General features: G+C 41.3%; 1 protein-coding gene and 1 long non-coding RNA gene across 5 annotated transcripts; one reads left to right on the plus strand and one right to left on the minus strand.

Annotated features, from left to right (window-relative positions):
• Positions 1-1,769: 1,769 nt before the first annotated feature.
• Positions 1,770-13,651, plus strand: LOC128327867 (uncharacterized). 2 transcript variants are annotated; one of them, XR_008308845.1, is made up of 3 exons: positions 1,770-1,812; positions 2,355-2,422; positions 12,704-13,651. It is a non-coding gene; the product is annotated as an uncharacterized LOC128327867 (long non-coding RNA). The 2 variants fall into 2 exon arrangements; XR_008308844.1 differs by having other exon boundaries at positions 1,788-2,422.
• NDNF (neuron derived neurotrophic factor) lies at positions 9,249-54,770 on the minus strand. Of its 3 annotated transcripts, none has more exons than XM_053257149.1 (4): positions 54,504-54,770; positions 14,516-14,710; positions 12,736-12,860; positions 9,249-11,303 (listed from the first exon to the last, which is right to left on the minus strand). In XM_053257149.1, exons 2-4 carry the CDS (start codon positions 14,707-14,709, stop codon positions 9,910-9,912), a joined length of 1,713 nt encoding a protein of 570 aa, XP_053113124.1. In that variant the 5' UTR covers position 14,710; positions 54,504-54,770; the 3' UTR covers positions 9,249-9,909. The 3 variants fall into 3 exon arrangements, with proteins under 3 accessions (XP_053113124.1, XP_053113122.1, XP_053113123.1); XM_053257147.1 differs by lacking the exon at positions 54,504-54,770 and adding an exon at positions 54,239-54,457; XM_053257148.1 differs by lacking the exon at positions 54,504-54,770 and adding an exon at positions 43,985-44,053.
• Between the last annotated feature and the right edge of the window lie 12,151 nt (positions 54,771-66,921).

Below are 66,921 nucleotides of genomic sequence, written 5' to 3' on the forward strand. Positions count from 1 at the left end.
CCCTTAATATAGGTTTAATAATCTTCAAAATAAGAAGTTAGTTTCATGCTTTTCATGGTATTAATATTTTTTCACTCTTGTGGTTAAATCACATTAATGTTTAAAATAGTGTAAACTATATTCTTCATTGGTATTAGGAGATACAGCATAATGAAAACTTTCTGAAATTAGGATGCCCAGTTTTTAGCCTTCTTAAGGTTTTGAACGCCCATTAAACATTAACATCTTAGTTTTGGAACTTTTATGTTGGGGTCACTCAATAGACAATTTTTGCTTGGATGCTCAATGTCTAAAAGGGCCTTTAGAGACTAAAGAACATAGGAAGCTGCCACATACCATTGGTCCATCTTGCTCAGTATTGTCTGAGTGGCAGCGGCTTCTCCAAGGTTGCAGGCAGGAGTTTCTCTTAGCCCTATCTGGAGATGCCAGGGAGAGAACTTGGAACCTGCTCTTCCCAGAGTGGCCCCATCCCACAAGAGGACTATCTTACAGTGCTCATATGTAGTCTCCCATTCAAATGCAAACCAGGGCAGACCCTGCTTAGCAAAGGGAGCAATTCATGCTTGCTATCACAAGATGGGGGTGCACACAAGCTGGTTCATCACCTCCTCTGGGAACGGCCGAACCAGCTCAGGCACTGGCATTCAAACCAGCTTGACAGAGTGAGGAGCAGTTCCCTTAAAAAGCAGATAAGGAGCTCCATACCTGCTCGTCACCACCCCACTGCTCTTTTATCAGCAGCACCCACTCTCCAAATGGACACGTGGGGCTGTGGCACGGTTCCTTGCAGCCTCTGCCACATCAGCACACACATGGCCAGTGCACATGCGGGAAAGCGATGGAAAAGTGGCAAGGCAGGGACAAGCAGGTAAGGAGCTCCTTACCTGCTTTTTAAGTGAACCGTTCCAAACCACTCACCGCCCTGCTGGCTGGTACACGAATGACTCATGCACATCCATACCACAACACCAGCTCTCCGCCTAAGAAATTGTTCCCTTTGTCCGAATGACTGGTAACTCTAAAGATTTTCACCTTCTGTGAGACAATTTGTTTTTCCAAGCCATCTTGTTCTGCAGTAAGATCTATGCTCTTTCTTTCCTTCTCTCTGCTCAGGCACACTACAACGAGGATAATAAAATGTTGACCCATTGGAGGTACTGACTAAAGAGGTGTTCCTAGTACTGAATGAGATATAGTCCACATTTCTTCCAGCTCATAACTCAGAACAGTGGTACATCTACTGGTCACCTCCATACTTGACAACTGCAATGCGCTCTATGTGGGGCTGCCTTTGTATGTAGTCTGGTAACTGCAGTTACCAGAATGCAGCAGCCAGATAGGTCTCCGGGTCATTTTGGAGGGACCATATTACTCCTTTACTAAAAGGGCTACACTGGCTACCAATAAGTTTCCAGGCAAAAAAAGAAAGATGCCAGTTGTAACCTATAAAGCCCTACACAGCTTGATCCCTGAGTATTTAAGAGAATGTCTTCTTCACCATGAGCCCCACCGCCCGTTGAGGTCACCTGGAGAGGTTCATCTGCATTTGCCACCAGCTCGTCTGGTGGCTATGCAGGAATGGGTCTTCTCTTTTGCTGCCCTGAGACTCTGGAATGTGCTCCCTGCTGAAATAAGAGCCTCGGCATCTCTGACAACTTTTTGAAAGTCTTTGAAGACTTATTTTTTCACCTAAGCTTTTAAATTGGACTGTGGTTTTAAGTTGTTTTAAGGTTTTTGTTTTTATTCTGTTTTATGTTGTTGTAAACCGTCCAGAAACAGAAGTTTGGGATGGTCTACAAATTTGAAAAATAAGTAAGTAAATAAAGTAAGTAAGTAAGTAAATCCGATGATATCACCATCTTGAAGAATTTCCTAGAAATTGATTATCCCAAGCCATTATACAGTATTGAATCCCCAAACCATTATGCAATACTTCCAGAATGAATTGGGTTAAACTGTATAGCATTCATTATTAGAGTGAATGAAAATAACATTGCTATGAAGAGTCATCCTACAGTCTGTGATCTGCCTCCAGACACCACTTCACTAAAAAGTGGGGGGACCCCATATTCCTTGATTATCACTCCCATTTTTTGTTTTGCAGTATTATTCCAGTAGCGGGTGATTTGGATCCCCTTCGCAACTAAATAACAACTGTGCATTTACTGCCCAAGAAAAGAGGATTGTTTTGAAAGGCCTTTATTTATTGCCAACTGTGTACTTGATGTTCATCCAGCAAAATATTCAATTAAAACTTTTAAAAGAAGTTACTCACACAAAAAATGTCAGCCAAATGTTGTATGCATGTGGAGGTGGGTAGGGAATTTTCTTTCTCATGATCAGTCTCATCACAGGTTCTATCCAATGGGTGCGTGTGGTATGCATGCAACCACAATCCAGGTGGCCATTCACATTTGAAAAGGTAGGACTCTGGTGCACAAATAACATTTTCCTGGCAATTAAATATTAGGACTTGCTTGATTACTGGAAAATATGTGATCTGTGACCTTGGATGAAGAAATGTGGATTCTCCCTTAACACATGAGAGTCAATGTGGTCTAGAGACTAGAGTATTAAACAAGAGGATTGGGTGCAGATTCCTGTTTAGTCATGAAGCTCACTTTGAACCAGTCATTGTCTCTCAACCTAATGTGCCCAATAGAATTGTGTAGATAAAGTAAAATATTCTTATACCCTTCTCTAAGTTACTTAGAGGAAGGGTGTGATACAAACATGATAGATTATTAAATGCTGTACCAAAAAATGTCTTAAAAGACACTAATTTATTACTAATAATGTGTTAAGCATCAGCCCCATACAACTTGATAGAGCTGTATCAGAACCAAAGGTTAACATTCTATAGTTATTTATTCTACTCCCGCTAATGCATTCAGTTATCACAAAATAATGAGAGATGTAAAGAAGAAACCATAGATAACTGGTTCTGTTTTCCAACTATAAGAAATATATCATCATATGAAGAGCCAGCGTGGTATAGTGGTTAGAGTGCTAGACTAGGACCGGGGAGACCCGAGTTCAAATCCCCATTCAGCCATGAAACTAGCTGGGTGACTCTGGGACAGTCACTTCTCTCTCAGCCTAACCTACTTCACAGGGTTGTTGTGAAAGAGAAACTCAAGTATGTAGTACACCTCTCTGGGCTCCTTGGAGGAAGAGCGGGATATAAATGTAATAATAATAATAATAATAATAATAATGAAGATGTAAAAATATTATGGGACTTCCGACTACAAACAGACAAACATCTGCCACACAATACACCAGATATAACTGTAGTCGAGAAGAAAGAAAAACAAGTCAAAATAATCGACATAGCAATACCAGGGGATAGCAGAATAAAAGAAAAACAAATAGAAAAAATCACCAAATACAAAGATCTACAAATGGAAATTGAAAGGCTGTGGCAGAAAAAGACCAAAATAATCCCAGTGGTAATTGGCGCCCTGGGTGCAGTCCCAAAAGACCTTGAAGAGCACCTCAACACCATAGGGGCCACAGAAATCACCATCAGCCAATTACAAAAAGCAGCTTTACTGGGAACAGCCTATATTCTGCAACGATATCTATAACCATTGACAATAAAATTCTGGCATCCCAGGTCCTTGGGAAGGACTCGATGTCTGGATAAAACAAACCAGTCAATAACACCTGTCTGACTGTGTAAACAAGAAATTATTAATAAAATAAAATAAAATAAAATAAAATAATAATAATAATAATAGATTATGTATGATACAACCACTCCCATAAATGTCCTTACAATTTTGTAATTCATTAACTGTTTTGTCTTGTGCACATACAATGTAAATGCAACAAAGCTGTAGACAGAGAAACTTACCAGTGTATAAACCAAACAGCTGTTCATAGATGGATGGAGATCAGTATTCTCTTCCCATGATGCTCAGATGAGGGGTGGGGAAGCAAAGGACACAAAATATTCTCTGTATGTATATATATACATACATACATACATACATACATACATATAGATAGATAGATAGATGATACCTTTCAAGCTGACTAACATAATATGCTGCTTCTTATATTTCTGTCATTCCTCCTGCAGTATTTTGATTTTGTAAGACTTTAAGTCTTTCCCCTTAATAAAGATGGTCATTTTGGCCTGCCTCAGTGCATGTGAGCAATAGCACTTAAGCCCTACTCACTCATCCCCTTGCATGGATTGCACTTCCAGCACACAGTCACAAAGTTCAGCAAGACATTGGCCGCATTCGCACGTAACATGGAACTGTGGGTCCAGTGGACCTGTGGTTCAGTTCCCCACACCACCCCTGCAATCCTGTCCGAATTCGGACATCACAGAGAGTACTCTCTCTGGAGTCAGCGAGACTGCAGAGAGGAGGGGGAGCTGGCTGTGCAGGCTTCCTTCTGGCATGAGAGACAGCCTGCATAGCCAATCATGGAGGGAGGGAGGAGCTTCTTCCCCCAACTCCAGTCACAGTGAGCACAGCCTGTGGTTCTGAATTTGGACAACATGCAGAGTCCGTGGAACTATGGGTTGGGATGATGAAACTCACTATAACCTGAGGGGTCAGACAGCCATTTTAAAATCCAAGCCTCGGATGGGTCACCTCGCAGAACCAGAGTTACATGTATTCAGAAGTCACGGTGAGAGAACTTCTGCTCCCTTAAACTCTGATTCTTCATTACAAGCAAATGTGGTCAGAGTGGAAAGGAAAGGTTTGATGGGGCCAAACATTGCAAATGTTCAGGGCTGGCTTCAGGTTTCAGGGGGTCCCACCTTCCTGGGTGCCATTAAGGGGTCACTGCACCACCACCACATGAAGGCTATAGCCACAGAGCTAGTCTCAGGGATCTGCACTCCGCAGTGGGCTCTTTGGAGGGTCCTAGACCCTCAGCAGTTGCTCAATGATGCTGACTTTGATGCTGGTGCTACAGATGAGGTGCCTTTGCTGTGAAATCCAGCAACATTCATAGTCATGAACTGATGATCTCATAAGGTCAGATTGGTTGACGGTGATCAAACTCTGTCTGATCTGTCTCAGCTGTTGGTATCCTTCCATCTTGTAGGAGTGAATCCCATTAATGTAATTGTCAAATATAATACTGATTATATGGCTGCTTATATACGATAGGCTGTAACCTGTGGCAACTTAACCATACCAGTCTGAAACTCAGAATGGACTTTAAAAGCAACTCAGGTTTATGCCATCTGAATCCATGCTACCAGTAATATTGTAGCATTCTAAAATCTAATCACAAGATAAAATAATTGCATCTCACAGTCATTTCTCTTTTTATTTGAAAAAATATCCTATTGTCTATTATACGTTTTATAGAATCGATATATCACATCCAGGCTGTAATGTGCATGTTCAGACACTGAACTCATTCACAAAGTTGAACTGGAGCCTGTTCAGATACTGAACTCATCCCCAAAGTCCATGGGTAAAAGTCTGTCTCTATTAAAATCAACGGGAATTTTGCCACTGACTTCAAGGGACTGAAATTCCATCTACATGATTCTGTATTTACACCAGATGTCATGCATGATAACCATGGCAGCCAGAGATAACAGTATGTAGTGTTTGCTAGTTTAGCACTGGGAGGGGATTCTGAAAATCAAGGTATCTCTCCCAGTGATCTATAACTTCTGCAATTAGAATCCAGTGGGACTACATTATGTGAAAGGGTCCAGCGAGGTGTCTACCACACTTTAGCCCTGTTCACATGTTATGTTTAATACTTGTACGATCTGTGTACAGTGTACACAGGTACAGTTACTCACATGTTAGGTTGTATGAAGTTAGAGCAGTAAACTCCCAGTCTGTATCCTGCATTACAGTGGCCAATACCCAGGTTCACTTTTAAAATGAATGCAACTACCCTGCTTACTTGGCAAAGAGGCACCTTTTAATGTGGTGATTCTCTTATTTAGAAGTGGGAGATTAACTGGCTCTATTAACCCCCAGCACAGTACCTCCAGTGACTGTTGCTGGTGTCTAGCTTATGTTTCTTTTAGATTGTGAGCCCTTTGGGGACAGGGATCCATCTTATTTATTTATTATTTTTCTGTATAAACCACCCTGTGCTGTTTTTGGAAGGGCAGTATAGAAATCGAATTAATAATAACAACAGCTACTACTACTACTACTACTACTACTACTACAGCCATTCATACAAAAACATATTCAAGTGTACAGACATCTGAATGCAGGTACAACATAATGTCTGAATAAGGCTTTTGAGCGGCACCATTTTAGATGGCTGAAACTATGATAGCACCTGAGTGCTTTGCACATCTTCACACAGCCTAGCTTGACCAGTACTTGGTGACTATAAAAGAAATCCACTCCTAATTAAGCTCCAAAAGGGAAAACTCTGGCAGTTCATATTGTTTAAGATTTATTAAATCATCATCATCATCATCATCTTTATTTAAATTTAAAATGTAAAATTAAAATTTAATCCCAGTGGTAATTGGCGCCCTAGGTGCAATTCCAAAACAACTTGAAGAGCACCTCAACACCATAGGGGCCACAGAAATCACCATCAGCCAATTACAAAAAGCAGCTTTACTGGGAACAGCCTATATTCTGCGATGATATCTATAACAATTGACAATAAAATTATGGCATTCCAGGTCCTTGGGAAGGAATCGATGTCTGGATAAAACAAACCAGTCAATAACACCTGTCTGACTGTGGAAAGAAAGAAAGAAAGAAAGAAAGAAAGAAAGAAAGAAAGAAAGAAAAGGAAAGGAAAGGGAAGGGAAGATGCTTTTATTCTACTAAGGCATTCAAGACAGTGTATGCCAGATTCCCAGGAGGCACTGACCAGATCTAGAACTGCTTAGCTTCAGCAAAGTGACTACGTGTGCCTTCAGATCATGCCCTAGAACTCTGGATGGTGGTTTTGCAGTTTGATGCATGCAGACATACTTTTAATATGTATTTTAATCAAATATCTTTTGATAGTATACATTCTTTTGCTGGTCAATGACCGAATAAACTTATAACTAACTAACTAGTATACATTCTTACATACCTTTATTTCTACAACTGCTTTTTGCATCCTACCAATAACCCTGATCTAATGATATGGCCACAGAAGTTCTGAGCTCTCTCCCCGATCCCCAAGGGCTGCCCCATTTGTTTCAGTGAATCAAAGATATCTCTGTACGTGCACAAATTCATCTGCATGTATAGGATCTGATCCCTCCAGTGCTTACTTTTAATTTTAGTTTTATAATAGGTGTATGTATGTTGGCTTCAATCTGAAGAACCACAAATGGAGTTTTGCTCATGAAATGGAGCTTTCCCACACCTTCCTTAATTTCTCACTCACTATAGCTCAAACTGTGTTACATTTAAATGGAATAGCCTATCTGATTAGATGGTTTTGAACTGGGGGGGGGGCACTATAAACTTTCCAAATAGAAGCCACCTACTGAGAGGTAAGCCCCACTGAGTTCATAAAATTTGCTTTCATGTTCCTAATAGGACGTGCAGTCCAATCCTGTGCACATCTACTCAGAAAGTAAGTCCCACTGAGTTCAAAGAGACTTATTCTCAGGTTGGTGTGCATAGGATTGCAGCCCTAATTGGTTAAAATCCACCTGTTTTAAAATGTTTGTAAAATAATTGCTAGAACTGGTTTTCAGAAAAATAAATGAAATCCAGGTATCTGGTCAGGAAGATCTACATCTACAATCAAATTGGCTGAACTCCGTACTTGTGGAAGATTGTTGTGTTGTTGTTTCGTCATGCAAATGGGGAGGGGTGGTTTTAGGGAGCTGTGCCTCCCGAAAGTAAGAGGGTTGTGTTTTGTTGTTGTTGCTGTTTCATGCAAAGGGGGGGGGAGGTGGTTTTAGAGGGCTGAGCCTCCTTAAAGTAAATCACAAGGCATAATTAAAAATATAGTTACAAGAACTAAAATCAAATTGCAATCAATGGAAAGTGATTCATTGTGTAGATTATGTCTAATACAAGGGTTCTTAAACTGAGGTTTGGGATGCCCCAGGAGGTCCCAAACAATTTTAAAGGGGGTCAGGAATCAGGAGGGAGCTGTTGGGAGGTCAGGGGCCTTACCCGACATCTCCAGAGTGTCAGGAATGGTCAGGGGTGACAGGAAACGGATGGAGGCAAAAGCCAACCATCAGTTGGCTCCTCCATCACTCACAAAGACAAGGGAAGACACAGCAGTGGCACTTCTTTTGCTGACCTGACATGGGAGAGTTCCCTCTATCAGTGGTCATTGCAGTGCCATTGCTCTGACTGCCTTTGCCTTCAGCTCCTGTCTCCCTGTTCGCCTCCCTGAAGAAGTCGAAGCAGCTTTTCACTTAAGTTCTCGTCAACGTCTCTTCCTGAATTTTGGATTAGTGTGCAAGCTGAATGCAAAGAATTGGGCAAGAAAGCTATGAAAATAATGGCTTCCTTTGCTTCATTCCTACTTGTGTGAATCAGAGATTTCAACAGTTGCTACTACAAAGAGCAAGTGCCTGCCTATTGAAAATAACTTGGCCTGATTGTCAGTCTCAAGCACAAAGCCCAGGTTTAACAAACTAAGTAGGAGCAAGCAAACAACCTCGTCCCTCTAATTGAAAAGATAAATGTCTCAGTTTATCTCTTCCTAATCAAATCAATGGATGACATCCTGACAAAAAAGTGTGGGTGTTCGCTAAGTTCAACAAAGCACTAGCCCCCACACTGGTCTGCCATGTTTCCAAAGTACAGATACTTCTCTGCTTTGGGGCAAGAGTGCAAATGCTTTTCAGAGCTTGCCATGCCCACTGGAATCACATCACCCTCAGTAAAATGTTTCTGGTCTATACACTTCATTAGTCAGCCAGTAGCTTTAATAATGGAGGGGAGGGTCATGTGACTTTACATATTATTTTAGGGGGTCACTGTATCAAAAGGTTTGAGAACCTCTGACCTAATGTATAGGATCAACCCATTATTAAGCATTAAAGAAAACAGGAGAAAATAATCCATACCAACCCCAAATAATTTTAAGCATTACCAGATTATTTTACTTGTTAAAAATGTGAGTACAAGAGGATTGATCCAATTATTTGTTAAACAAAAAAAAACCCAAAACACTGCCCCTTGTTCAATGTCTCATGCTTTACGTTCAGCCCTAGTAGCTGTAATGATCTTCATTTATATAATGATGCTCAAAATGAATTCTGGATCATACATATACATATGTAGATTTGAAAATGTCAAAGACAAAAAAGAACATATAATCTAATATTTTAATTTTATGTACAGGAATATAACGTCTGACAATTTTGTACATGAAATACATACAGTATTTAAACATTTAAAATTAACCTGATAGAAATTTACATTAGGAATAAAATGGACTTCTGGGCAGTCCAGTTAATACTTAGTTTAGATCTGTGCTTTAATAGGGGAAGATATTTAATAGTTTACAATCATGGAAACATAGACACTTCAAACAAGACTTTATAAAATAATTTACATACAAGGAGAGATAGAGGTTGTGGGGAGTTTTGTTTGTGTTTCTCTGCATAAGAAATAACAAGGTACTTGAATGATGTATCTCAGCTGTCTGAGTAATAAAATAATTTAGAAGCACTTCATGCAATATGGGAGCAAAAAAGAAAGAAAAAAGGACAGTTCCTTCAATATTTCCTGCTACCTTGGATATCTACGGAGTTTCAAATGTGGACCACCAGACGCATGGTAATGCAACTGTCAAAAATCAATTAAGAGCACCAGGCTCAGTCCCTCCGGACAACTACTTTTGTAAACATAAATATAGATGTTAATAACTTCTCTACATAGTACCAATACAGTTCACAACTCCTCAGCTGCATATGTAGTCAATCTGAATACTTAAAGGGGGACAATGTTCCATTGATTTTTATATAGGACACTAACAGAATTTCCTTGTTTTCACCAATTTGCTCTGATATTTGACAGAATGTCCTCCATGTCCTATGACATAAACATCCAGAAGGTAAGATTTACCAGGCTGTAGACCTTGAATTGTCTCTGTGGTCACTGCTTTTTGTAGGTTCTGGCTGTGAAAATATTTACATAGGACTTTCTCTGATTTTTTCCTCAAGTCTGGCCCGAGGCACTGATTTTGTTCTCTTTTCTTTTGTTCTTCATTATAATTGTCATCTACTTCCTTTCTGTAGATGCAAAATTTGTTTCGTTCTTGAGTACCTAGCCATGCCACTGTGACCGAAGAGCAAGTGCGAAGTTTATCAAATGCTTTGATTCTTGTGTCTTCAGGAAGAGATGGAAATGATTGCTTATTAGGCCTTGTGGTAGCCAAAATCTTCAACATTGAGGCTCCTTTCTTATTTCCTTTCAGTCGAATGAGGTATTTAGCTTTTGGCTTTCCCCTAAGTTGGAACTGACGGACTCCTTCGACGTTCTGAGACAAGATAAGTTTTCTATCTCTTCTGACTTGGATCTGCACAGCATCAAGGCATGAATGAACAAAAAAAGTAACTTTTTGGTGGGATGAAGCAGGAGCAAAACGCAAAAATTTAGAGCCCTTCCTCTTTATGAACACATCTGTAACTTTCCCATCTTTGAGATCAACTGTCTTCTGTTTGGCCTCCTCTTTGGTTCTTGCAAAAGTACCAACGTAGGCAGTACTCATATTTGTGTTGGTATTTACAGCAAATATGTCAAAGTAGTACTGTGTATCAGGTTTCAGTTCAGACACCGTGAAGATGTTCTTGTTCCCAATGCATATCTTTTCCAGGTCAACCCTAGGCTTTGAATAGATATGCCGCCCAAACTTTGATGATGATTTTAAGAAGCTGCGCTCTTTGCCAGAGTTGCTGTTGGAAGAAAATCCAAAATGTGCAAAGTCAAAGGGACTGAAGTCCAGGCCAGGTTTGGGGGCCATCATGAAGGCATCATCAGCACTCTGTTTAGCTTCAACAGCACAGAGGCTTTTGAAATTGTGTTCTTTATTAATGACCACACAGTATTGCATTGGCTGTTTCAGTAATGAGGCTGTAGGGCTTGGTTTCCATGCCAATGTGACAGTTGTGCGACCAAGAGAAGTGACATCAACTCTTGGATCATAAGGTAATTCAGGATATGGTTGATCTGACTCTGGAGTTGTAGTAGCGTATACTTTAAAGTGGGTATCTTTCTCTGTTGACAGGAGTTCTAATTGGTATAAGCCAGAGGGTGAACTAGAGGATACAAAATATTCAACATCATTTCCTCTATATGAGAACAGCTCTGTGCCTTCTTCACTTATAATCTGTTGTCTCTGCTGTTCAAGTGGCTCTAGCTCACCTAAAAGACAAACAGAGATTTATTGAAAGTGTGTGTCAAAGGAGAAATAAATGCAAATATACAACTTGCTACTGGCTGATATCTAGACTAACACTGTACTTGCGTAACATGTCACCCTATAAGTTGCACAAAGTTGGGAGCCTGTGTTCCACACTAGTGTTTTGATGGCACAATAGACAGCACAACAGGTTGTGTGACCTTTGTAGCACAACTTTGTATATGTTATCAAGGTCTTTGTTAGTGCAACATCATGGCGCACTCCAACTTTGCATGACTCTGCAAACTTCTTAAGCATGTGTAACTTCTTTCATTGCACTAATGCAATGCTAGTCTGGACAAGGGTGTAGCTATAATTGAGCCAATGGGTTCAAAGAACCTGGGGCCCCCAGCTCCTGAGGCCCCACCACCACCAGCTCCACCCTTCCCTATTTTCTTCATTGTCTCCCTCACTCCAAGGGACTGCCGGAGAGAGGGGTGAACATGGGACCCCTCCCCACTAGCTACACCCCTGAGTCTGGAAGTCAGTCCCTGTTTCACTATTCTTGTTGTGCAAGTACAACACTTCCACAAGGGAACCAAGAGCAAAAGCAATTACACAACTTTGAGCATCTGCCCAGCTATACCTTCTTGTGGTGCACAGGTTTGTTGATTGCACTACCGCAGTAATGGTCAGATGTCAGCCACTGAAATAAAGTATTTTTTGTGTGGAAAGATAGTCATACATGATGGGCAGGCAAATGGGCAAGCCACTGAACCTTTTAATAATTTATTTATTATTATTATTATTTATTACATTTATATCCTGCTCTTCCTCCAAGGAGCTCAGAGCGGTGTACTACATACTTAAATTTCTCTTTCACAACCTTGTGAAGTAGGCTAGGCTGAGAGAGAAGTGACTGGCCCAGAGTGACCCAGCTAGTGATGATGCTATTGCTATATTACCTTAATATAAACCAAAATGTATTACTATAAATAATATTATTTAAGAGGCACCTAAAATTTTAAATTTATCAATGATTCTATACTAGATTCTCAGACATTAGTGGCACGTATAGCCATGCCAATGCAGCCCTTTTTCTCAGGGGTTTGCAATGGCAGAGCTAAAACAAATGGATGTCTTTGAAACAGTGGCTGACATACTGTGCATGTGTGACAGTACATCAGCCTAGCAATGTTGCATTTGCGCAATTTGTATAAATTGAGCAGATTGCATTGTACAAGATTAAGCTCACTCTTGTGTAATGCAAATTGTGCAAATTGTTGCATTTGTGCAAATTGTGCAACTTATGCAAATTGCGCAAATGCACCATTTCTAGGCTGGCTGATGTCAGCCAGTAATTGCAGATGGAATGCTCTGTATTCCAGCATTACTCCTACCAATTTATTTATTTTTATCATAGAACTGGAATTTTCTCTGGACTGTTGTGTCTACCTGAGCCTTCTCCACTGGACTCTTCTGGGAGCTCCTGCAAACTCAGCTTCCATTCCAAAGGTGCATCACAAGGAGTTACTGTAACTGCTAAGGGTGTGTTATCTTCTTCAACCACAAAGAAAAACCTAAGGAAAGATTAACACATTATACTCTTCTTCACTATATACTTTGAGTTCCACCAACCAAATACATATACATGCTCAAACCTGAGCATAGAAGAAATTTAATAGAAATAGTTCAAACCTGGGCATGAAAAAAAAATTAATAGAAATGTTGTCCATTTCTCTCTTGCTGCTTTTATTTAAGGTTAATTGAATTTCTCAGGTACATGGGTGGGCAATATTGGCCCTCCAGCTGTTGTTGAAGCCACAATATAGTGTGCACATTGGGGCTGTGGGGATGAAGGAAGTTATAGTTCAACAACAGATGGAAGGCCAAGATGGTCTACCCTTGCCCTAGTAGGAATCCTCTAGTTCTTTCTAATGCTGCATAATTCATCCATATGAGCAATTCCACATCTCACACATTTATCTTACAATAATAACTTTATTTTCTTTAGAGTGTGAGGATAAGGATATACATTGTTTTATGAGTGTCCATGCTTTTTGAATATACAAGACTAATACTGCCATATCTTAAATATGTAAAAGCAAATCATTTGTAAAAGCAAGCAAAACAGGAGCACAGCTTGTCTGAACACAAATATTGTTTCGATTAGCAAAATCTAGTGATCTTCTCATTACTAATGTATTTTGTATGCATATATATTTTTTAAAAAATCCGTCACATTTATATACCACCCTATACAAAATCTCAGGGTGGTTCACAAGTTAAACAAACAGCATGTAAACCCTAAAAATCATATGTAACAGATTAAAATTACCATAAATAAAACTTGAAAATATCATAAACTAAAGGCTTGATAAATCAGGTATGTTTTCAAATGATGTTTAAAAACAATCAGAGATGGGGGATTCTGATATCATTTGGGATATCGAGTGCTCAAACCAGATTCTTTGCGGTAGAACACATGAACTGTCCCTTTGCCAAGCAGGGTCTACCCTGGTTTGCATTTGAATGGGAGACTACATATGTGATCATTGTAAGATATTGCCCTTAGGAGATGGGGCCACTCTGGGAAGAGCAACAGCATGCTTGCATGCAGAAGGGCCCAAGTTCCCTCCCTGGAATCTCCAAGAGATCTCTGCCTGCAACCTTGGAGAAGCTGCTTCCAGTCTAGACATCTACTGTATCTGTGTCTAGATAAATGGACCAATGGTCTGACTTGGTATGTTTCCTATGTTCCTACATTCACTATTCAGAGCAGAGACCTGATCTGAAATGGCTTCTGGAAGTCTGAACCCTGATTCTTTTTGCGGTGCATTCTGGGATTCTTGGAGGCCAGGCAGCATTTCCCCAGCCTCTGAAATGCCATGTCACTCGCCGTAGCAACAATCATCTGTGCAGTGGTGCAACATGGAATGGGGGGGGAGATGATCATCTGGGGGAAGGTAAGTGTACTTCCCCCTAGACGCCCCTAGCCATCAGGGGCTTTGGACATGTGCCCAACCTTTGTGAGCCCTTTGGGGACAGGGAGCCATTTTATTTATGGCTTTATTTATTTATATCTATATAAACTGCTTTGGGAATTTTTTGTTGAAAAGCGGTATATAAATATTTGGCCTATATCCTATACCTGAACGCAATTGTTTAAAAAAAAACAAAAACGTTTTAGAATACAGTTTCACCTACAACTCTGTCATTGACAGTTTAAATTAACCTTTTAGGCGTTTCTCTAAAGAGATAGCTGCTAATTTCAGCTCCATCTGGTATTACTGATGAGTCGTGGAAAAAGGTTTTGTCCTGAATCTGCATCTGAAAAAGTTCTTCATCTCTAGTGGGCAGCTTCTGTGTCCAGGATGTCGAGGGCAGCAGCAGTAGGAGGTAGGGCATGAAGCAATGCAGCAAGAGCATCCTAGAATAGAAAAATAATGCATTGAAAATTACAGAACTGGTAATAAATGTAAATGTATTCTGCTGCAGAAATATGACTGGCATCCAGAATAATAAAGTGCATGCAAAAAGGAGGACTGCAGGGCCATGAGGGAAGCCCACACATAGTTCCCCAATGTGTTTCCTACTATCCAGAACAGGCATAGTGGGGACATTTCACCTGCTTGCGCAACTGCTTGTGTGTGTAGGACTGAGGGAATTGCACATGGGCCCCTGTCACGTCACTACATTAGTTCTAGTATATCATATGACAATCTCATTCAGGGATCTGTCAAAGCAATAGCATGTTTGGTTGGAATTCATTTCTTATCATCATTATCATCATCTCCATGGCACAATTCGGTATAGAAAGATCTTTAAAATCCCAATCCCATTTTATTCAGTTCCACACCGCCACTACAAAGGACTCAACACCATTGCAAAGATAGTGTAAGACTCTTTCAAAACTTGTGGATGGGACACTTGGAGAAGTGTGGCTTGCAACTTCTTACTTCTTGAAAAAGTGTCTTGAAGCCTGGACACAGCTGACTACCAAGTAGCCCTATTCCCTACCTCATGAGCTAAGATGAAATAGCTCTCTGACCATGCAGAAAAGGTTTTCTGGGTAACTCTGAGCTGTTGTGATGGTGATGGAAAAGTTAGACTCCTTGCTGCCATCACTGCCATGTGGTCATCTGGATGCATTCATGAGTCTTCCACCAACATTGTTCCAGACATCACCCTTGCTATTTCATTACCCCTAATTGCCAAGAGAACAAGGAAACCAGTTTGGCTGTACTAAGAGTGAGAGGGCATCTCCCTGAGTCACTTCCCCATTCCAAAGATTGACCAGAGCTTCAATAGCATTGCCTGCAGAAGTGGCATCTCCACCATAGTGATTTTAGCATGGCATCAGTGAGAAGGTAAGACCATTCTCCAGTAAAAGAACCGAGAAACAAAAGTAAGTTGATGAAACAGCAAGACTATTTCAAATACAAGTGGGATTTCATTTTGATGAAGTGATAAAGACAAACAAATACAAATATACAAATAAATATATAAATAAACAAATAGGCCACCTGCTTTGCCTAATAATTCTTCTTCTCACTTTTCAGGCATGTTATTACATTCTATGATGTTTTTCAATTATGTACTGAAGTCATTTTCCTAATGTCAGAGTCTTTGAGCAAGTCATTCCCTGATAACTACATAAATGACCTCAGAAAATATTGCAGCCTGTTGATTACTAATCAGTAACCGAATCCCTAACAATGTCCACCCCCACCTTGCCAGCTACAGCTTGAAATTTTAAAACATGCAAATAGGGGATCAGCTATTAATCTCAAAAAGGCATTCAACTCTGCATATTGATATAGCACTGCTAGTGGTTCCCTAACTGTAGTTCCCAAGGGGAAGGGTCCATTCGCCAAGGTAAATGATTACAGGCTCCCATTAACACAGCATGTTGCCTTGCCCTCTTTCAGAATTTTCGAATGGTGCCTCTTCTGCCCATGAAAGAGAAATGGTTCAGCAGCAGAAGGGGGACACTTATTGGCAGACACGTACAACAACTTTATAGAGGATTAAGGGGCAGCTAGGCTGTTGCCTGCTGAGGCTTGTAATTAGGGCTGGCACTACGTGACAACTTGGTATAGTATAATTTGTACTTCATTTGCTTTGATACTATAAAAGGTAGATGTAGTGGTCTACAGTATTCTGGGAAACTACAGTACGCCCTCATTACAAATTCTGCATCCTTTGATCATATTTTGTGATGTGTGTATTTTTCTTTCCTTGGCCACTACACGGTTCTGGGTAAAAATATGAACACTAGTGCAATGAAATCTAGATAACAGTAAACCTGGATTTGTTTAATCTCTATAAACACTGGCTGACATCCTAATTAATGAAGTGGTGACACCATGGAAGAAGCACTGGTGCTTCTCAAAAGTCCAACCAACCCAACTGTACTGCAGGCTCAGTAGTAGGGGCAAGATTCAGCAACCTCCACTTCCTCAGGAAGTGCTCTGTGCTATCCAAGCTCTGTGCTATCCAAGTTATATGTGGTGGACCTAAAGGACATTCTGTGCCATTGTTTCTATTACATTAAAGCTGCTTTATTCTGAGTCAGACCCTTGGTTCATCTAGCTCAGTACTGTCTACACTGACACAGTGGCGTAGCGAGGATGCCAGTGGCTCTTGTCCCTGCCACTCCAGCTATGCCCCCCCCATCAGGTGCATGGGGTGTGGCAATTAAAGCAAACAGGGCCATGCACAACCTTTGGGAGCTCAGCACGGGCTGAAACCATGTGGCTCCGTTTTTGAGAGGTTTCAGCCAGTGCTGAGCTCCCAGCCTTGCTGGGAATGCCTCTCCCTGGCCTTGCAAGTAGGGAGAAGACATCCTCGCCACACTGAGAGCCCTGCACTCAGCGAATTTTACTTCAAAATGAGGTGCGTGGCCCCATTTGCTATCGTTGCCATGCAGTACAATGGACATTGTACTGACTGGCAGTAGATCTCCAGTATTTCAGACAGGGTCTTTCCCATCTCAGAGATACCAGGGATTGGCCCCTGGACCTTTTGCATGCAAAGTATGTCCTCTACCATTGAGCTACAATCTCTCCCCAAGTTTATCTCTAATGGGGGAACCATAAGAAAAAAAATATAAATGTGGAATAATTCATTTTTCCTTTACTTACAGTGTATTTCATACTGCCAACTTCCAACAACACCCCTATTACTTATAAATTATTTTCCAAAGGAAGAGGTCACAAGTATGTATGGAGAGGGGTCAAATAGAGGTGGACATAATTGTGGCATCTTCCTTTGATCTTTCTGGGTAAACTGCATATGTATTTGGGCTTACTATGAAAGATATTTATTCAAGTGTATCCTAAACCTTGAATTAAAAATATATTTTGCTGTGTTGTGCTAATTAAAATAAAACTCAGGATACTCTTGAGAGACTGAATAGCAGTTTAAGCATTGTCTATTACAGTATTTCCTTTTTTAAAAAATCTATGCTACTGATACACTTCCAGCAACATGGTGGAAAATTACCACATACTGTAATAAGGCACAGACATCTCATCAAAATTCTTGTTAACTTGATCCACTAGTGTCAACAGATATACAGAATCTCTCATATATCACATAAGATAAATTCTGACAAACACTTTGATCCTTAATTTTCCAAGTATGTTCAGTGAGTCTGAAGAACTCTTTTGTCTCTAGGACAATCAGAACAATTACTGCTGATTCTCTGGTAATCTAATGTTGGTGTCCTTTAAATGAACCTTTATCTTAATATAATATATTCTGAGTTCTGTCTTCATATTCCATTTAATATATTTTTTAAATAAGCCACGCCTGATTAGAGGATTATCCAGATTAAATTTAACTTATTTTTAAAAATCAGATGATTCACTTTAAGGACTCTTGGTTCACATTAACAACTAGAAAGTGAGTAGATAGGATCTCATCTCAATTTACTATGGCTAATAATCAGGTTATTCCTTAACTTAATAATAACTCAAGTCTTATATGGGGTTCAGTCCTCACTGCTTACAGTATTACGACATGCCATTTTAGAAGTCATCTGGAATTTTCTTTATGAAAATGCTGAATATATTTTTTCAATCTGTAATTTATTTTACCTGAACTAGCAGCATGTAGGTTAATCTCCAACAAAGCATTTCTTCCAAATAAAGGTATGTAATTATAATGCTAGCCACCTAATGGCTCAGTGGGGAAGTAACTTGCTTAGGGAGCAAGAGGTTTCTGGTTTGAATCTTCAAACACCTATATTGGGCAGCAGTGATACAGGAAGTTGCTGAAAGGCATCATCTCACACTGCACAGGAGGAGGCAATGGTAAACCCCTCCTGTATTCTGCCAAAGAAAACCACAGGGCTCTGTGGTCGGCAGGAGTCAACACTGACTCGAGGGCACAACTTTACCTTTACCTTTAAGCAAGCACCATCATAATATAGTATACATGCAAATGAAACCATTTCCATTTCAATAGTGAGTCTCTTTTAGTAAAAGTTGTACACTCCAGAACAAAAAGATTGACTCCAAAGTCCAATACTTTGTTTCACAATCATTTCACACTAAAAGGTTGAACAGGAGTTTGCATAATCTTATTTTTAATTAATTATTAATTATTATTATTTCTTGTTTACACAGTCAGACAGGTGTTATTGACTGGTTTGTTTTATCCAGACATCGAGTCCTTCCCAAGGACCTGGGATGGCTGAATTTTATCATCAATACTGTTGGTTATTATAGATATCATCGCAAAATATAGGCTGTTCCCAGTAATAATAATTTTATACACACACACACACACACACACACACACACACACACACACACACACTATTATTGGCTGACCTGATGAGGAAATTTACTCAAAACTGTCCCACTGAATTTAAAAGGACAAGTTAGACATTGCCAATGATGATGTTAGCCAATAATAATAATAATAGAGAAATTTTCATCATATCAGCCATTATCATTATTATTACTAAAATTAAATGCTTACACCTCTCCATTTTCCTTTCACAAAACTTTCCAGTGCAGCTTATATGAATTTAAAACACAATAAACATGAACAAAAAATAAAATAGGAGCAGCCGATCAATCATTAAAACTACAAGTATTTATATACCGCTTTTCAACAAAAGTTCCCAAAGGGGTTACATAGATATAAATAAATAAATAAAATGGCTCCCTATCCCCAAAGGGCTCACAATCTAAAAAGAAACACGAGATAGACACCAGCAACAGTCACTGGAGGGATGCTGTGCTGGGCATTAGAACAAACCAAAAGCAAGAAAAGTTCAGCCATCCAGGAGGCCAAATGCTTTGCAGAACAAAAAGGTCTTCAGAAATCCACAGAAAGTCATTTGGGAAGGCAGGGAGTTCCACTGAGAAGGGCCTCTCATAAGGGCCTCCCCACCAGCCATATCTCCGATGGTGCTGGAACATGCAGGAGGAATTCCTTGGCTGATCTTAATGGTCAGGGAAACGAAGGTGGAAAGCCCAGATTGTTAGAGCCTCTGCACCTGCCCAACTCTTCCCCCTGAGTTTCTGCTATCTTCACTAGCCATTTCTGTGCAGATTGGATGCCTTTCTCACCTCCGCACTTTAAAAAAAATATCATTATTTGAATGTTTTATGTCTATTTTATTAATTTTGTGAGCTGCCCCAAGCTGTAGTGTACTGGTGGGATAGTGAACTGCAGTGTACTGGTGGGATATATTTTAAATAAATAATTAAATAAATAATGATGGGTACCACTGATTTTTATAATGCCTGTAAAATAAAGAACAGTTCTGATGGGGTAGTAGCAACATCCTGTTCCAGCTTCCAGGATGCCCGTCTGTGAGGACCTGAATAACAGCCACGAGGCACAACTCATAACAGTCCTATTTTCACTCTCACATGATGATTTCCTCAGAAATTTCATTTGCCCCAGCCTGGTTAAAGCAGTCTGTGTTTAGCATTCATACATAAGGACTTCCAGTGAGTCTTGGTAGAAGTGCCTCAAAATAAAATTTGTTTCTTCATCTCTTCTTCAGGTTTGTCTTGTTTTGTCATTAGATATTTTAATTTTGCAGGAGGAGGAAATATTTTATTAGAATGTCCCTACTGACTTCAAAGATTTGCCTGCTGCTTTTCCCTGACTTTAAGTGAGAGCCAAAACAAACAGTCCAAAGTAAAACAGCAAGCACAACTTTTATTTTCCAGGATTACAAAAGTGCCCTCTAATGGCCTTTCTTTTTCTTCTTTTCTTGGTCTGTTTCTCCTGTTCTTGCTTCCAGTCATTGTCTAATAGTATAAATCTGACCATGAATTTGAATGTCTGGTCACACTCCTTGGTTCTGGCTGATAGGTTTCGGATAATTAGAACTGTAAGGAAAGTTGATTTAGAGACAAAGTTTATTCTCTTGATCCTTGTTAGGTCAAAGACAGACTGGGCATTTCCTGTTAATGTCTGAAAGAAAGAAATCCTCTTGCGGGTGCCTTTAAGAATCTCTCACTATGGTCTGCCTAATATACAGGAAAGGATTAAAACCAAGCCCAAGAGAGTCACTAAAATTTTACTTGAAAACCTAGACAAGAGATACACACAAGCATGTGCACTAACAGGCCTGGGTCTTTAATAAGTACAGAGTAATGAATTCAATGTATACTTAAATCAGGCGGGGCCATGAGAATCAAATTCTGCAATTCGATTTGAGGCTGAATCGAAACGCAGAGCCCTCAAACTGATTCGTCTAAAACAGCCCGCATGGCTGGCTGCCTCAGTGAATCACCCTCAAATCACCCAAATCACCATGGACCAGTCTCTGAGGTGGGCAGATGTGCTAAGTCTGGAGCAGAGGGCTGGTCAACCTGCTGACTGCAATTGGTAGACCAGATCTCCTCAGAAAAAGTGCCATTTTGAGGTCTGTTTTTCCAGCATAATGGGCCCCCAAATGCTGCTCTAATCACCTGAATCAATTTGGATGGAATCAGATTATTGGATTATTTTAAACCCCAAATTGGACCCTCTATTTTGAGGGTGATTCAATTTGGGGTCAAATCTGTGAATTACCCTCGATTCAACCCAAATGAGGTCAAATTGAACTGTAGTAGCTTAGGAGCTCCCAGGCTCATCTGAAATAGCTTTGGGCTTCCTTCCCCTCTCCCTCCCCTTCCAACCAACAGCAAATCTAACTGGCTGGCTTATTGGTGGTGGGGTTGTGTCCTCAACATGTTTAATCTCTCTCTCTCTCTCTGTTCCTCATGTCTTAATTCCAAGTGCCTGCTGACTATGACAGAAAGAAGAGAGAGTTATGAAAAAAGTATTTTTATGAAGATCTCGAAACCAAAGATTTCTGAGAAGAAGGGTGGGGAGCCAGCTCCTTACTTTTAAATGTGTGGGGAAAGTACAGATTGCTGTTACAGGGAAAGGTGCTTTGCACATTATCAAAGGCACACTGCTCTTTAATTTTAAGAGTTTGGGGAGAGAACAGGTTTCCATCTTCCCAGAAAAATGTATTTTGCTGCAGATCCTCATCCCCCTGCTGCCTTATCTGTTTGGTTTTGTTGTTGTTGCAGTTGAGAAGTCTGAACAAGCTGCCATTTTGCAATGGGTTGTGCCTACCCGAGCTGCCATTTTGTGATGGACATCTCCTCTCCTAGACAACAGTTCATGTTAGGAGTTCTCAAGGCTCTGGCATAAAATAAAAGTAGCTCCCGGAAGTCTTAAGCCTGCCCGTCACTATTTGACATGTTACTGAGCATCATTACATACACAATACAAACTTGTAGCAACTATCCATTAATAATACCATCTAGAACTGCTACTTGTAGCAATTGTATTTTATACCAAACAAAATGAGTATAAATTTGCAAGAGTGCTAGTTATACCTTGGGGCTGCAACACTGACTCTAGTTCTTGTATCAGCTTTAGCAACTCAAAGTTAGGAGTGAACATATTCAGCTAAACCAAAAAGGATAACAACCCTGAATCAATAATCTGGGTCTTTCCCCCCCCCTAATTTGATTAATAAAACCAGAGATCAACACAGTAGGAAAGGACTGATCAGCAAGAATAATGAAGGTTCCCACTCCAATTTTGAAGAGTTTCTAATAGAAGGTCTGTGTAGACATGTAATAAAAAACTGCCATGTGACCACTAGAATATGAACAAATTACTAATGGACAGAATCCAGACAATGGATTCTTAGTCATGACTAAGTTCCACTGAAATAATGGAGACAAATTAGTTATGACTAAAGAGTTCCATTAATCTTAATGGGGCTTTGTCATTACAAACTTACCGTACTCTGGATCTGCCCAATGGAAACATCCCAGGCCTTTTAAAAATAAAGAATCTTACAGCACCTAAGTTTTGGTTTTTTTGCATTTTCTAAAAATGCAATTTCAGTACTTTACACATCAAACACTGACCAGAGGACACTTGTTTAGATATTTAAATGAGGCCAAATGGAAGCTGAGAGCAGCAATTTCTTGTACTGTATTTTCAGAAGATATTAACCCATTGCTTTTAAAAAGCTGAATTTATGGAAAATTCTGAAAAACAGAGTCCTTTGGGTTTGGTCTGACATTTTAACAAGCCGCAAGGCAGTGTGCAAAGCATATCTTCCCTTCAAATTGGGGATAAGTAAATGTGTTTGAAATTCTGGTTTGACTCAATTTCTCTTCCAGGATTTGTAAAATTGTTTTCAAAGAAACTAGTAGCTGCATCTGCCATTTTGTTCCTGTAACAATCATAATACATATACTCTTCCAAACAGCATAAGCAGCAGCCACAAGTGGACGTGTAGGAAAACAATTCACTTTCTGCCAACTTGTAGGTCACTGCGACCTTTTTTTTTTTTTTTTTAAGAACTACAACAAGAGATCTGGATTTACTTGAAGCAAATGCATCTGGAACAAATAAAACTAAATGTTTAATTACAGAGAGTCGAAAGTACATGATTGTAATTTAGTGAGGCTAATTTCAAAGAATAGCCTGCCACAGGCATTTGTGTGTTGTTTTTCTTTAACTGTATGGGGGAATGCATTTGTATCCCTCAAATACTATTTTTAAATCTGAGGGCATTCAGTTTTGCATAAGTTACCTAGTACCACATTTGATAATAAATCCACAAGATGCAATTTAACTGTAGCCTGGAAGAAATCAAAGGGGACTGTATGAATATGGCGACTTGTTGCTAAAACGGGACCCCTGGGATTATGCATCGTTCCATTAAGCAATCTCTGTCATGAGGGTCTTGAACTAAGCTGTAGAAATTGGCTTTACAGGCATATCTTAGAAAATTAATTGTTTCATTGACAGAGCACTTTTTGAAAAGGTTATTACATTTGATTTTAATTCATGTATGTTTAAAATGCAGTGAAGGAATTATTTATTTATTTGGCATATGTATATACCACCCAAAACTCACGCCCCTAAGTGATTTACAATAAAACACAAAATAAAACAAACACTAAAACATTAAAATAATGTCTAATTAAAAGCCAACTTGGAAATCACCAATCTATGTAACTGAGGGCCCATGTTCGACTTTTATATGCAATTTAGGAGCTGAAGAACTATGATTTTTGAAATATTGGGTCTGGAGCTTGGACATTGTGTAGCATCTCGGAAAGTATCCGATTTAAAATTATAGAAAAGGAAATATAGTGCCTGATCTTCCCATCTTCCACTTGCATCCTATGAGAGGTGTTTGGCATCCCAACTTGTGGTTTTCTCTAAACATGTTCAACATTAAAGGCTACATTGGAAATATCATGTTGTCATGGCTGCACCTAATTATACTGTGCATGTGCTTCGTGCATGTGCTCTGTCCCCTGAAGTTTGAGTAACTTTACTCTGCTAGGCCTGGTCAATCAGCCAAGTTTGAAAATCAAAGTAGGGGGAAAGAGAGAGACTGTTGCTGAGAGTAAAATGGGAAAATGAGAGTGAGGGTGGTAGGAATGGGACAAATATAGAAAAAAGAAACTGGGCATTATAATGTTTTGGAATTATTGATCTGATTGAGTGTTAGAAATCTGTTGAGAGCAATAACAAAATATGATTATTCAGAATTTCTGCTTTAAACCTGAGCCATTTTTGGAAGGGTGGTATAGAAATAGAATAAATTAATAATAGTAATAGTAATAAAAACCTCCCCCCAAATTATTCAAACATCACCCCAAACATATTCCAGTATACACTAAATGGAAATTTGTCTGAATCACGTGGTAGCTGAGAGATTTGAGTTCTAAAGATCTAACTAAAATGTTCCTGTGAGTAAAATGGAACATGGTGTGAGGTTGGTGGGAATGGAGAAATACAGCAAAAAGAAACAGGGTATTATGTTGTTGTTTTGGACAGGGATGTTGTTTTGGACAGGGACAGGGGCTCAAAACCCCCTCTGGATTTCCTGGGGGAGGCAATGCCCTCCCGGGTTGCCAGGTAGCATCAACAAGCTCGCATGCTCAAGTTCATCAGTCAGTTGAACACAGTCAGTCCTGTGTTGTCAGCAAGTTCTCAGGAGGCAGGGCTGCCTCTCAGGGCCCTTTCACTCTATGATTCTCTGATTAGAAGTAGTATAACAAGGAGAAAAGCTATTGATAACTGGCTTGACCAGTTTTAAATGACCAGGCTAATGTCTTTCAATGATCAGTGAACACCCACATCGGGATGCAAATTCCCCCCCATCCCTATGGAAAGTGAGAGGGATTGCAGACATGTGGATTAATCGAGATTTGTCTACATATTGTAGGGATGTGCTTGGAACCCTTCCGGAGGCAGCAGGGGTGTTCCTTAAGGGCAGGGGAGGCACTTACCCCTCCCACCACATTTCCCCCACCAGCGTTCTGTTGTATCAAAGCCCCTCGGGGCGGCAGCGTACCTCCCTGCCACCCTGTTGCCATCCTCGGCCAGAAGTTGCTGGAAGTACTCGGTGCGCGGGTGCCTGTCACGTGCACGCCCGTCTGCTGTGTACGTGCACCTGGTACTTTCGGCCACTTCCAGCCAAGGATGGCAACGGGGCGGCAGGGAGGTATGCTGCCACCCCGAGGGGCTTTGATACAACAGAGTGCTGGCAGGGGAAATGCAGTGGGAGGGGTAAGTGCCGCCCCTCCCCCACACTTAAGGGAATACTCCCACTGCCTCCAAAAGTCGAAACAGCGTGGGTGGCTGAAACATTTCAGAGGCCTCGGTAATGGCCTCTGAAATGTTTCGGGCTCAAGCGTAACACATTGTCCTTCCCTAGTCTACAGTTTAGAAGAGCATGAGGTAGATAATTATTTTATCTTTTAAAAACACACTCACACACTTTGGGCTCTGGGCTGGTCTGCTGGCCTTGGAAATCAAAATCTGATTCCCAGCCAGCAGCTACCCTGTTCATTATGTATTTGCGGGGTGGGGGCTGTTTCATCCTGGGTACTTTCTTTTTTGGTAGGGTTGTGGTGGGGGGAGAGAGGGAGATTTTCATTTGCTTCCTAATTGCAAAGAGGTGAGAGATACTGATAATCCTTGTGTGGATGGAAAAAGGTCCTATGTTTCCGATGTGTAGGCAGAGGTACACCTAGGTAATTTGGATGCCTGAACTGCCCCGCCACAAGGCCCCCCCCCGTAGGGCCCCCTGAAACCTGCTTTTGGGGGGCCTCCTGAAGCCACTCCACACCTGCCATGCTGAACCTCCATGGGTTTTTTGCATAATTTAAGCCACCATGTGCATGGCTGATGGGTGGTGGCCAAGGGGTGGGCTGGGGGGTGAGCCAAGCAGCCTCACTTCCCTCCCCCGGTGGGGTGGTGGCTGGAGCAACTGCTGGGCCTTTGAGTAATGAGGAACATTACTCAAAGTTATCCTACTGAAATTAAAAGAGCATGTTAAGGAATGCCTAATGTCCTTTCCATTTCAATGATACTATTTTCCGCAAGTCATTATCCTATAAGGCATTAACCATTGTGGAGGCCTAATGATTAAAGGGAAGGAATCTACTCCTCCATCTATGCTCAAAGGCTACGTCACTTGTGTACAACTTTTAAAATATACTACTTTCTAGAGCAGGGCTGCTCAACTTCGACCCTCCTGCAGATGTTGGCCTACAATTCCCATAATCCCTAGCTACTGGCTACTGGGTCTGGGGATTATGGGAATTGTAGTCCAAACACAGCCGGGGGGGGGGCTAAGTTTAGCGGGCCTATTCTAGAGAGGAGGAAAAGAGCCAGACTCTACTAAGTATCATTAAAAAATGCCACAACTTTATTAATTTAGGAAGAAGAGCCAAGGCCAGAAGAGCTCATATCAGCTCCTCATACTGTAGCCAGAAAACAGGTCCTGGGAAGGTGGGGGTGGGGGAGGGCTACTGCTCAAGGCCTGTGTGTCCTAAGTAGGGGTGTGCACGGAACCGCCAACTGCGGTCTGGCACTGGGGTGGGGTGTAGCTTTAAGAGCGGCGGGAGGGTTTACTTACCCCTCCCACCGCTTTCCCGCTCTGGCGTCGTAATTCGTAATTGGGGCAGCAGGATACCTCCCTGCCGCCCCTCCCCCGCTGTTGCTGGAAAAAACTCCCAGGAGTCCTTTGCGCGTGCAAAGGACTCCTGGGAGTTTTTTCCAGCAACAGCGGGGAAGGGGCGGCAGGGAGGTATCCTACCGCCCCAATTACTCCTAGAATTACGGCGCCAGCAACAGCGGGGAAGGGGCGGCAGGGAGGTATCCTGCCACCCCAATTACTCCTAGAATTACGGCGCCAGAGCGGGAAAGCGGTGGGAGGGGTAAGTAAACCCTCCTGCTGCTCTTAAAGCTACCCCCCCACCCGAACTGAACCACCCAGGTCCGGACCGGTCCGGAGGCTTTTTCAATGGTCTCCGGACCGGTCCGGGCCCATCCCTAGTCCTAAGTGAAGGGAGGAGAAAAGGAAAAAGACATAAGGGCTCCTATAGAGTTCCTTAAAAGAGCTGGGGTTTCAAGTATTGGTGGTGGGGCTTTTGTTCTCTAGGGGGCACAGTGTAAGTCACTATATGTGGTAAAAAAGCACAATTCAGAGAGAAAGGCCTACCAGTTCAGTCTCACCACTAGTATTTGCTGATAACACCATCCTGAAGGAAATTAAATCAAACGAGAACTGTGAGGTTTATGTGGAATTTCTGGGAAGAGAATCTATAGTTTTGGACACAGTTGTTAAAGCATTTGTAATTTTTAATTATCATTGTGTGTGTGTGGTTTTAAGGAAAAAATGAAGTACAGATTTAAAGTGAACACAAATCACTTGCTTCTTCTTGTGTCATTCACTGCTGAATAATCATGAGGTGGGATCACACTGCCACTATTATTGAAGCTACTAATTTCATTTAATTGTGTTTTTTCAGGTGGGATGGGGTAGGGACTTTATCTTAGCTGAAGGTTTTACACAGTTTTTGGTGTTCAACATCAGAAAGTTCTACCTTGTGATTTGAGCTAACATGCTTATATTATTTGGTAGGTAATTTATAGAACTTCAGTCAAAACAGAATTTTGACAATTTTACCACTTGGATCCTGATTGCTCTGTTGGACTGAGTGGAGTGTTGCCAAGAGTGCTGACTTCAAATATCCCTTAATAACTGTGTTGTCAAAAAAGAAAAAGAAAAATAGACAGGTGCTACTAAAGTGGGGGTGGTATTCTGTGAGTTTGAAGGTCATTTATGTGCCCAGCCCAGTTATTGAGACTTACAATTCTATCAGTCTGGAGAGGCATGGGTAGTGAATTATGTCAAACCAAGCTTAAGATACTACAGTTCCCTCAAAGGAATACTTATCAAAATCAGCAGTTTTTCAATAGAAAGGAAAATTTATCCTCCATTTACAAAGAGAGCTTCCATGGTGGAGAAAACTCCTACCAAAGAAGCTTTCCTTATGTCCCTGTTCTGGTAATATAATTAAGATGAGGGACTTGTTTCAGTATTTTAATGTTATAAGCCCTGAATATTCTCTTAGTGATAAAATCTATTTTTTCTGCCCTATCTGCCTGAAAGCTTACAGCAGGCCTGCTCAACTTAGGGCCCCCAGATGTTTTTGGACTACAACTCCCACAATCCCCAGCCACAGTGGCCAATAGCCAGGGATTATGGGAGTTGTAGGCCAACATCTGCAGGAGGGCCGAAGTTGAGCAGCCCTGGCTTACAGGTATCAACTAGGGGACACCACCCTTTCAGATCTGGTGCAGAAAGTGGCTAAGATGCAGCAGTTTTTTTAAAAACCCTGACCTTTAAAACTCTAGAAAACAAGGGTTGGCTGCTAGGGTTGGTCATTGGGCGCTGCAATCCCAATGAATCTGTAGCATCTCCCTGGTGCTGCTTCCACCATGGCCATGTCTGGTGCAGTTCATTACATTCCCAGAACTGGGAGGGCCTCTTCTGCATGAAGCAGAGCCCAAGGGGATGAGAATGCACACAGGGACATTAGGAAAGCACATGGGGACATCTGGAGAGTGTACTTCCTTCCAGCACTATTTTCATGGCTGTGCTTGAGTGGTGTATGAATTTGTGAAAGAATGCAAGGAGGTGGCAAAGGGTTGTGGAAGGGAACTCAAGCTAGGGTGAATGCTTATGAGGAAGCACAAGCTAGTAGCAAGGTAACAGGGGTCACAATGGACTTGTGAAGGCATGTAAAGCAGCAATGAGGTGGTAGTTGTACAGTACTTACCAGGGAATGCAAGGCAGAAGCGAGATGAATGGGGATGTGGGCAGCAAGAGCAGGGAACACCTTAGTTTGCATTCACAATCGAACAAACCAAGGTTTGATGGATTGTTTTAACTGAACCAACACGCACAATCCTTGAGATGGCTAGAACAGAAGTAGATTGATCAGAGGAAGCTATTATATATTGTGAAGAATTGGTTGGTTAGTTGGTGCAAAATAAAGTCATAATTCCCAAAGACCTATGATTCCAAATTTTTCATGAACAATCCTGCCATTTAAATTAGCTGAATGCACTACATTTTACACTGGAATATGCTTGGGGAAAGGTTTAAAGAATTTTGTTTGTGTGTGTTTTAGAAGAAATTCTGGATACAATAACTATTATAGTTCTCAACAGATTTTTAACACTCAGTAATCAGATCAATAATTCTAAAATGATATAATGCCCAAGAAAAGCAGAAGATCTTTCTCAGATTCTCATTCACGCTGATTAAAATATATGATAATTGGTCTATGAAATGAATCGTGTTTGAGGCTGAAATCCTACAAATTTCAAACTGTTATTTTACTTCCCTCTTACAAGCATATTAATAAAACATTCTAGGACATAGACAGGTGGCCCTCAAATAGCAATTTCGCCCATTTGCAGGCCAGCTCCCTGAATACCAATTTAGTTATCACGGGGTAGTTCGGGTTATTTGTGGCTTTCTACCCCCCACCCCCAACTAAATTGGCATACAGTTTAAATAGCCACTCTCCCTACTTCTCAGCTGACACAAGGGGAGATTTAAAGAAGTGGCACAAGAGGCGCAGGCTGCTCCATCCACTCTCATATCTCGCGCCACTTCTTTAAACTTCCCCATGTGTCAGCTGAGAAGTGGGGAGAATGACTATTTAAAATTCATACCTCCCCACACTTCTCAGCCAATGCATGAGGAGCTTTAAATTTTAAAGAGGCGCTCTCCCCGTTTCTCAGCTGATACTTGGGGAGGTTTAAAGTTTAAATAGCCATTCCTCCCACACAGGCAGGGACATAGCAAGGTTGGAGTGGGCCCAGAGACAAGATTTTAAAATGGGGCCCCCCTTACTGAAGCTCAGCTCATGAAGTAAAGAAATCTTAAATGAGGCTGAATAGTGGTAACAAAAAGCATAGTAAAATGTAGACATAAATATAGATAAGCTATATGCCACAATAGAATATCATCCTAAATTATTTTTTAAAAGATTTTGTAAATTATGGATGATGCAAGTCATTTAATGGTACTAGAGAAAGACATGCTGTTCTGGTAGCTCCAGGTCTAAACATTCACATCAATTTCAGAAGATGAATACAACTTAAGGAAGCCCGGGAGTGCGTGGCTTTGGGAGTCAGTCATGTGACCTGCCTCAGGGAGGGGGCAAGGCAGTGGCCCCCAGACAACTGTCTCCCCTTGCCCTATTATAGTTACGCCCCTGAGGTTGCCCTATCAACTAACCGCATATTTTGGGTTAGGTCAAGCACTCCAATGTCACAGTTTCCACAAACATCACCTCCGCGCTAATAGAGGGCCTCCAAGATTTCATTTCCTGAATGCTCCTAGCAGTGTAATCTATGCAAAATCACTTTGTCAGCTCAGTGATAGGCCTCATCTACTAGTAATTTATAAGTGGTCTGCATCACAAGGGAGACTCTGCACCCATCCTATATTGCACGTATTAAGACTGATGAATAAAGATGATGAGGCTGTTCACACAAGCAGCCAAGCCCAGCCTGGGCTTGGCTGCTCATGTGAAGCCCGGGATCGAGCCCAATCCTAGCGCTGCCTCGGCCCCAAGCCCTGGAATTTACCCCAGGCTTTAACCTTGGTTTAAGGGGATGAGTGCACCCTTAACCACAGGTCCAGGGTCGTGTGAGTGTGTGTGTGTGGGTGCACACAGAGCCAGGCGGCAAGTGCGCTCGGCTGACAGAGCATGCACCCTCCTGGCATGGTGTGTTGAGGGATGTCTGAAGACTTCCTCCTCTGGCTCCCTGCTCTGCCAGTCGAGCTGCAGAGCAAACTGGGGAGGGTGGTTGTGTATGGGGAGGGAGGCAGGAGCCTACCTCCCTGCCTGCTCTCCCCAGAGAAGTTGTGTAGACCAGGGATTCTCAACGTTGGGTCCCCAGGTGTTATTAGGCTTCAACTCCCATAATCCCCAACCAAAGGCCACTGGGGCTAGGGATTATGGGAGTTGAAGTCCAATAACATCCGGGGACCCAACGTTGAGAATCCCTGGTGTAGACAACCTCAGAGTGTTCATTTACATTTACATGAACACAGCAGGTGCCAAACCACAACTAAGAGACACAATATACTGATTCGGCAGGGTTTTTATTCTGGAATTGTTAATCAAAAAATCCTAGGTTTAGCCTCTAAACATTTAATTTTATCTTTATTTCCCTTACTTCTGAGCCTTTACTACATATTGCTATTATTTTCCAAGCTTATTTCCAGAACCCTCTGGAAATTTACATTTTTACATTTATTTGAAAGCTAACATACAATTCCTACAAGAGCATATGGTCTGCACAAACATTTACCCTGTTGGCAGTGTGTTGCCCGCATCTGCTGTAGGGGAAATTGGTTTAGCACCATTAAAGACTGGGGTTTTTTTAGTACCTATATCAGAAACTGTCACACAGCACACAATCTATTTATTTTCTTAGTTTTAAATGAGTTAGAGAAAAAAGGACAAGGCATTGGAGGTTTCACCTCTATAACTGAGGTTAGGAAAGGTTGTGCCATTGAGTCAGTGTTGACTCCTGGTGACCACAGAGCCCTGTGGTTGTCTTTGGTAGAATACAGGAGGGGTTTACCATTGCCATCTCCCACGCAGTATGAAATGATGCCTTTCAGCATCTTTCCTATATTGCTGCTGCCTGATATAGGTGTTTCTGAGGACCATGCTTATTTCCCTTCACTCTGGCCTCATTGAAAACAACATTCTTTAGAGTTTCAGATAATTTCTCTGAGAAGCAGTTCAGAGGGCAGTTGAACTACTTCTCAGCCATCTCTGGCTAAGATGGTTCCTTTTTGGGTCTACCTGATTTCTTCTTTTGGAAGATTAGGCCATGTTCAGGGCATGCTCAGTAGTATCTCAGAAATAAAAACCCATTGTTTTCTTTGGACTAGTTTCTGTGCATTGGTTTTCTAAAAAACAAAAACCTTTCCAAATCTTGAGGATTCGAACAAGCTCTGATTCAGCTGCCCACACAAATGATATGAGACAACAATAATATCATTTGGTCCTGTGTGCTTGTTTTTTTAATGTGAAGAGAGTGGTTCTGGACTGGGACTGTAGTAGTCAGCCAAATCAAATAAGGGGGAGGCTCTTATTTCAACAGGGAGCGCATTCCAGAGCCTCGGGGCAGCAACAGAGAAGGGCCATCCTGTGTAGCCACAAGACAAGTTGGTGGAAACTGCAGATGAACCTCTCCAGATTATCTCAATGGGCATTGGGGCTCATGGCAAAGTAGACATTATCTTAAATATCTGTATTTAAATACCAATCTATTTAAATATAGATTGGTCGTACTGACAATATAACCATCTTTGGCATGACAGATTGTACATGTGGGGGGAAATATACTTATGCACTACAAAGTACAATAAAGCTACTGAAGTCTGGATAGCAGCAACGGATTATTTGATGGTTTCAGAATCATAGGGGTTAAAATATTGCACAGATTAAAAAGGTCTAATCTTACAGTTAATTTCAGAATGTGTTTTTCTTTTGTTGAACATATTATTGCAGCAAAGGAAATCACATCAGCATATCAAAGAAATTTTGTAAAGAAACAAAATATCTTAACAATTGGGTTTATTTTTCCAGTTCATCCATAACATGTACCATAGAGACTTGTGCTATAGCTACTAAGAAGTTTGGCAAGACCATTTCTGGGAACAATCTCATTTTAATTGTATGGAACAGGCCAAAGTTCAAAGAAAACAGCTTCAGATCATCTTGAAACAGAATAATTAACTTTTGAAGTTAAAAAAATTCTTCTTTTGCAAATAATATACATTATTATTATAGTGCAGTGGGGAAATGACTTGACTAGCAAGCCAGAGGTTGCTGGTTCAAATCCCTGCTGGTACGTTTCCCAGACTATAGGAAACATCTATATTGGGCAACAGTGATATAGGAAGATGCTGAAAGACATCATCTCATACTAAGCTGGAGGAGGCAATGGTAAACCCCTCCTGTATTCTACCAAAGACAACCACATGGCTCCGTGGTCGCCAGGAGTCAACACTGACTTAATGAATGGCACACTTTACCTTTACTATACTAGGGCAGACAATCCCTCTTTGGCCAGGTGCTACAGGTGTATTGTATTTCATCCCAAACTAGATGCAACAGTGGCAGATTCTCCTTGGTCGTGTAGGAACCAGAGATCAATAGCAAAAGGGGCACACGGCTGACCTTCTTCCACCCGTCACTTTGAGCCTTCCTTGCATCCACTCACCCCAATTCATTTATTCCAACAGGATCACTTCCAATATTGGAGCTTGTGGGGAGGTAAACTACAAAGAAAGCAGGGAAGGAACAAAGCTCTGTACCCATGTGCCTCTTTTGCCATTAAAACTGACTGTCCCCATTTCTTGGTTGCTATATGATTGCATTGCATAGTTTAAACACCCAAATTGGCTGCCGTTGTGTCTAGTTTGGTCCTTTCCTAGATGCCCATGTTGCAGAATTTCTTTCATGTGGAGAAGTACTTTTAAAAAGTGTTTACCATTTAAATGTGAAGAAGAAATGCTTTGTGGCTAAAACTAAGCTTGTTAGTCTTAGTTATCATGATTGCCAGCCTCTTATCTTGTTTCAACTGATCTGTTTACAATTAGTTGTGTAGACAAAATTACTTGTTTACCTAATTAAGAGGGTTAATCAAAGGCTGAAACAAGTTGAAAAAGAAATGAGCCCTTGGATAACTCAGGCACTAAAAAAGTAACAGAGGCTGCTTCTTGTAGGAATTGGGAGCATTCTTTAAAAGAATTTTGTAGGAATTGGGAGCATTTTTTCTTGTAGGAATTGGGAGCATGTGTCTTGCCTGAAGTGGGTAGAGGGGTTGCTACTAGATACTTCCTAGATACTTTCTCTCTGGCTTTTTTATTCTCCTGGAAGTCAAGAAGCATAATGATCACAACTTCATGGTACCTAGTAATAAAAGGAGTTTTAAAATAAAAGTCTGATTTACAGTTGTCCTATGAGCCCACTTTTATTTATTTATTTATTTATAATTCTATCCCACTCTTCCTCCAAGGAGCCCAGAGCACTTTCAAAGCATAAACATTTACAACAGGACACAAATACGCATCTTACTGTTTCCACTAGTGTTATGATCTATCCATTTTCTTCCACAAAGCAATCCATGTAAAGGATGTGGAAAAGTTATATCAGTCAAGAAAATAAAATTGATTTTACAAAAAAGATCTAGAGATAAATACTATATTCTTGCCAGATCCTACTCACAGTTCTTTCTTGAAGAATCCATATAGAGTGGATTCATTCTAATATAATCCTTTTCATAAATGTCCCTCTAACAAGTAACAATGTTATTTTGGAATCAAGCAACTATCCATCTATTTGCACTTAAATGGAGATTGAAGAAAAGTAGCAGTTCCCTGCTGATTGCCTAATAAAGAAGCAACACCAGAATGTATTCTGTTATTATGTCCCCATGACTGTTCTATGCATTTTGAATATATTTCAGGCAGTTCCAATTCATTAAAAAGGCTATGTGCCCTAAGGAATAATAGAAGGCAAATCTTCCTAACAGCAAATGAACTCCAATTTTCAGAGCAAGTAGAACTTGTAATTAAGTTAGATATTAAGTGGATAACATCTCAGTCCTAAAATAAATTACTTAAAAGTGAGTCGATGTATTTCAATAGAACTTGCTTCCAAAGAAACTTGCTTAGGATTGTAGCATCAAATAGCAACTGTCTTTCACAATCCTCAATGAAAAAGCCCCATAACACAGAATTAAACAATCCTCTAGTCCTCACCAAACATCCATGCATCAGACCTCAATTCTGGCTATTCCAAAATCCATCTTCACCAGATCAATGCCAGAAGAATTTCTTGAAGATATATTCATAGGTAAACAGGGAAAACATGGCTACAATGCCTAGGCTAGAAACTATACCAGCTGTGTGAACTGCATGTATGCTTACTCACTCACTCCAGTGTGCTGCTTTTATTTCTTCTACTAGCTCTGACCATATGTCTCAGATTTCTTTAATTTCTTCACCCCTTCACATCTCTCTCACAAGGGTCTCTCAATTACAACACAAATTTCTGTATCACCACAGGAGGTAGCTTCTGCATGTAATCATTCAACCCTTGCTCTCTGTGATATTTTCCACTCTTCATAAGGATGCAGTTTATGCAAGAGCGTACTCTTTATTATTATTTTTTTAAAAAATCCATATGTATACAATACAAAACCTCCAATACATTTTTGAAAGTGGCAAATGTTATGTTTCTTAAGCTCCTTCCCAAGTGGAATCTTTTCTTGGTCATTTCCCACCTTTCTGGTGTCAGATTCTTTAAAAAAAATAGATCTAGTATCATTGACCATAGGGATGTACCAAAATGCCATTTGGGCATCCAAATCATAGGCATGTCCCTTTACAAATGAGGACTTACACAGCCCCTTTAAAGCAGAAGAGAGTAGGTCCATACCTACTCCTCCTCTGATGGCCTGACTATTGCAATAATCCCGGTACTCCTCCCAGCTATGCCTGCACGCTTGCAGGGCATCTTGCAACGGTCTCTGCACAACAGTGGCATGCAGGGATAGCTTGGAGATGCCCCACTGATGTGCGGGCATAGCTGGCGGGGAGTGCTGGACTACGACAATGGCGACCATCAGAGGAGGAGCAGGTATGGAACTTCTCTCCTCCACTTTAAAGGGGCTGTATAAGCCCTCATTTTAAAGAAATGTGCTCATGATTCGGATGTCTGAATAGCATTTTGGCACATTGGACTACAAACAGACAGTTAAAATGAGATCAGATTTGGAAGCTATTGACCTTAATAGTGTCAATGTCATGTTGTTTGGTCCACCGGAGTGTCACAAGGTTTTAACCAAGGTTGTATGAGGCCAAATAGTGCGGTGGGTGGAGAAATCTTTGCAATTAGATTTTTTAGACTTCCTCACATTCTTTTTCACTATTTTGATTCAGGGATTCTATATAGTTATTTATTTATTTATTTATTTATTTAACATATTTTTATACCACCCAAAACTTATGTCTCTGGGCGTTTTACAACAAGAACCTGGGATCTTGAAGAAAAGACAAGGCAGCCTGTAATTCAATCACCATAAGTCTTTGCACAAAGATCCTCCTCCTCTGATCTAAGGAGCACTAGACTCTGTAGACTAAGAGCAGCCAGAGCATGTAAAGCTTGATTTATTTTTCATGTTTGGTCTGAACAGCCAAGTCCGATGAACAAGTGAAAGCTCGTTTCCATTACTGCACAAGACTACATGCACGAAGTTCAGAAACAAACTGGAATGATGAATAGGGAAATGGTCAGTGGCAGCCATAGTACTGACTTCATTAGTTTAATTTCTGTACCACAGACCCTTCCTTCGTGCTCGTTAGAATTAGTTCATCCAGTCAATGAATTGTTTCAATTGCTTTGTATTTGTACAATTTGATTACTAATTCACTGAGTTGTTTTAATTTCTAAATATTTCTTCTAATTCCATACTGAATTCAGGCTTGAACAGAAGAAAACTTGGGGGCTGATAGAATGCTAAGGCCTTTCTTTCTTTCTTTCTTTTCATTTGTAAATTGTAAAAGCCAGATGTGATAAGAGTTATCCAGGCTGTGATAAGAGTTATGAAAATCAAATTATCAAAGGGAGTAGGATTTAGACATGCTTTGCTGCTTGTTCGTTGTTTATTTGTCCAACATGGTAGGGGAAAGGTTAGTCCTTTAGTCAGCTATTCTGGAAAAAAAAAAGAGAAAGAAAGAGGGCATGTAAACAACTACATAGGTCAGAGTACCACAGATGAGTGACCATGACAACAATCTGGAAACCTTCTAATCTCCTGTGTTAACGATGCCATTTCATATATATGGGATTTAGAGATGCCTTTTAAAAAAGAAAAGTAAAAGAAAACAATGTTTCTGAAAGAATAATTTAATTAGTTCAGAGTTCAGGATCTTCATGCTTCTGGGGCTGCTGGGGGATTTGGACGACATATGTAGAGAGACTAGGAGGTGGGAAGTCTGCTTCAGTTGCTTTCCTGTTCTGCATTATTATTTCCAGATTAAGTGAGAGTTGGAATGTATGTCAAGGGAATTCCATTTCTCAAAGGCAGAAGATAGACTGAGTTGTCTTGAAGACCCAACTGCCTGCCTCTGAGAAGCTTCTTGAGGCTTAGCAAAGCAAAGCTTTATCAACCACCCTTTCAAGAACAAAAGAAAGCAATATTAATGCAGGCATTGTACAAATACAAGAGGAGACGTATTTATTACTGTCTGTTATATTATCCAGAGACCATGAGTATGTACACAGCATGATTTCAAGTTTGTTTGTTTTTTTAAAATGTGCAATATATTATATTTGTGTTATCTCACAAAATAGGAATTATTTTTTGTGAAATAATTTCTCATTTTTCAAATTTTACTCCACAAATGTGATTAGAAAGGAGTATGAAGATGTTTGGGGCTCAGTGATTACTTGGTGTAATTGCTGACCTCAGTGGATTTGCTCTTGACTTAAGCTGCTAGGGCACATCAAGATATTATCAATAGGGATGTGCACAAATCAGTTTTTTGATTCAATTTGATTGTGCCCAAATTGAATCACCCCGATTTGTTTTGTGTACAAATCTGTCCCTCCGAATCACCCCAGATTCAATTTGGGGCACTTGGTTGATTATAATGATTTTTTTTTTAATTTTTACTGATTTTGTATATTTATTTATTATTTATTTATTTATTTGATTGATTTATATACCACCCTTCCAATAATGGTTCAGGGTGGTTTACATTATTTCTGCCATAGGAAATAATGGGGATTCAAAGTTGCCCTATCCTAACCCTAACATGGATCCCCAGCTTTAATTTTTTTTAAAAAAGCTAAGCTCTAGACCTTGTAGAAATGGAGTTATGAAGCAAAATGTGCAGTCACTCTTTTTCCAAGTGTTTGGATTCTTTGGTGTATAATAATATTTCCTCATAATGAATCCCTATGAGGATTCATTGCATACCTTCATTTCTTCTGTTCATTTTGACTGTCATTGGACAGTGCCAACTGCCAACTGTCATGTGCCAACTACACCCTCCCCCCCCCCACACACACACACATACACCTGCAAGGCAATGGGGTACTCCGTTTATTTTTTAGGAATATTGAAGTGTTTTGATTCTTTAGTGTCTAATAACCTTTCCTCATAATGAATCCCTATGAGGATACATTATACACCTTCATTTTGACTGACATTGGACAGTGCCAACTGTCAACTGCCATGTGTCCAGACACACAAACACACACACACACAGAGGTACTCGGTTTATTTTTTAGGAATTTTTGAAGTGTTTAGATTCTTTGGTGTCTTCATTACACACCTTCATGTCCTCTGTTTATTTTGACCCCATTGCTTTGTGGGTGGGGAATTAGTGGCATCCCATGAGCCAACCACCCCCCCAACCTGCAAGCCACTGGATACTCAGTTTATATTTTAGGAATTTTTGAGGTGTTTAAATTCTTTGGTGTGTCATGAATCCTCATAGGGATTCTTTATGAGGAAAGGTTATTAGATACCAAAGAGTCTAAACACTTGAAAAAATTCCTAGAACATAGAGTGAGTAGTACCCCACTGCCTTGCAGGTGGGAGGAGGTTATAGCTGGCACATGGCAGCTGACAGTTGGCACTGTCCAAAGACAGTAAAAATGAATAGAGGAAATGAAAGTGTGTAATGAATCCTCATAGGGATTCATTGAGGAAAAATTATTATACACCAAAGAATCCAAACACTTGAAAAAATAGTGACCATACACTTTGCTCCATAACTCACTTCTACAAGGGCTAGAGCTTACCTTTAAAAAGGAAGGAAGGAAGGAAGGAAGGAAGGAAGGAAGGAAGGAAGGAAGGAAGGAAGGAAGGAAGGAATCTGGGGGAAATGATAGAATGAATCCGAATCTTGAAGTTATTCTAATTGAATCTGGCACGATTTGATTTGGACCCGAATCTAGCCAATGTATCACAGGGGTGATTTGTTCTGTCTCCAAATTTCCTGAATCAGCTAGATTTGGGTACAAACTGATTTGTAACCGAATCAATTTGCACATTCCTAATTATCAGTTCAGTTTATCTGCAAAGCTGCAGGTTACCTTGCCTCATGAAGGAATTTGAGAGCTGAACTAAATTCTATACAGTTTTGAACTACTAAATCAAATGCTTAATGGAAATTAGTTTTAGACAGAACTTTCTTCTTTATGTGCTATTAAACCTAAAGTTAGAAAAATAGAATTTTCTATTGATCTCATCATTTGTCAGAACTCCCTTAATAATAGCATTCAGATGTTGACCTGTCATTTTAGATTAGACTCAGCTCATGCTCCTAAACACATTGGCCAACATCCAGATGAAATTACTCCTGAGTAATTCTACTGAAATTAAGTAGTCCTTTAGTAATACTCCTAAGTATTACTATTAAGAAACTAAGTCTGGATGTCAGTCATTCAAATTCCATGTAAATCCCATGTAAACTCAACTAAAAACAAAAGGCTATAGGGCAAGATATTTATTCAAGCAGCAGCACATGCTTACTTTAGAGCTGTGCATCACAAGTGTTACATCACAGTGGCCCACATGTTCCACAGCTGTAGGAGGACAGACAAAGAGCTGCACCTTTACAAGGAGGCTGCAGCTATGGAAAAGGCCTCCCAGCCACGTGTGTGCAGAAGGGAAGGGAGAACAATTTTCAATTCTCTCCCCTCCCTTCAAAAGTCCTTTGGCTTCCAGAAATAAGTCCTGAGGGGTGCGCAACCCTCAGATACCAAGGGTGTACACAGACTGGTTGCGGCAGTTTGGTCTGAATTTGTTTGAATTCAGACCCACAAGCTGGGCTGGTCAGGTCAATGATCCAGCTCAAAGTGGTTCATATTTGAACCACTTGAACCAACCCAGTTCGCAGTGGACCGGTTCATGGGCAAACTGATCTGTACACACCCCTAATAGGGGCATATATCTGAAGCCAAAAAGGTCTTTTGGAGGGAAGGTAGAGAAGTGAAAATCACTTCCCACCCCTCCATGCATGTCTGGCTACTCAGCAAAGCTCTGGCCTGAGTTCTGATGCAGCCTCTTCCACAGATGTAGCTGCAAGAAGCTGCAAGAGGGTGACATTCTTTCACTGAAGAACATGTATAGTATGACACTTTGACTAATGGTGCACACATGCAATGGACAAAGTTGTACTTGCACAAGAAGACTGAGGAGCTGTGTAAAGTTGTTGTGCAACCACTAGTGGAACATCTATCTATCTATATTTCTCTAAGACGTACCTGTCACTAATCCCATGCATGGCAACTCTCAAGGGAGTTTGAGAGTGAGCTGCCATGGATAACCAAACAGGTGAGAGAAATGGGTGAGAGAAGAGGCCCAGGAAAAGCACCAAGGATGGATGGGTGAGGGATAGCAGTCACAGGGACAGCGCTGAGAAAGGACGAGTGAGAGAAAGAGGCTTGGGGGAAAGTGGCACTGGGGAAAGCACCAAGGATGGATGGGCAAGAGAAAGAAGTGGCGAGGAAAGTGGTACCAGGGAAAGCACTGAGTATGGACGGGCAAGAGAAAGAAGTGGTGGGGAAAGTGGCAGCAGGCAGGGAAGTGGCAGAGGGTGGGAAGTGGCAGGGAGAGAAAATGGCGGGCGGGTAGGTGGCCCGAAATGGGCCGAGAACCGGGGAAGAGGGGAGAGGAGGGGGGAGGCTGAGAATGAGGGAGGGGGCCGAGAACGAGGGGCAAACTAGAGGAGCAGATGCTCTGCGCCTGGGCCACCTAGCATACAAGGTTATGCTATGAGGTTGTGCAGTGAGTATTGTATGTGCAACAGTCTTGAGCAACAAGTGCTATGCACCTGTCAGCATCTGCTAGCACAAAGATTAGTTTTGAACTAACTGGCCCAGGCACAGAACATCTGCACCTCTAGTTTGTCCCTCGGACTCCCTCCCTTGTTCTTGGCCCTCCCCCTCCTCTCCCCTCTTCCCCCATTCTCAGCCCATATCGGGCCACCTGCCTGCACACCCTTTCCTCTCCCCACCACTTCCAACCCTCCGCCGCTCCCCCCCCCCGCCATGTCACCTCTTTCTCTCAGCCATCTGTCTTCAGCACTTTCCCCGGCGCCACTTTCCCCACTGCCTCTTTCTCCCATCTTTCCATCCTCAGTGCTTTCCCTGGTGCCTCTTTCTCGACCCGTCTGTTCTCAGCACTTTCCCCAGCACCTCTTTCTCTCACCCATTTCTCTCACCCGTTTACTTTTTCCTGGCAGCTCCCTCACAAACTCCCGTAAGAGCTGCCACGCATGGGATTAGCGACAGGTACGTCTTAGAGAAATGTAGACAGATAGATAATCATTACTTTCTTTACACAATTTCCTTGTGCTGCGTCCTTAAGCAAGCACAACAACATTATGCTAGTGCAACACTATAGTCTGGAATGCAGCCTCTCAATGGAGCGGAATTTGCCCACACAACATCCTAGTGCAACTACAGTGTCATTTCACAAGTGTGTTAATAAGGATTTGCCTTTGTAGCTTCTATTATTTCTTACTATTGGCTAAAGACTGAGGGAGCTCCTATTCTACTGAGTAAAAGAGAAGCCCATTGAGTCTTAAAAGGATGTTCTCATGAATTCTTATTCTTGACTAGCCTAGATTTGGTCTTCACCCCGCACAGGGGCGTAACAAGGCTGGAGTGGGCCCAGAGACAAAATTTTAAAATGGGCCCCTCGCTGATACACTCACACTCACTTCACATGTGACTTGCCTCTGGGGGGCCCCTTGAGGCGTGGGGGCCCCCAGGCAGCCACCTCCCCTTGCCTAATAGTAGTTACGCCCCTGGCTCCCGCATCTCAGAATATGCTTGTTTATTTTACAACTGGATTTTTAGAGGAATTAGTTTTCTATGCAATAGAAATGCTGGCTGATATCCAGACTAATGTTGGATGTGCCAAATAATATTTCACATGCATAACAGGAAAGGGATTATTTTCGCCAATCCCTTCTGTCTTCTGCAGCCCTTTGTGCCGTTACGCAACCCACAGGGACATATTTTTAGGAGGTACAGAGGGCTGTAGAAGATGCAGGGTTAGCAAATCACCCACCCTCCACTCTTGCCTGCATGAAACATTATTCAATGTGCACAACGTTAATCTGGATGTCAGCCACTGAAAACTGCTCCAAGACGTTTTCATGCTGTAGCTTAACCCAAATGGCAGCCCAAAATGCTTGGCTTTCCTAACCCATTGTCATCACCTCAATCTGTAAACAGCTTAATTTGCATCAGGTTTCTAGATTTCAAAACAGGGTGATCAGTTTAGACAGTCTGAATATAAACACATTAATATAAATGCTTCCGAACTGAACAGCAGCATGACGAGGTGGAAAAGTTTCAAAATGATGGTATGGCTTAAGTCCCTAAAACGACCGGCAATATACTGATGTTTGTAGGAAGAAAAGTCAACTCCTCTAAGTGTTTAATACCAATAAATATAACAACATTTCTTTATTCTTATTCCTTTTCCAAATAGATAGCACAGTAGCTAAGCAAGCAATCATTTCCCTTCAAATTTACAAATGTAAATCAAACTGCAGAATATTGAATATACATACCTTAGCAGAGCAGGCTAAGCATAATACCATTATTATCTGAGAGTGCTTCTGGGTGGAAAATGTTGCTAAACTGCTCCCAGTGCCCTTGTACTTTAACTTTTCACACAGTGCAGAACAGCATGGCTGTTCTTTTATTAATATAGCAGGAGGACAGTGGCCATGCTCACTGTTGCAGAAAAATTCATACACTGTTAATTTACAATGTTCTGTTTCTTACTGTTAGAGTAAGAAACAGAACATTCATTTGTGGCTTAGTTGGGCAAGAGGAACAGGTCCTATTTTTCTGTTGATAAGCCTGATTCTCTGTACCTGCACGCAGGCAAAGGAGGATGACCTAGAAATTATACCCAATGCCATCACAATTCTTAGGGTGAGTTACAACATAGTGAGAATGTTTTAGAGGGCTACTCCTATCTATATGTCTGTATATTACAATCACTGCATTTAAAAATACATAATCTCCAAAGTTACTTCAACAGAAAAAGAAAATCACCTAATACACATTACTCTATCAACCATAAACTAGTAAACCTTGTTTAACCATGAGACACTACCATCACAAACAATTCTGACAGCAATTAAAAGCATCATTATTACTATCCATGAATCCGCATCTATCTAGTAATCCATCACAGTTCTTCTCTAGAAGGCTATTCATATGTGGCAAGAGCAGCAGATCTAGGAACAGCTGGGAAGAAATGGAACACATGAAGTAGAGGGGAAAAAGAACTATTGCTATTTTTGTTGTTAGATTGCTGCATCTGGGAGTTCTCCACACAGCAGGCTTTACTGTGAGTTTTCCGCTAGGCTTTACTGTGAACTAAAAGTTATCCCCAAAAAACAGACACAAAAAGTGGATTTTTTTTACCCCGGATATAAATCAGGCTGCACTCTAACGCAGAGTGAAAAACCCGAATTGTGTGTGAAGTGCTCCCCAATAGCTTGCAGGGTCTTTGGGGTAAATCTGCCCAATATGTGAACACACACCCTCCATTCCAGACGAGATACAGCTAAAGGGCTTTAAAAGTCCTGTGTGAAAAACTTCCTGGGAACAACATCAGTATGCCTGATCTCTGGAGTATTATAAACAAGCAGCCTCTCAATTATTAGATTCTATTATCTAGAGCTCAAATTACAACTCCGATTAAACTGGAGTTATCATAAACACCACAATGCCATTTAACAATTAATTACCTTCAATTAGTGGGATTTATTCAGAGTCCCTGTGGTATATGATGGTCTGCTATATAATGTTGAATAGGAAGTAACAGCAACATTTGGGACCTTTCTAGGTAGAAATAAGCTTCACTTAGATATTTCATTGGCAGTTACAAGAACCAAATGCAGCATGATTCATTCTGTCCCAAAGGAGGTAGGCATCATGCCCAATAGGTGCCCAATCATGAATTACCACCCAGAATCCAATTGTCTATAATCAATAGCTACACTATCTTGTGGACAAAGCATATTCCCCAAAGAACTCTATTCTGCAATTGTGTTAACTAGTGGACTGCCATTGGATTGCATTGCAACAGGCATATATCCATTGTGCAAACCTATATTTATCTCAGATGTCCCTCGTTGTTATGCAACACAAGGAAGCCTTTCTTTTATTTATTAAACACAAATGAACTGTCCCATAATATAGCCTGGTCACATCCATAGTCTATGTACTGTAGTGGAACACAATGCTGCTCTTCCTAGACAAAGGCTTCAATCCTAGGCACACTTGCTTGGAAGTAAGCTCCAGTGAAACCAGTTAAGCTTACTTCTGAGTAAACACAGAGAGGATCAGAAATTGAACATACGTGTCATGCACTAATATCCTGTGCCTGTAGGTATTTTTAAAGGAACAAACAGACAGAAATGCTCTTCTAACTCCACTTTTGTGACCAAGAAGGGAAGCATAGGTTATGGAATTCAAAAAGTCAGGTAACAAGAATTAATGTGTCCTCATTAATAAATTATTAAAGTTTAAGTATAGATTAGCCCTGAACACATATGTCCAATTGGAGCTGACACTTGGGGCAAATTACCTGCTAATGGGTGAATGACAAGTGTGAACAAATTGTAAAAATATTAAACTACAAGTGGGCACCTATATTTGTATATTATATTAAATAACAGCAAATAACTGCAATTATCATCAATGTATTATTGACTCAGTGTATATTATATTATTAGCTAAATTTAAAAGAGGCAAACCGAATAAAAGGCAAGTATATGGCAACATCTTCCTTCAATCATATATGAACCTGTTGCAAAATAAAACTGTTGCAAGAATGCAAGGTTCTGAGTGTATAATGTGGAACAGTTGTGGTTCTGCATGCCAATTCATTATGACCTTTTAATCTTTTACATTCATAATAATAATTCTAAGGTTAATAAATTAATCCTCTAAGAAGCAGATTGTAGTTTTTGTTTGCTCTCCTTCCCTATAGATTCAACAGCTGACTTCCTCCAGTTTCATGTCATACCCAGTCTTGAGTTTTGATTTCTTCCCATGGGCAGTTCATCAATTTAAACTGAAAATACTTGTTCCCATAGTGATACCCCACTGCAGTTTTCTAAAATAACAAATAATCTCCTCATGTTTCATATTTCTTTCTAATATGCATAATTTAGTTTGATCCTTGTGTACTACAAGAAACTCATTAAGCAAATATATCTGTGCATACAAAACATTTTTGCCTTAAAAATCAGAGACACAGAAAATCACAAAAATCACTAGCCAGACACAGACCTCTAGTCAAGGAAAAATCTGCTGGTGAGAAGGGGACAAAAAAGAGTTCCTTTCACATTGTCAAAACAAGAGTATAGCTTATACATTACTCTGTGCCACCAACTGCTGCTCCAGTAATTGTTTTCCAGTGATTGTTTTCCATGAACAAGGTATATTTTACACTTAAGGCTGCAAACCTTAGCTCATATGTCCTATGCATGTTTACTCAGAAGTAAGTCCTACTGAGTTCAGTGGGGCTTTCACTCAAGCAAATGTACATAAAGCGGCATTTATTTATTTAACATATTTGTATACTGCCCACTACCAAAGTCTCTAGGTGGTTTACAACAAGACAACAAACCAAGAAATTTGAAAACAGAACATATTAAAACATATCCATAATAACTGCTAAATAGCTAAAAAGCTTGGCTAATGAGATGTTTCTTTAGTTGTTTCCTAAAAGGGAATGGGGATGGAGCAGCTCTAATTTCAGCAGGAAGTGCGTTTCACAGCTCTGGGGCAACTACAGAGAAGACTCACTCTTGAGTCATCTTCAGATGAGCTGGTGGCACCCTCAGACAAATCTCTCCTAAAGATCTTTATAGGCAGTGGGGTTCATAACAAAGAAGGCGTTCGCTTAAATACCCTAGGCCCAAACCATTAATGGCTTTATAGGTAATAACCAGCACTTTGTATTCTGCCCAGAAACCTATTGCTAGCTAGTGCAGTTCTTTTATAACTAGAGTAATATGGTCTCTTCGGGAAGTCCCGGAGACCAGTCTGGCAGCAGCATACATATGGAAACAAGTCCCACTGAACTTAGGTAGCCTATTTAGGTAGCCCCCTGCTAACTGGGTAAAGAGGCACCTTTTACCATGGTGATTCTCTTTATTTAGCAGGGGAAGAATAACTGGCCCTATCTACCCCCAGCACAGTACTTCCAGTTACTGCTGCTGGTGTGTGTCTTATGTTTCTTTTTAGAATGTGAGCCCTTTGGGGACAGGGATTCATCTTATTTGTTTGTTATCTCTCTTTGTAAACTGCCCTGAGCCATTTTGGAAGGGCGGTATAGAAATCAAATTAATAATAATAATAATAATAATAATAATAATAATAATAATATTTCTGAATAAATATATTAAGGATTGGAGTATTTCCCGCATCTAATTGTAATTGCAGCTTTATTGATTTTATTCTCACTTGCTCCACTGCTCATGAGTACAGAATAATAGACATGTTTTTATATACCATTAAGACTAGGCATATCAATGAACACTGAAATGCAGAGTTTTACAGTATGTTAGACAACAGTGTTGCACAACTGTATATGTCTGGTAAGAGAAACATGGCCTATATTAAAAAGTCTACAGGTACTTACAGATTTTTTAAGATCAAGTAATAAAGATAACATTCCTAAAAAAAAAAAAAAAAAACCAAAAAAACCCCACCAGTCTTGAACTTACTGCTACCATAGAGCATATGAAAACACACATTCTGCCTGTTTTCTTTCAAGGAGACACACTTTTCTATACATCTAAAGTCCACTTTATGAGTACAGAATGAAAGACACAGAGGAAACAAACACAAACAAATGTGTTTTTTAAGGCAGCACAGAGTCATTTAATAACAGTACTGATTTCTGTGTATTAGCCAAGTTAGAATATGATGTCTCTGTTATATTGCCTCTAGCACTAAAAAAAATCTCAAACAGTGTGAAATACTAAATATACATGTTTAAATGCAATAATTAGTAGAACTATCTCTTTTTTTACAAGGGCTGGGGAATAATATAAATACCTGTATATTAATCACATTAAATTAAGCTTTCACCAAAGAGAAAAGTCTTAAAGAGAGGACTGGAAATAGCCTCTAGGAAAGAGTGATGCAACGTTTTTAATGCTTTTAAAACTAGTGCAAAATTTAATGGCCTTGAATGCACAGTCAAACAAGGCATGCTTTTCCCCAAAAAAGCTCTACTGTAACAGAAGCTAGGACCCAGATGTTCTGTGGTTAAGGCTGTCGCTTCCTTGCATGAAAGCACCACAAAAGTGAAACATAGTCCTGGCGCTCCTTCATCTAAACTTCAGTTAGATTTTTGGCTTGTTTTTCTAGCAATGTTTTAAACTGACAGGCGAAGCCTAGAAGTTGGTCTTTTATATAATTGTGAAGTGTATCCTTCTACAGAATGAGATTTTTGTTTATTTGTTTAATCACTATCCTTCAGAACATATTTGACAGGTTTTTAAAAAAACCCACCCAGAAAAGGACAGGTCTGAGCTTTCAAAAATCTTTTGCAAATCAAAGACAAATGCTCCAACACCTTTCACATAAGCTTCTGTGTCCAGTCAACATACATTTTACAGGGATCGTGGGAAGTTAGCTTGTGGCTGTTAGCAGTGCGGCAACACATCAGGTCATATTTTTTAAAGATATCTACATCTGAAATATAGATCTACCATTTATATCAGACTGTGATTTCCCCCCCCAAAAGTGCCTTCAAAGCTACCTAAGGGGGGGAAATGCACTTGTCTTGTTCTTCTACAGGTGAAACTCGGAAAATTAGAATATCGTGCAAAAGTCCATTAATTTCAGTAATGCAAATTAAAAGGTGAAACTGATATATGAGACAGACGCATTACATGCAAAGCGAGATAAGTCAAGCCTTAATTTGTTATAATTGTGACGATCATGGCGTACAGCTCATGAAAGCCCCCAACTCCACAATCTCAGAAAATTAGAATATTACATGGAACCAAGAAGACAAGGATTGTAGAATAGAACAATATCGGACCTCTGAAAAGTATAAGCATGCATATGTATTCAGTACTTGGTTTGGGCCCCTTTTGCAGCAATTACTGCCTCAATGCAGCGTGGCATGGATGCTATCAGCCTGTGGCACTGATGAGGTATTATGGAAGACCAGGATGCTTCATTAGCAGCCTTCAGCAATTCTGCATTGTTCGGTCTCATGTCTCTCATCCTTCTCTTGGCAATGCCCCATAGATTCTCTATGGGGTCAGGTCAGGCAAGTTTGCTGGCCAATCAAGCACAGTACACTGTATACTTTTCAGAGGTCCGATATTGTTCTATTCTTCAATCCTTGTCTTATTGGTTCCATGTAATATTCTAATTTTCTGAGATTGTGGAGTTGGGGGTTTTCATGAGCTGTACGCCATGATCATCACAATTATAACAAATTAAGGCTTGACTTATCTCGCTTTGCATGTAATGCGTCTGTCTCATATATCAGTTTCACCTTTTAATTTGCATTACTGAAATTAATGGACTTTTGCACGATATTCTAATTTTCCGAGTTTCACCTGTATATCTCCCCCTTTTAAATCAACCAATTTGTATTGCTAACCACCAGACTCTCAGTGCTGAGACAACTGATGAGGCTGCCTTAAAATTGACAGTGTTTTAAGAACTGCAGTTACTTTATATTGTTTGCATCTTGTATTGGAAAGCTATATTTTTGAATACTGGACAATTTATTTTGCTGAATTTTATCTTAGTTTCAAAAATGTCCATTCATCAAAAGTTCATTTGTACAAACAAAGATAAAGAATAATGGGCAAGGGAAGGCACAAGTTGTCCATCAGCACCAATCACCACCATATGCAACAGTCAAAACAGTCAGGTATACAACCTTATTTCTGTCTACATATATTTTGTTTTACTGTAAATTGAAATGGCACAATGTAACCCCTGTTCAGTCTGAGACACTTTCTGCCACAATAGCTCAGGTGCTGCAGTGATTACTCAGCATATCTTAAACAGATGCTACTGGTCAGATTCACATTAAACACTCCTTAGTAGTAATGCATGACAGCAGACAAGTTCTGAGGTTCCTAAAGCAGAAATCCTTCACAGACTTGTTCATTGCCTCTTGGGTTTCATTTGCATAACAGCAGCTACTTTACTGCACTGCATTGCTTTTTTCTGACCTGTCCTTAAAGCCTGTATAGAGAATCAGCTGTGACAAGACTAAAAGACTGTGGTCTTACTCTTTATCATTGTGTGAATAGTTCGATGGGAATCTGAAACATGTGTACAGCAGATAAACTTCAATAACTGTTTTCAGCTTTATATTTGACTATTTCCCAAGAGAAAGTTAACATGGAAAGTGGCTCTGAACATGTTTAGAAATAAGGGAACATAGTTCATTCATATATAACAGAAAGGAGGGTCATGTTACATGAAAGGAGGCACATCGTGATGCATGTGTGTCCATGGAGCCGCTGCCAAGCAATGCTCTGCTGTGTGCTGTCATATAGTCCTGGTTGAAAATACATGCAGTCATCAGCAAACTATCAAACATCTGCCTAACATGCATGGAACAAAATCATACCCTCAAATTAGAAAAGTACTTTTGTATTTTAACGTTGCATGCTTCACTAAGTGTATTTTTACCCTAAATCAGTGATGAGAACACTGCAGACATCATGTTCTTAACAAAAAGCCAACATGTCAATAAATTATGCCAGATATTTTCTCATACATATTTTGGAGTTTATTCAAGGTGAGAAATAGCTAACTTTTGAAATGTCAAAATGCTAAAGGGAAAATTGATCCCATTCACTCCTTTTAAAATAACACAACCTATAGAAACAAGAATTTAAATAACATGTCAAGTTTCTGATTATTTTTAAATCAGCAGAAAAAAAGCAATTTTTGTGCTAAAAAAATTTGTGTGCTAAATTTATTGAACAATCTTACTTGCTCCCCAATTGCAAAAGTGCTAGACAGTTCCAAATCTATAAACCAGCATTCCATTTAAAATGTATATTTCTACTCACTGTTGTTTTAAGTGGATCAGAGAAGACAAGTTAATAAAGACAGGAAATTTGCAACCTGCTGTTTTTCACTTTGTGCTATAATAAAAACATTTTTTTTTATTGGACACATTGGTTCAAAATTGTGTTCTGTTTCACCAGAAATGGCTAGTAAAATCAGTAAGATTGGTCATTGCTCTAGAGTCCACCAAGATATGCAGTTTTGCCTGATATAATCAAAGCATAGTAATTATAAATGGTTGACCACCAGAGGGTAAAGTTGGGAATGAGAAGGAACATGTAGGTATAAAAGATGGGGAAAGATTGAACAATGTTTCATTCACACAATTTGCTCTACTATTATCCTAGGAGATTGATCCAGGATTCTTGATAATTCCAGTTCACATATTAATATTTGAGTTGTGTGGGCATTCCAACATATAACTTATCCAGTTATATGTTGGAATGCCTCTACAGGATCCATTCTGAAAGGTATTCCATGGATGCAGATATCAGATATGGCCATGAACAAGCTAAGAATTGCAACATATATTCTACGTTTTATAGCAACCATCATCACTAAACAAATTGTCATTGAGTTGTTTTATGAAAGGTGAAATCAGACTTACAGTCCAATCCTCTGTAGGTATATTAAGAAGTACATGTCACTATGTTCAATGAGGTAACTTGTGAATAAGTGTTCATAAGCTTACAACTTAAAGCAACTGCTGTGCAGGCTTAGTGGGGAATAAGCCTCATAGAAAATAGTTGAACATACTTCTGAATAATCATGCAAAGCTTGATATATAAAAAACTGTCTGTATTGGATAAACATCTGATGATATCAGCTTGATACTAGAAATTTTGGTGCAGGTTCTGTTAAACCAGTGAACATCTGGAGCAATTCAAGTGATATTGGTTTCATTGAATTTGAAATCAGTTGATACAGAACTGAGTATATGCAGTAGTGACTCAGATTCCTGAGAAAAATTCTGTAATTGGGACTTGATCCTATAGTAATATTACAAACCCTTTGCCTGGTACTGGCTAGCAAATAAATAGGTTCTGTATGAAGTAGAAACTATTCTGTAGGTTCTGTATGAAATAGAAACTATGAAATAGAAACATCTCTTTTTAGTCAAGCTTTTTAGCTATTTGGTCATTTTATTTGTATTATTTTAATTTGAACTTTTTTCTATGTTTTGTTTTAAAACCTCTTGGTTTGTTTTATTGCTGTAAACCACTTAGAAATTTCGGTAGTGGTGGTATTCAAATATGTTAAATAAAATAAATAAAGTATTGCAGTAATGGGCTTCCTGTCTTCTTGCAAAGCAATCAGCATCCCTGTGGAGCAGAATACATAAGTAACATGAGAACTGTGATTTTGTAGAATTATTTAAAATGGCCTTCTCACTGTAAACAAATACTTTACTAGAAATTGCCACTTCAAAATATTTTTTACAGGCAGGTAGGGAGAAACCAGAAACTAAACTATCCTCTCCTACACCCAATAATTAACTCCCCTTTACTAGAGTGACCCACTGTGGTGGTTTCATAGGCAGCATTCTCTTTCTCTGGCATTGGCAAGAATATTGTATTTATCTATAACAATAAGCTAACCAGCTTGAGGAAGATATGATACTTTCCCACATGACTGTTAAATAGGTCCAGAACAAATAATCTTGTGGTGAAAGCTTTTTTAAGAGCAGGGTTACTCTTCAATTATATACTCTTTGAGAGATAAAAGTTGTATCTGCAAGTGATTAAGAGGTACTTTATAGTCAACAGTCTCCACTTTTGAAATAAATGTGTAATACAAGCCACACATATTTCATACTCATTTCACACAGCAACATCTTTCTAGCGCCTTTCCTTTAATTGCTATGAGTTAAAACAGGGCAACTGCCAGACCCAATTGCTAGGTGAATCCATGGAATTTTCCAAAAGTTATAGAGTGAAAACAAACAAGAAAAACCAACATTCTCCAAAGGCAAGCTTGTTGCTATAGATTGTTTGGTTAGAAATAAATTACTAGTTTAAGGACTTGGAGAGGATTGAAAATGTAACTTTCTATGGCAGCTTTAAAAAAAATTGTTTCTTCTTTTCTGCTCCTTAAAAATATATGAGCTTTTGAAAAAGCACAAACCAAAACTCATCTCTAACACCAGCTTTCATTTAAACAGGCTAAAGAAACCAAAGTGACTCAAAGAATGAGGACAGTTAAAATCCCTGCACATATTCTGGCAACATTTTAAATAACTGTTTAAATTCCAGCATGAAGGAGCTTGTTTGGATTTTACTTTGGTCAGGCTGTGGTGGTGATGTGGGCAAAGAGGCAAGTGCCAGAGTCCCATATCCTGCAAGTGGTTAGGCAGGAAAAGTTTGGAGACAGCTGTAGGGTCATGCTGCTGGAAGGAGAGGGAAGAGGAAGAAAACAAGCTACATTTAAAGACCAGGGTGTATCTTCCCAACTTCTTCCTTCTTTATTTTCTTGTCTTTTTTGTGTGTTCCTTTCTTTTCACAATCATTATCTTCCTGAAAACAACATGCCATAAAATCCTAAACAACTGTGTTTTTATGAAGAAGTTTCATAGAGACTAATGCTCCAATGGGGGAGGATTGTTCCTTCCACTAGCGGGGTGTAGAAAGACTGTGTGTGTGTAACACAGAGCTTTTCAAAGTTGGTTTCCCAGTTGTCATCCCCAGCCTTTCCTGACTGTGGCTGGGATTATGGGAGTTGTAGTCCAACAACATCTGGGGAACCAAGTTTAAGAACTCCTGGACTAACAAGCACACTCTTCTGCTACCCGAACACAATCAAACTGAGTCTCCTGAAAACTAATCACGGGTGACTACGTTGCTTTCTATCCAGTGGCTAACTTTTGCTCCTGATGTAGATTCGCTCGCTAGTGGGACGTTGTTCAGCCCCCCTCATCTGCTGCATCAAGAACATCTGCAGCCTTCGGGACATGGGACGTGGGGGGGAGGGAGGCTATGGGGCAAACCAGAGTACGACTGTGGAACTGCGCCTCACTGGAAGAGCTCCTCCCCGTACCCTCCCTACCCGCTACCCCGGCGCTGGCGAAGCTGAACTCGAGTTGATCCCGTTTTCCCTTCCAGTGGCACCGAGAAAACAACGCTTTGACAAAATCGAGAAGGAAACGATACTCGCCCCAAAGAGAAGAGGATATGAGAGGAAGATCACCAGCAGGATAAGGGAGATTTGCCTCATACGAAGACTGAGGGGCCGAGAGGGAACATCAAGCATTAGAGGCGGCGGCGCCGGGCGTCATCCTACTCGACTCTCACAGAAATGAAGCAGGATTGCGCCTTCTTTGGGGGAGGGCTTGTTCCATGGAAGATCAAACCACCAACCTGCTCGGCCAAATTTATCCCCATCCCCACACGTGAAATAATATATATATATTTTAAAAATCTATACCATGTAACGAATTAATTAATCTAGAATAAGGAGCACTCCCGTCCTGGGATCTTCTGACATTCGAATCAGAACTCTCAGAGTATCCAGAAGCAGGCACTGAGATAGTGTGGGCATGGGAGGGGGTTGGGCCGCTTTTACAGCACCCCAAGTCCGGCACTCCTAAGTCCACTTTAATTGATCTAGCATCCGACACTCCCGCAGAGTCGAACCCAATAAGGCCAATCCCACTGGCCCACTGCGTCCCAACGCGTCCCTTTCTCTCTCATCCGGCCCGTTCCCCATTCGCCTCGGAACTGATGCTGAGCCTGGACGGGAGATCCCTCGGGTCGCAAGCCAGGTGCAGGGCTAGCCAAGCACCCCAACCGATGGGTTGGGTGGAGACTTGTGTCTCAGGACTTCCTGTCATGGTCGCCCCCGGAGGGCGAGTCTGAAGCTAGATTCTGGGGCGCACAACTCAGGGAACTTCGGGGGAGCCGTGCCACCGCCGATGGCGCGCTCCCACGCCTCACCTTCCCCTCGCCCCGCGCCGCTTGGAGTTCCACCTTCTACAGCCGCCGGCTCCCTATCTCCCAGCCCTGCTCTGCTCCCGCGGAGGAGCCTGCTACTCTTGGAGCGCCCCCAGCCGGGCGAGAGAGCCTGGCTTCTCCAGCGCAAAGCGCTCCGTGTCAACACAATTCATCTGCCGTGCCCGGACTGCCAGAGGCTGCCTCCGACCTGAAAACCGCGCATAAAGCTCGCTCCCGCTCTCTCGACGGCTCTTTGCTTTCTGCTTACCTGAACGGCCAGCCTTGATTGGCCCGCGCCGACTTTTCCTCAAGTAGTTCCTCGCGCGCGTCCGAGGCGAAGATGCGGATGGTGGAGTCCGGCGGGTCGGGCAGGGAGTGCGCCCCAAGACGGGCTCCGAGGAGGACCGAGTCTGCTGGGGCTTCCTCTGCGAATCCTCCTTCCCCAGCAAGGAGTGGAGGAAAATGTCCCTCTAAGTCGTAGCCCCCACGGTCACGCGAGTCACGCTGGGCAGCGGACGGGGTCTTTAGCCCCCTTTTAGCGGGGAGAAGAACGGCAGGCTAAACCCGAGCAGGTCCTTCCCATTCTTCAGGAGTCCCTTCACAGAGGCAGAAGGAACCTCCCAAGAGGGTAGAAGTGGTGATGGGGGGATAAAAATATTGCGTGATAAAGCTGGTAAAAGGGGCAGAGAGGTTCCCTCAGCTGCTCTCCACCGGTGCTCCGTATAGTGAGACGATTAGGATGGTGACTGGTTTTTGTTTTTAACCCAGTTGAGGGGATGGCGACTCTCTTGCGCGCCTCGCTCGCTCGCTGCCTGCCCGGCTGGCTGAGTTAGGAGTGTGTTGTTTGCGCCGAATGTCACTTGAGTGCAGCCTGGAAAAGCCGCTCCCCCCACACACCCCTCCCGCTACTTTCCCTCCCTGGCCCGGCTGCCACACACGCTCTTGCACACACAGCGCGCGGGGCCGCCGAGCACCAACCAGGCGCCTGTGCAACGCCAGGCGAAAGCCTATCACAGCCGCCTGCCCCTGCCGCCTCCCCTCCCCAAATCGTGTCAATTGTCCCAAAGGGAGCGCAGCCCACCCCTCACGCGCTCTGAGGCGGGCTTGCTGCAGCAGCCGCAGAGGCGTTATTAACCGTGAACGCTATAGGCGAGGGGGTGTCTGTTTAATGCACGGTAGGAGGCTGGGTGCTAGGGCTCACGGGGGCTTAACCCTTCTCACTCGACCTTTCCCTGTGCCGGGACAACTGAAGTTAGACTTTTGAGTTTGACGCACAGCCGCAAACAGTCTTCACACGTCCGTGGTTCCAGAGCAGAAGAGACTAAGCCTGTCTGGTGCGATGAACCTGCCTTATCCCGAATCCGACCATCTAGCTCAATATTGTCCAGTCCACTCCAAAGCAGAGGTCCTTCGGCAATCCTGGGAGCTTATAGTGACGTCCTTTTAACTAGCGATACCGGGGACTGAATCTGGGAATTTATGTATGCGAGGTTTTGCCACTGAAGCTCTACCGCCTATGAGATGCTACACAAATTATAGTGGCTGTCACTTCTGATTTTAAAATAGAAGCTTTACTACTCCTTCATAAGCAAGGAAAAGTGGGTGGCACTCAAAATAAAGATACCAACAAGGGGAGATGAATGTCCAAAAAAAAGTACAAGTAATGTTAAATGTATTACAAATTTCCTATGTCCAATGCATTTTAGGAATGTGCCTGCTTCAGGAGCACTGCAATAATATGTTTCAACAATATAAGAACCTAAATTTATATATACACATTACAATAGTCAGGAGCACTCTTCATATTAAATTATTCACTTGCAAGCACTGCTCTAGTGGGAGGCTTCTCTTGCATTTTATTGCATATTATAATCCCTATATCTATAAAATCTAGTCAAAATTGATCTTTCTCAACCCTAACCAACACCCCACCCCCACTATAATTTTCTCAGCCAAAATCCATTATCAAAGCAAGGGACCCAACTCACTTCTCTCTCAGCCTAACCTACCTCACAGGGTTGTTGTGAAAGAGAAACTCAAGTATGTAATACACCGCTCTGGGCTCCTTGGAGGAAGAGCAGGATATAAATGTAACAACAACAACTCAAATCTCTGATGGTCAGTCTTCAATTTTTATGTCAAGAGGGCTGTTTTGCTGCATTAATAGCAGTAAAAACATGTCAGCATTTTCTAATGTAATCCACTTTCTCTCTGTGCCCCTACCCTAATCTTGAGTTTACTAGCCTGTTCAAATCCTAAAGAGATTATTAAAAATCTGAAGACAGCCCATATAAGGATAACTCATCCTCTATCCGTTGTTTCCAGCTAGAATGGAAAGTATCAACCTAAGTTACAGGGGTCAACCCTTCTAGGGGGAAAATTAACCTCAACCAAAATTTAAAAATAATTATCCAAGCCCTAGTCTCTATACCTCCATCTGAAGGATCACATCTGGGGAGCATTGGGCTACCTGAAGTAATATCCTCAAAAACTTAGATTGTATAACCTTTAATACAGCAAAGTTATAGCAAGGGCTACATTGCACCCCGTATAAGAGTTGTGCCAGAACTTTGGCTTTATATAATTTTATAGCTGCTGGAATATACTGAGCTCCATGAATGTGGAAAAAAGACACAATTGCTGTTATGCTCCTTTGAACATTTTGTGTGACAAAAATACTTGGGCATTTTGAGTGGCTTGAAAGATCACTCTCAAATACTTAAAACAGGCATCTTGTTTGATTTTATGCATCGATAAACCACTTAAATATTCTAGGTCTTTTTGCAAAGACCATTATCTTAGTCTTATTATAATTAATCTGCAAACACCCCTCTCTGCAATAAAAGTCAAATGACCACAAAGTTCTCCTTAAACCAGTAAAGAACAATGGTAAAATCACAGCTTCATCAGCATAAAGTAACACCGCTAGATGTTTATTTGCTAACTTTGGAGTGGGTGATGCTCCAAATTATGTAAACAAAATTCTCTGGACCCATTTCAAATTGGCTCTCAAGCAGGCTATGGGGTTGAGACAGACTTGGTCGGCTTGTTGGATGATCTCCAATTAGGAATTGACAGCGGGAGTGTGACTCTGTTGATCCTTTTCGATCTCTCAGCGGCTTTCAATACCCAATACCATACACCGTGGTTTCCCCTTCTGGGGCATCTGAATGGGTTGGGAGTGGGAGGCACAACTTTGCAGTGATTCCATTCTTACCACTTGGGTGGGTTCCAGATGGTGCTGCTTGGAGACTGTTGCTCTTCAAAACAAGAGCTCTGGTATGGAGTCCTACAAGGCTCCATACTGTCTCCAATGCTTTTTCCAGGGGCGTAGCAAGGTTGGAGTGGGTCCAGAGACATGATTTTAAAATGCCCCCCCCCCACTCACTGAAGCTCAGCTCATGAAGTAAAGAAATCTTAAATGAGGCTGAATAGTGGTAACAAAAAGCAGATAGATAGATAGATAGATAGATCTCCTATGTGCCACAACAGAACAGCATCCTAAATTATTTTTTAAAAGGTTTTGTAAATTGTGAACAATGCAAGTCATTAATGGTACTGGAGAAAGACATGCTGTTCTGGTAGCTCCAGGTCTTAACACTCACATCAATTTCAGAGGATAAATACAACTGAAGGAAGCCTGGGCAGGTGCGTGGCTGGGGGAGTCAGTCATGTGACTTGCCTCTGCCCCCCCCCCAGGCAGTGGGTCCCCAGACAACTGTCTCCCCTTGCCCTATTATAGTTATGCCCCTGCTGTTTACATCTACATGAAATCTCTGGGAGAGATCATCAGGGGATTTGGTGCATGATATTATCAGTAAGCTGATGACACCCAAATCTATTTCTCCATGTCAGCTTCATCAGGAAATGGCCTAACTTCCCTAAATGCCTGCCTGGAGTCGGAAATGGGCTGGATGAGGGAAAACAAACTGAGGCTGAATGCAAACAAGACAGACATGACAAAATTCATTGAGGGAGGTCAAGACTTAGGAAGTGGTTTAGATCTGCCTGTTCTGAACAGGGATGCACTCCCCCAGAAAGAGCAGGTACGTAGTCTGGAAGTACTTCTGGACCCAAACCTCTCCCTGATTTCTCGGGCTGAGACAGTGGCCAGAAGTGCTTTCTATCAGCTATGCCATCTTTCACCAGTTATGTCCATTTCTGGAGATAAATAGCCTTAAAATAGTGGTGCATATGCTGGTAACATCCAGCCAGACTACTGCAATGTGCACTATGTTGAGCTGCTTTTGTATGTAGTTCAGAAATGGCAGTTAGTACAGAATGCAGCAGCCAGGTTGGTCTCCAGAGTTGCCCGGAGATATAATATTACACTGTATGGCAGTATAATACTATTTTGTAATGTTTGGAAGTGCCAATCTCTCTTCTTTAACATTTTGTGGCACAATATTTGTCTTTACTGTAGGAGCTTTGTTGTTCCACATGAAATGATTTATAATACATTGGATTATAAATTCAGCTTTTCCCTGGCATCCTATTTAGGGATGTGCTCGAAATGTGATTCAGTGTCCGAATTGCAGCATAATCCCTTTAAAACTGAGGGTTTACGCAGCCCATTTAACACAGAACAGAGCAGATCCATACCTGTTCCTCCTCCTCTGTTCGCCACCACTTCTATAATCATAGCACTCCCCCCCAGCTATGATTGCATGCTGGTGGGTCATTTCCCAGCTGCCCCTGCATGCCAGTGTTGCACAGTGGCAGCCAGGAAACACGCCGCTGCGGGGAGTGGCGCGATTATGGAAGTGGTGGCAAATAGGAGGGCCAGGTATGGACCTGCTCTCTGTGTTAAAGGGGCTGTGTAAGCCCTCAGTTTTAAAGGGATTGTGCTGCAAATCGGACACTGAATTGCATTTCAAGCACATCTCTAACCCTATTTAGAAGCCAGAACAGACATTTCAACATGTTCATTTTTATGACACTAATATTTTCACATCCAAGATATCTTTAGTTGAAAAACCATTAGGTCAGTTTTTGCCTCCTCTTGTTTACCAGAAAATCAATATTATCTTCAACAAGTTATTTAGATAATGTAATAACTACATTAATATTTATATAAAGATAATGCACTTAATTTGATTCTACTTTTGTGGAGGCATCAACCTTTCTCATGAATGCTATGGAGGAATGAGGCCTAGACTCTTGCAACAGCGGAGTGAGGTCAGCGGTGGCCCGGGTTCTGCTGCTGCAGCAGCCTCTCCTCCCCACTCCTTGAGTCTGACATCAGATGCAGGGGTCATGATTTCATTCCCAAATGGGGTCGCGCAGCCCTGTTTGGAAGCAAAATCAGCCAGCACTGTGTTTGCAGTGCAGCCAGGAGCACCTCTCCCTGCCTTTAAAAGGCAGGGAGAGTTGCTCTGGCCACACTGCAAACTGGCCAATATTTGCTTCCAAATGGGGCCACGCAGCCCCATTTGGAAGCGAAACTGTGCTCCCTGCATCTGATGTCTGATGCAGGGGGTGTGGCTGGGGCGCCAGTCCTGGCCCCTGATTGGCAGTGGCCCAAGTTCTTTGAACCTGTCTGCTCAGTGCTGGTTCCGCCTCTGCTCTCTTGGGTTTCTGTAAATAAGCCCCTGTATTGTATAGTGTATTCATATTCTCTAACCTCTTTTTGTAAATAGCCCCTGTATTATGGACAAATTATAAATTGTATTATATTCCCAAAACCATTATTGCAAATAGGATTCTGTGGTTGCAAATCCCTGTGTATGGAGAAAGTTGGCAGGGTCAAAAGGTCAAACTTGTTTTTTCCTATAGTTTGACAGTGGATTTTGTGGGGGGAGGGAAGAGATTTTGAAAAATGGAGGGAACAAAATCAAGTCAAGTCTTCTGGAGAGAGTTAGTGCTGGAGGTTGCAGAAGAAGGAAGAGAAGTCTGCAGAGAGTGAGCATCCAGCAAGAAGAGAAGCCTAGCTGAAATCACTAGAAGAAAAGGAAGAGCCAGGCTGGATTGAGCCCCACACCTGTGCTATAATTACTACCCAGCAAGCCAGAAGCTGAAAAGAAAGCACAGAGGACTCTGTGTAGGGACCAGTGTAGAGTCAGGTAGTGACTGCGTTTTTCCAGTTTTTATTTTTCCCTGATCTGCTCTGTTAATAACTGTTTTAAATTTATTTATTTTTGCTGCAAAAGTAATGTTTTAATTGAACAATTTTCTCCCTAAAAATAAACTTTCTTGTTATTAAAAAAAATTAGAAGCTTGCTGGATTTGTCTTCCCACACTACTGAGGTGTGTGTTTGTTTTTTGTTTTTGGTAATTTTTGTTAAAGGTGAAGGGCTGTTGTAGTGGACGCAGCCATACCAAAAATCCACTTGGATTTTTGGTATGGCTGGTAAAATCCATAAAATCCAGTGGTAAAAAGGCTAAATCCCGTGGTAAAAAGGTTAGGAGGAATATAAAAAGGTTAGGAATAGAGGAATAGAGTGCTGTTCCTCCACACATGCATACAGTACAGGTGAAACTCAGAAAATTAGAATATCGTGCAAAAGTCCATTAATTTCAGTAATACAAATTAAAAGGTGAAACTGATATATGAGACAGATGCATTACATGCAAAGCGAGATAAGTCAAGCCTTAATTTGTTATAATTGTGATGATCATGGCGTACAGCTCATGAGAACCCCAAATCCACAATCCCAGAAAATTAGAATATTACATGGAACCAAGAAGACAAGGATTGTAGAATAGAACAATATCGGACCTCTGAAAAGTATAAGCATGCATATGTATTCAGTACTTGGTTTGGGCCCCTTTTGCAGCAATTACTGCCTCAATGCAGCGTGGCATGGATGCTATCAGCCTGTGGCACTGATGAGGTATTATGGAAGACCAGGATGCTTCATTAGCGGCCTTCAGCAATTCTGCATTGTTTAGTCTCATGTCTCTCATCCTTCTCTTGGCAATGCCCCATAGATTCTCTATGGGGTCAAGTCAGGCGAGTTTGCTGTCCAATCAAGCACAGTACACTGTATACTTTTCAGAGGTCCGATATTGTTCTATTCTACAATCCTTGTCTTCTTGGTTCCATGTAATATTCTAATTTTCTGGGATGGTGGATTTAGGGTTTTCATGAGCTGTATGCCATGATCATCACAATTATAACAAATTAAGGCTTGACTTATCTCGCTTTGCATGTAATGCATCTGTCTCATATATCAGTTTCACCTTTTAATTTGCATTACTGAAATTAATGGACTTTTGCACGATATTCTAATTTTCCGAGTTTCACCTGTATATACATTTTGCATGTATCAATGTGTGTTTGCTTACTGTACCCTTGATAAAAGCATCATGGCATGTAAGCACCTTATCCAAGAGAAGAGGAAAACACAACCTTATTTTATAAAACTGTTATTGTCTACAGGGGGAGTGGGGCTTTGAAGCCAAATCCATCCATCGCAGCATTCATGAGAAACAGGCTTAACAGATAATCAAGCTGCTTTATGCCAGTAGTTCACTGTACTCTGGATGAATTAGTTTCTTAGGGCCTTGCCACAAGGGCAGCTCTTCTGAATGTCTGAATCTGGACAGGAGAGTGGGGGGCGGGGGGGAGTGCAACTGCGGGTCCACTGGATGTGTGTTTCTGCATTACATGCGAATGCTACCCCCATATCACAAGAATCTTTCAAAGTTAAAACAATCAATAAAATTCAACTAAAAATCAATGGAAATTTCAACTAAAAGGCTTGGCTAAAGAGACGTGTCTTCAGGTGTTTCTTAAAAGCCAACAGGGATGGAGCCACTCTAATTTCAGTAGGAAGTGCATTCCACAGCTCTGGGGCAACTAGAGAGAAGGCTTGCCTTTGAGTCACTATCAGACAAGCCAGTGGCACCCTCAGATGAACCTCCCCTGGTGATCTTAATAGGCGGCAAGGTTCATAACAAAGAAGGCGTTCTCTTAAATACCTTGGGCCCAAGCTGTTAAGTGCGTTATAGGTAATAACCAGCACTTTGTATTTTGCCCGGAAACTCTACTGGCAGCCAGTACAGTTCTTTCAAAACAGGAGTGATATGGTTTCTTTGGGACTACAGTTGTTGTACACTCCCAGAGCCTTTAGATGGGGTGGTTTATAAATGTAATAGATAGATAGATAGATAGATAGATAGATAGATAGATAGATAGATAGATAGATAGATAGATAGATAACCTGCAGACCAACCTGGTGGCAGCATTCTGCACCAAATGCAGTTTCTAGATGACATACAAGAGCAGCTTCATATAGAATGAATTGCAGTAGTCAAGCCTGGAGATGATGACCAGCATGTGCACCACTGTCTTAAGGTCACTCTCTTCCAGGAAAGAGAACAGCTGGAGTATCAGCTGAAGCAGATAAAAAACACTCCTGGCCACCATCTCCACCTGAGATATCAGAGTCAGAGTTGTCAAGATAAAGGTAATGCAAGGGTACTTACAGAGGACAACTGAGAGATGTGCTTACCCTCCCCAACGTCTTTTCTTCAATTCTTCTCCTGCTGGAATCACTTCTGGTTTCAACCTCCCAGTTCACAGATTATTTCCTGGGAAATCTCCCTACAGTCCCTGCATTAATTTTGCAAGGTTCATGTTACCTTCTTACCATCTAGTCTCATCCTGATATGAGGATGCATTTAGAATGGCTGGCTGGACATCCTGACCTACACTATATACATTTTGATTCATACCAAGCACATTACAAAGTTTGCAAGGGCTTTCTGGGAATTACCATCAGTCCCGCAGTCTAACAAGGCACCCAAGTCCTTCCTAGCATATCCAGCTGGTTCTTACCAAGAGCCTGATGATTGAAACCATCCATTACAGCTAATAAAGGGACTCTAATAACTTGACCATTATTGAGCTGGATATCTCCTAATTTCATGCATAGCTTCTGATAGATGATATTATTAATGCAAGATTCTTCTCTTTCTTTCTTATAAAAAGGAAAACAATCAAAAACATATGCAGTTGTCTGAGGCTAGCTTATGTTCTAACTTAGCATTTGTTCTGCACAGAGATGAAATGAAAAAGCCTTTGTCGAGAGCAGCAATTTTGTACACTACAAGATATGTCCCTTTACATGAGCTCTAGAGCAAATCCAGCCTTTCCTGCATCATGTCTCTTCCAATAATTGTAAGACTGGAAAGGAATTGAAGGTGACCTGCTACTAGACTCAGGGGTGTAACTATAATAAGGCAAGGGGAGACAGTTGTCTGGGGGCCCACTGCCTTGGGGGGGGTCCCCCAGAGGCAAGTCACATGACTGTCTCCCCCAGCTGCGCACCCACCCGGGCTTCCTTCAGTTGTATTCATCCTCTGAAATTGACGTGAGTGTTAAGACCTGGAGCTATCATAACAGCATGTCTTTCTCTAGTACCATTAAATGACTTGCATCATCCACAATTTGCAAAACCTTTTAAAAAATAATTTAGGATGATGTTCTATTGTGGCACATATGCTTTTTGTTACCACTATTCAGCCTCATTTAAGATTTCTTTACTTCATGAGCTGTCTTCAGTAAGGGGGGCCCCCATTTTAAAATCTTGTCTGGACCCACTCCAACCTTGCTACGCCCCTGACTAGACTGATCCTTCTCAAGGGTATATCTATAATGTGGGGTTGGGGGATATGTTCCTGGGTCCCTGAGGGAGGGAGCCCACTGGATGACCACAACTTGCTCTTCACTCTCCCCCTCCTACCACCTTTACTCACTGTCACACTCTTGGCTCCTGATCAGATAACGCTTCTTGGTTTTTAAGAGCATAAGCCCTCTCCAGGAAATATATATGTAGGCCTCATTCCCAGTGGCCCCAATGGAAGGAGAATGAGCCTGGGACCCAGCGAGCAGCAATGGGAACACTGGGGGTGGGGGGAGCAAGAGGCATCTCCCAGATGTAGTGAGCATCTCCCAGAAGCTGGGTGGCCTGTGTTCTTGGAACCCATCCATCCAATTATAGCTCTGCCCCTGAAGAAGTGTAAAGACATGGTGAAAACCGAAATACTTTCAGCATGCCCTTTCTCTCACTCCTATACAAATATCACATAGTCCTCCCACACAGAGATGCGCTCGCGCGCTCTCGCTCTCTCGCTCTCTCTCTCTCACACACACACTGCCCTGGCTCAGAAATATATAACATCATTATTTATTTATTAATTATTATTATTATTATTATACTACATGTATGTAGTAGCAGCAGAAAGTCACCTAATGGCACAGAAATGACTTGGAAATGACTTGACTAGCAAGCCAGAGGTTGCCAGTTCGAATCCCCGCTGGTATGTTTCCCAGACTATGGGAAATCCCTGTATCAGGCAACGGCGATATAGGAAGATGCTGAAAGGTATCCTCTCATACTGCGCGGGAGAAGGCAATGGTAAACCCCTCCTGTATTCTACCAAAGACAACCACAGGGCTCTGAGGTTACCAGGAGTTGACACCGGCACACTTTACCTTTACTTTAGCAGCAGAGGCGCTCTTATCCCTGGACTTCTGGGCCAAAGTCCAGGGCCTCCACACTCCCTAGGGGCCTCCAAATCCGCCTTTCTCTGTCCTGGGTGGTGCTAGTCCACCACTGTGCTGGGTGGCTGAGCAAGACCTCTGCTTTATAGACAGAGGGAGAGTGGGGAAAGAAATTTGTGAGATGGGAATTTGTTAAGTTGCGTGTTGAAATGTTTCTGCTAATGCACATTTGCATCAATATACTTCACATCTTTCCATTCTCGTGAGTTCAGTTGCTGTTTGTGCCCTCAAGAACCCATGTGTTAAAAATACTGTGTGTGTCACGGTGTGTGGGTGTGGGGGATGCCTCCAAAGCAGGGTAGGGGCAGCTGGTGGGCAAGGTGAGCATGTGTGTGGGGGGGGAGGGGGTACACATGTGTACTCTTGTGTACCACCATGGGGAGGGTGCCGCTGCAGGAGGGAGGACCTCCCATGTTCCATGAACACAGGCCCATTCTCCCCTTGCTGCACCACTGCACATCTTCTGCAGCAAGGGCCCCATCTTCACTATTGTCCCAGGGCCCACTCCAATCTTACTGTGCCCTGATCCTTCTGCATAGCAGGATTCTGTAGATTAAGCTCCCCTGTCAGATTTGGGTCTGCCAAACCAGGATCGAAGAGCAAAAGGAACAACAGCACCCATCCCAGCACACTGGAACATAGGCAGCTGCCTTATACCGAGTCAGAACCTTGGTCCATCTAGCTCAGTATTGTCTACCCAGACTGGCAGCAGTTCTTCAAGGTTTTAGGCAGGAGTCTCTTCCAGAATTACCTGGAGATGACAGGGAGTTAACCTAGGAACTTCTGCATGCAAGCAGATAGTCTACCACTGAGCTATGGCCCCAGGGGTACAGCTAGGGGAGAGGGGGCCTGTGTTCACCCCTCTCTCTGGTGGACCCTCAGAATGAGGGAGACAATGAAGAAATAGGGAGGGGTGGAGATGGGGGGTCTTCAGGAGCTGGGGACCCCAGGTTCTTTGAACCCATTCACTCAGTTATAGCTACACCCCTGTATGGCTCCATCCCCTAAGGGGAATATCTTACAGCATACATTGTTCACATGCAGTCACTCATCCACATGCAAACCAGGATGGACCTTGCTTAGCAAAGAAGACAGTTCATGCTCTCTACTGCAAGGACAGCTCTCCTCCCAGCACTGGTGGGTCTTGGCACCAGCAAACCTGAACCTGAGATATCTTTCCCTTTTTTTGCTTCTGGCTATCACTGACTCCCCATCCACAGCACAAAAAACTTCTAGAAAAATGTTTCATGGTGCTAAAATTAAGTAACGGCTTTGTGCGATGTTAGGGATGTGTTTATCTGCAGTCTGATCTATTTAATATATTATTACTGAATGCAAATGACATAAGTCACTACTTTATATTTCTGGTAAATGTGCCCTGTAGTACCTTTAAAAAATAAATAAATTGACATGAGGCTGTCCCTCACTCCAGTGAAGTCATATTCATTAACACAAATTATTTTTAACTGAACTGGAGCCATGAACAGGAGAAAGCCCGGAGAACATGAAAACTTGCTGTGTGTCATTTTGGTTAGACCTAATTACCAGATGGTGGCTTTTGGATTTTCTCCCTAATGGATCAACAAGGCTATGTACAATTTTTATAAACAAGAGTGTTTGTCATATTATGATTGAAAATTGTCTATCATGAAGAAATGTGCTAGTATTTATTTTGGTGTGCCAAATCTGATTATAGTGCTATAAAATTAGACCAAAGATGAATGGCTTTACTGTAAAATCCAAAAACTGCATGTGCAAAATAATGAGAAACAGGGTTCCTTGCTACAAACAACTTCTCAAGCTTTAATTATACTCTGTTGTGGGAAGAAGAGAAGGAAGGAGAGAGAGAGAGAATACATTATTTCAGGTTATTTTAAAATGAGTTGAAACCACATTTACAGCCAAACCCTATGCATGCTTATAGAGAAAACAATCCTACTAATTTCAGCACAACTTTTTTTTGCGTGAGAGTGAGAGAGAGTACAGCCGTAAATTGTTGTCAGACACTGACATGGGTTTCAAGATCAGTCTGACTAATTGGAAGCAAGGGCATTTGCTGCAGCTAAAAAAAAGGGTTTGTCACAAAAGTGAGATGGGATGTCCAGTCACATTGCAGCAAGGGATGCCAACACAAGGTTGAAAGTGGTGCACGCGTCTCTTTCCTTGGGTCTGACCT

This window comes from Hemicordylus capensis, chromosome 5 (genome assembly GCF_027244095.1).
Source record: "Hemicordylus capensis ecotype Gifberg chromosome 5, rHemCap1.1.pri, whole genome shotgun sequence".
NCBI classification, from domain to species: domain Eukaryota; kingdom Metazoa; phylum Chordata; class Lepidosauria; order Squamata; family Cordylidae; genus Hemicordylus; species Hemicordylus capensis.

Excerpts from the sequence above, each read along its gene's own strand:
- NDNF (XM_053257149.1), bottom strand. The coding sequence starts at position 14,709 with ATGCTCTTGCTGCATTGCTTCATGCCCTACCTCCTACTGCTGCTGCCC. Across the intron at positions 12,861-14,515 it reads TTTAGAGAAACGCCTAAAAG|GTTTTTCTTTGTGGTTGAAG; the intron begins GTTAATTTAAAC and ends ATCTTTCCTTAG. Across the intron at positions 11,304-12,735 it reads GTCCAGTGGAGAAGGCTCAG|GTGAGCTAGAGCCACTTGAA; the intron begins GTAGACACAACA and ends TTTGTCTTTTAG.